A 71,354-nucleotide genomic window follows, 5' to 3' on the forward strand; every position below is an offset into this window, starting at 1 on the left:
CGAGAAGAGCCGCCCCCCAGTCGCCGCCGCCGCCGGGATCGACCACCGCCAAGCGCACCACCCTCGTCGCCGCCCGGGATCACTCGCCACCGGTTAGTCCCTTTTTTGTGATTTTCGCGAGCTGTGTAGTAGATTGACGCGCGTGCGTGTTGAAAGTGCAAGTATCACTTAGATTATATTTTGGTGTGATGACAATGTGGTTAGTGGAACTAATGTTGGTTGCTAAAGTTTATCTCAGGACATTGGTTCCAAGGTGTCCATTGATGGAGGTGTGCGACCCCCCAGTCCAAAAAGATCAAAGGCGTGGTTACCGGCGACTCGAAGGTTTTTCGTTTTGGTTCGATTTGAGTCGTAGGTAAAACCGCACTATCAAGAGGGGTCTTCGTGGAATTTGTGTCGTGTGGGAATGCCTCCAAGACAGATACACCAGCCCTCCTACACCTCCTCAGATATTCCACCCGTTGTGTGCTTTGCCGTGGTGTCCTGTGATGTTTTCATTAGAAATCTTCTGGACACCCCGTGTGCACGGGGTCTCTGACCCCCGTGCGCACGGGGTAGTCAGAATATTTCTGGACACCTCGTGCGCACGGGGCTGACTTGGCCCGTGCGCACGGGGTACCTCGAAACTCACTGGACACCCCGTGCGCACGGGGCTGACTTGGCTCGTGCGCGCGGGGTACCTCGCATCTCACTGGACACCCCGTGCGCACGGGGCTGACTTGGCCCGTGCGCACGGGGTCCAACGGGCATAAATCCCCTCCCGGCCAAGAACACTATAAAAGCCCCCTTCTTCCTCCTCCATCCCTTAACCCTAATGTCTTGTTGAGCTCCTCCATTGCTACACCCCATTTTGCTCACTACTCTCAATCCCTCCACCCAATCTTGTTGAAACTTTGGGGATTGGGAGAGCAAGACCCGATCTACACTTTGACCAAACCAAATCGCATTCCCCGCAACATTCATCCACCATGACTTGTTACTCTTGGAGCTTGGGCTCCTAGGCGGTTAGAGGTTCCTCCGGAAGCTTCCTTGCTTGTGGTGTGCTCCGGAGAAGTTTGTAAAGGTGTGGTGGTCGCCTTCAAGACCAACCCCGAGTGATTCGAGGCTCATCCGTTGGGGGTGACTCGAAGGAGATTACGGTGAGCCTTCGGTGGCGTTCCGCAAGCTTTGGCTCCGGCACCGCTCCGAACGGAGAGTAGCTCTTCCCCAAGGAAGAGTGAACTTCGGGATAAAATCCGCGTCCTCGTCTCACTTGTGGTTAATCCTTTCCCGCACTTTACTTAGCCTTGTATGCTTGTTGGCTTGCTAATTAGTTTGTTGCCTAGCGTACTTAGCTTAGAACTTGCTTGTCATATAGGTTGTGTTCACCTAGTTGCATATCTAGTGAACCCTTTTTATCCGCTAAGCCTTAAAATTGACAAGAAAGAGTAAAATTTGTAGTCTCCTATTCACCCCCCCTCTAGTTGACCGTATCGATCCTTTCAATTGGTATCAGAGCCTCGTGCTCTAATATAAGGTTTTACAACCTTAGAGGATATGGCCGATCTAGGGAATGAGGGAGGTGTCGCACCACTTGCGGAGGATGGTCAAAACCTACCCCCCGCCGCGGCCGACGCACTTGTTGCTCCGGCCGTTGCTCCCGTCGCCCCCATTAACCCGGGTGCCCCGTTGACCGCGGCCGATATTCTTTCAATGTTTGCGGACCTCCAAGTTTCTATGTTGAAAGAAGTTCGCTCCTCGGTCAAGGAAGAAATTGATGCTCGCTTAAAGCCCTCGACATCCGCCTCAAACTCATTTGATCCAAATGTGGTTCATGATGCGGATGATTCGAGAGAACCTCTTGCATCCCCGGCTCGCACTCAAGTTCCCAAGTACAATGCCGTGGAACCATTTTACTCACCACAACCCTTGCAGCACCCTCGCATTAATCCTGTGGGGCCTCAGCCCCTTTGAAAGCTAACGCGTTTGCTAAGTGGAAGCTAGATATGGAGTCTCATATTCGCAGTGCATCTACACAACTATGGTGGATTGTGGTCAATGGTTTCAACCCCAAGGATCCCATGAATCTCACTCCAAGAGAAGCAGTTGATGATCAACTCAATGCTACCGCCCACCACATGTTGCGCACCACGGTGACCGATGACTATAGTGACTCCATTGCTCTCCTCAAGACCGCCAAGGAAATTTGGGATTTCCTTGAGGAGGCCCTCGAAGGTGATGAAGCAATTCGAAGATCTCGGTTGGCTTTGCTCAAGCAAGAAGTCAACCTATTTGTGAGAAATGAGGGTGAGTCCGCGGAAGAGGTATATCGAAGGTTGAAGTCTCTTGTGCTCAATTTGAGAACCTTTGGGTGCACTTGGGCGAATGATGATTTCATTAAGGACAAGTTCATTGATGCTATGGTTCTCACGGAACATACCATGGTGATGATGATACATCAACGCCCGGACTATCAAAAGTTAACCGCGGCACAAGTTGTATCCACCTTCTCAACTCATGTTCTTTTGGAGACCAAGTCCAAGAAGACCTTTGCCATAGCTCAAGCCACCAAGAACTCAAATCTTGCATTGAAGGCCAAGAAAGTAGTTGCCCAACCCTCAAGGGATGAAGAAGTTGTTGAAGAGACGTGTGAGGAAGATGTTGACACCTCATGCCCGGCAAATGACTTTGCGGAAGACTTGGCTCTCTTGGTCAAGAAATATTCCGGGACCATGGCAAACAAAGGGAAGAATCTGCAAGGAAGATCGTTTGGACGAAGAAAATGCTACAATTGTGATAGCCCAAGAAATTTTGTGCACTATTGTCCTTATGAGAGACGTGAAGACAAGTCCGAGAAGCTTGTGCTCAAGAAGAAGAAGTTCACCAAGTTTTCCAAGAGGAAAGATGACAAGGCTCTTGTTCATGAGGAGTACATGTCCGGAGATGAAGATGACGGTGATGATGATTATGTGGGCACGGCCGCCATTGCCATGCATGCCACTACCTCCTCCTCCACCACCGGCCTCTTCAACTCTCCCAACGAGGACAAGCCGTTCACTCATCATTGCCTCATGGCCAAAGAGGTAAAAACAAAGTCCAACTCTCAAAAACCCTTCATTCACACTCCCAATGTTTCATGTGAGATAGTGGAGGATGAGTGTGATGATGGTGTGGATAATGATGAGGAATCCTTGATGGCTTTCATGAACACTCTTCATGGTGAAGCTCGTGCTCGTTTTAGTGATCTCCTTAAATCACTCGCCGAACGCGATGATTTTATTGAGAACGTTGAAAACCTCCTCATAGAGGAAAAAGAGAGAGTCGAACTCCTCGAGCACGAGCTATATGAAGAGAGTGTCATGAGAGCATCACTTGAGGAAGCATTGTCTTCTCATAAAATTGACTTCGTTAAAACCGATGATGCGTTGCAACTTGCTCTTGAGAACAACGATGCCCTTAAAGTAAGGGTTGAAAAGCTTCTAGTTGATCACACGAGACTTGTTGAGGAACATGAGCTCCTTGTGACTAGTTCCAAGGTTGTCAAAGGTGACCTCATTGTCCTCACCGAGTCGTATGCTCAACTTAAAACTACAACCATTAAGGCTCTTACTTCCATCCCTCATATTGATTTAAATGATGAATCTTGTACGGCTAACTTTGCTCATGATTGCACCTCTCTCCAAGAGGAGAATAAGAAGTTAAAAGCCCAAATTGAGAAAGGGCTTGTGTCGTGCATTCAAGGGGAGAAAAACCTCAATGACCTCTTGAGCAACCAAAAGGAGTGTGTTGCCAAGGAGGGAATTGGGTTTGACCCCTCTTCTAAGAAGAAGAAGACCAAGAAGAAGAGCAACAAGAAGAAGATCGGTCCTACTTCTCCTCCCCAACAAAAGATAGCATTTGTTCATGAAGGACACAAGGAGAAGGAGAAGGAAAAAGGGAATGTCGGGGATGGCAAGGTCACTAGGGACAAGGCCATTCCCAAAGAGTTTGCCGGCAAGAACAACCCATCTTATGTCCTCATGAGAGGAAATGATGGTCATACCTTTGCTAAATTTGTTGGCACTAACTATGATGATTATGCTTGGACTATTTGGGTTCCTAAGACCCTTATTGCTAACTCTCTAGGACCCATTGCAAAATGGGGACCTAAAATCAAAGCTTGATTCTTGTAGGACTATACCTCCGGTGGAACACAATGGGTGATCGATAGTGGTTGCACCAATCATATGACCGGAGAGAGGGAGATGCTTGTGGAGTTCATTGATTCGGTCAAGGCCACTTCAAACATCTCTTTTGGTGACAATAGCAAGGGCAAGGTATTGGGTTTGGGCAAGGTGGTAATCTCTAGTGATGCATCACTTAAGAATGTCATGCTTGTTCAATCTCTTCACTACAATTTACTTTCTACGATTCAATTGGCTCGTGCCGGTTATGATTCTCATTTCGGTGAATTTCATGTGACCGTCTTTAAGAGAAGCAATCTCAAAGTGGTCTTTGTTGGGCATGTTGAAGACAACCTTTACGTGGTTGATTTCTCAAATGAGAAAACTTATCTTGCAACATGTCTAATGGCCAAGGCCGACGTGGGGTGGCTTTGGCATCGCCGGCTAGCGCACGTTGGCATGAGAAATTTACAAGCTCTCTTAAAGGGGGAGCACATCCTTGGACTAACCAATGTGTCTTTTGCCAAAGATCGTCCTTGTAGTGCGTGCATTGCCGGAAAACTTCATGAAAAAGCTCATAAGGTGTCAACTATCATTACCACATTGAGGCTTCTCGAGCTCATTCACTTGGATCTCTTTGGGCCTCCATCTTATGATAGTTTGGGAGGGAGGAGGTATTGCCTTGTCATTGTCGATGACTATACAAGATATACATGGGTGTTCTTCCTCAAGACTAAAGATGAAACTCAAGACACCTTCATCAACTTTGCCAAAGAAGCTCAACGTCAACATAATTGTGAGATCAAGGCAATTCGAAGTGACAACGGCACCGAGTTCAAAAATTACACTATGAACGAGTTCTTGAGCGATGAGGGGATCAAGCATCAATATGCCGCGCCATACACTCCCGAACAAAATGGTGTTGCGGAAAGGAAGAACCGGACTCTCATTGAGATGGCAAGGACCATGCTTGACGAGTACAAGTCTCCATACAAGCTTTGGGCCGAAGCCATCAACACCGCGTGCCATGCTACAAACCGGCTTTATCTTCATAAGCTCAAGAACAAGACTCCCTACGAACTCCTAATCGGGAGAAAGCCTAACGTCAAATACTTTCGAGTATTCGGTTGTAAGTGTTTCATTCTAAATAAGAAATCCCGTTTAGCTAAGTTTGCGCCTAAAACTTATGAGGGCATATTTGTTGGATATGCATCAAACTCGCATGCGTACCGTGTTCTCAACAAATCCACCGGATGTATTGAGGAAACGGTAAATGTGGAGTTTGATGAAGATAATGGTTCCCGTGCGGAGCAAATTGTTCCTAGTGTTGTAGGTGATGAGGCTCCTTCACAAGCTATAAGGACTATGGGGATAGGCCACATTCGTCCACAAGAAACACCCCAAGTCCAAGTAGAAGAAGAAGGAGTAAGAGCCCCTCTTGTGGATTCTCCACAAGGGAAGTCATCACCGCCACCACAAGGTCAAGATGCTATGGAAAATCATGAACCTATCCAAGAACAAGATCAAGTCCCTCATGTTCCCGAGCAAGATCGAGGGCAAGCCCAACCAAATGGCGAAGAACCAATCCGTGAGGCCCAAGGTCAAGCTCTTGATCAAGATCAAGATCAAGATCAATCCCAACCTCAAGTGTCTTCCACATCATCACATCCAAGTGATCAAGAACTAGAGGTTGTGAAGAGAAGGGTGTCTCCAAGGCTAAAGCATTCTCAAGGCCAAGCTTCTTCCTCAAGTTCAAAACCAAGTGAAGAAGAGCTTACCCTCAAAGTGCAAAAAGCGGCCGCCAAGTTAAAGCATCTTCAACATCTCACCGACAACATTTATGGAAGCATCAACAAAGGGGTAACTACTCGTAGACGTTTGGCAAACTTTTGTGAACATCACTCGTTTGTCTCTTGTGTTGAGCCCCTTAAGGTTGAAGATGCACTTGACGACCCGGATTGGGTAAATGCCATGCATGAAGAACTCAACAACTTCACCCGCAACAAAGTATGGACTCTTGTGAAGAGACCCAAAGAACATCATAATGTCATTGGAACAAAGTGGATCTTTAAGAACAAACAAGATGAGCATGGACAAGTCACTAGAAACAAGGCAAGGTTAGTGGCACAAGGGTTCACCCAAGTTGAAGGTTTGGACTTCGGTGAAACCTTTGCCCCCGTTGCCCGTCTTGAGTCCATTCGTATCTTGCTTGCATATGCTTCACATCATGATTTCAAATTGTATCAAATGGATGTGAAGAGTGCATTTCTTAATGGTCCTCTTAAGGAGTTGGTGTATGTCAAACAACTGTTGGGAATCGTAGCATAATTTAAAATTTTCCTACGCTCACCAAGATGCATCTATGGAGTCTACTAGCAACGAGGGGAAAGGAGTGCATCTACATACCCTTGTAGATCGCGAGCGGAAGCATTCCAATGAACGTGGATGACGGAGTCGTACTCGCCGTGATCCAAATCACCGATGACCGAGTGCCGAACGGACGGCACCTCCGCGTTCAACACACGTACGGTGCAGCGACGTCTCCTCCTTCTTGATCCATCAAGGGGGGAGGAGAGGTTGATGGAGATCCAGCAGCACGACGGCGTGGTGGTGGATGTAGCGGGTCTCCGGCAGGGCTTCGCCGAGCTTCTGCGAGAGAGAGAGAGGTGTTGCAGGGGAGGAGGGAGGCGCCCAAGGCTGTTCTCTGCTGCCCTCCCTCCCCCCCTTTATATAGGCCCCTGGGGGGGTGCGCCAGCCCCAAGAGATGGGATCTCAAGGGGGGGGCGGCGGCCAAGTGGGGGGGAAGGGGTGCCTTGCCCCCCAAGGCAAGGGGGAAGCTCCCCCCCTAGGGTTTCCAACCCTAGGCGCATGGGGGGAGGCCCAAGGGGGGCGCCCCAGCCCACTAGGAGCTGGTTCCCTTCCACTTTCAGCCCACGGGGCCCTCCGGGACAGGTGGCCCCACCCGGTGGACCCCCGGGACCCTTCCGGTGGTCCCGGTACAATACCGGTAACCCCCGAAACTTTCCCGGTGGCCGAAACTTGACTTCCTATATATAATTCTTCACCTCCGGACCATTCCGGAACCTCTCGTGACGTCCGGGATCTCATCCGAGACTCCGAACAACTTTCGGGTTTCCGCATACATATATCTCTACAACCCTAGCGTCACCGGACCTTAAGTGTGTAGACCCTACGGGTTCGGGAGACATGCAGACATGACCGAGATGCCTCTCCGGTCAATAACCAACAGCGGGATCTGGATACCCATGTTAGCTCCCACATGTTCCACGATGATCTCATCGGATGAACCACGGTGTCGAGGATTCAATCAATCCGTATGCAACTCCCTTTGTCAATCGGTATGTTACTTGCCCGAGATTCGATCGTCGGTATCCCAATACCTTGTTCAATCTCGTTACCGGCAAGTCTCTTTACTCTTACCGTAATGCATGATCCCGTGACTAACGCCTTAGTCACATTGAGCTCATTATGATGATGCATTACCGAGTGGGCCCAGAGATACCTCTCCGTCACACAGAGTGACAAATCCTAGTCTCGATCCGTGCCAACCCAACAGACACTTTCGGAGATACCCGTAATGCACCTTTATAGTCACCCAGTTACGTTGTGACGTTTGGCACACCCAAAGCACTCCTACGGTATCCGGGAGTTGCACGATCTCATGGTCTAAGGAAAAGATACTTGACATTGGAAAAGCTCTAGCAAACGAAACTACACGATCTTTTATGCTATGCTTAGGATTGGGTCTTGTCCATCACATCATTCTCCTAATGATGTGATCCCGTTATCAATGACATCCAATGTCCATAGTCAGGAAACCATGACTATCTGTTGATCAACAAGCTAGTCAACTAGAGGCTTACTAGGGACACTTTGTGGTCTATGTATTCACACATGTATTACGATTTCCGGACAATACAATTATAGCATGAACAATAGACAATTACCAAGAACAAAGAAATATAATAATAACCATTTATTATTCCCTCTAGGGCATATTTCCAACAGTCTCCCACTTGCACTAGAGTCAATAATCTAGTTACATTGTGATGAATCGAACACCCATTGCGTCCTGGTGTTGATCATGTTTTGCCCTAGGGAGAGGTTTAGTCAACGGATCTGCTACATTCAGGTCCGTGTGTACTTTACAAATATCTATGTCTCCATTTTGAACACTTTCACGAATGGAGTTGAAGCGACGCTTGATATGCCTGGTCTTCCTGTGAAACTTGGGCTCCTTCGCAAGGGCAATAGCTCCAGTGTTGTCACAGAAGAGAGTCATCGGGCCCGACGCATTGGGAATCACCCCTAGGTCGGTAATGAACTCCTTCATCCAGACTGCTTCCTGTGCTGCCTCCGAGGCTGCCATGTACTCCGCTTCACATGTAGATCCCGCCACGACGCTTTGCTTGCAACTGCACCAGCTTACTGCTCCTCCATTCAAAATATACACGTATCCGGTCTGTGACTTCGAGTCATCCAGATCTGTGTCGAAGCTAGTGTCGACGTAACCCTTTACGACGAGCTCTTCGTCACCTCCATAAACGAGAAACATATCCTTAGTCCTCTTCAGGTACTTCAGGATATTCTTGACCGCTGTCCAGTGTTCCTTGCCGGGATTACTTTGGTACCTTCCTACCAAACTTACGGCAAGGTTTACATCAGGTCTGTTACACAGCATGGCATACATAATAGACCCTATGGCCGAGGCATAGGGGATGACACTCATCTCTTCTATATCTTCTGCCGTGGTCGGGCATTGACCCGTGCTCAATTGCACACCTTGCAATACAGGCAAGAACCCCTTCTTGGACTGATCCATGCTGAACTTCTTCAATATCTTGTCAAGGTACGTACTCTCTGAAAGACCAATGAGGCGTCTTGATCTATCTCTATAGATCGTGATGCCTAATATATAAGCAGCTTCTCCAAGGTCCTTCATTGAAAAACACTTATTCAAATAGGCCTTTATACTTTCCAAGAATTCTATATCATTTCCCATCAATAGTATGTCATCCACATATAATATGAGAAATGCTACAGAGCTCCCACTTACTTTCTTGTAAACACAGGCTTCTCCATAAGTCTGTGTAAACCCAAACGCTTTGATCATCTCATCAAAGCGAATGTTCCAACTCCGAGATGCTTGCACCAGCCCATAGATAGAGCGCTGGAGCTTGCATACTTTGTTAGCATTCTTAGGATCGACAAAACCTTCCGGCTGCATCATATACAACTCTTCCTTAAGGAAGCCGTTAAGGAATGCCGTTTTGACGTCCATCTGCCATATCCCATAATCATAGTATGCGGCAATTGCTAACATGATTCGGACGGACTTCAGCTTCACTACAGGTGAGAAAGTCTCATCGTAGTCAACTCCTTGAACTTGTCGATAACCCTTAGCGACAAGTTGAGCTTTGTAGATGGTCACATTACCATCTGCGTCCATCTTCTTCTTAAAGATCCATTTGTTTTCTATGGCTCGCCGCTCATCGGGCAAGTCAGTCAAAGTCCATACTTTGTTTTCATACATGGATTCTATCTCGGATTTCATGGCTTCTAGCCATTTGTCGGAATCCGGGCCCGCCATCGCTTCTTCATAGTTCGAAGGTTCACCGTTGTCTAACAACATGATTTCTAGGACAGGGTTGCCGTACCACTCTGGTGCGGAACGTGTCCTTGTGGACCTACGAAGTTCAGTAACTTGATCCGAAGCTTCATGATCATCATCATTAACTTCCTCCCCAGTCGGTGTAGGCACCACAGGAACATTTTCCCGCGCTGCGCTACTTTCCGGTTCGGAAGGGGTGACTATCACCTCATCAAGTTCCACTTTCCTCCCACTCAATTCTTTCGAGAGAAACTCCTTCTCTAGAAAGGACCCGTTCTTGGCAACAAAGATCTTGCCTTCGGATCTGAGGTAGAAGGTATACCCAATAGTTTCCTTAGGGTATCCTATGAAGACGCATTTTTCCGACTTGGGTTCGAGCTTTTCAGGTTGAAGTTTCTTGACATAAGCATCGCATCCCCAAACTTTTAGAAACGACAGCTTAGGTTTCTTCCCAAACCATAATTCATACGGTGTCGTCTCAACGGATTTCGACGGAGCCCTATTTAAAGTGAATGCGGCAGTCTCTAAAGCATAGCCCCAAAATGGGAGCGGTAAATCGGTAAGAGACATCATAGATCGCACCATATCCAATAGAGTGCGATTACGACGTTCGGACACACCATTTCTCTGAGGTGTTCCAGGCGGCGTGAGTTGTGAAACTATTCCACATTTCCTTAAGTGTGCACCAAACTCGTGACTTAAATATTCTCCACCACGATCTGATCGTAGGAATTTTATTCTCCTGTCACGTTGATTCTCGAATTCACTCTGAAATTCCTTGAACTTTTCAAAGGTTTCAGACTTGTGTTTCATCAGGTAGACATATCCATATCTACTTAAATCATCAGTGAGAGTGAGAACATAACGATATCCTCCGCAAGCCTCAACACTCATTGGACCACACACATCGGTATGTATGATTTCCAATAAGTTGGTTGCTCGCTCCATTGTTCCGGAGAACGGAGTCTTGGTCATCTTACCCATGAGGCATGGTTCGCACGTGTCAAATGATTCGTAATCAAGAGACTCCAATAGTCCATCTGCATGGAGCTTCTTCATGCGCTTGACACCAATGTGACCAAGGCGGCAGTGCCACAAGTATGTGGGACTATCGTTATCAACTTTACATCTTTTGGTATTCACACTATGAACATGTGTAACATCACGTTCGAGATTCATCAAAAATAAACCATTGACCAGCGGGGCATGACCATAAAACATCTCTCTCAAATAAATAGAACAACCATTATTCTCGGATTTAAATGAGTAGCCATCTCGAATTAAACGAGATCCAGACACAATGTTCATGCTCAAAGCTGGTACTAAATAACAATTATTGAGGTTTAAAACTAATCCCGTGGGTAGATGCAGAGGTAGCGTGCCGACGGCGATCACATCGACCTTGGAACCATTCCCGACGCGCATCGTCACCTCGTCCTTTGCTAGTCTCCGTTTATTCCGTAGTTCCTGTTTTGAGTTACGATTATGAGCAACCGCACCGGTATCAAATACCCAGGAGCTACTACGAGTACTGGTAAGGTACACATCAATTACTTGTATATCACATATACCTTGGGTGTTGCCGGCCTTCTTCTTGTCCGCTAAATATTTGGGGCAGTTCCGCTTCCAGTGACCACTTCCCTTGCAATAAAAGCACTTAGTCTCAAGCTTGGGTCCATTCTTTGGCTTCTTCCCGGCAACTGGCTTACCGGGCGCGGCAACTCCCTTGCCGTCCTTCTTGAAGTTCTTCTTACCCTTGCCCTTCTTGAACTTGGTGGTTTTATTCACCATCAACACTTGATGTTCTTTTCTGATCTCCCCTTCCGCTGATTTCAGCATTGAATATACCTCGGGAATGGTCTTTTCCATCCCCTGCATATTGTAGTTCATCACAAAGCTCTTGTAGCTTGGTGGAAGCGACTGGAGGATTCTGTCAATGACCGCGTCATCCGGGAGATTAACTCCCAGCTGAGACAAGCGGTTGTGCAACCCAGACATTCTGAGTATGTGCTCACTAATAGAACTATTCTCCTCCATTTTACAGCTGAAGAATTTGTCGGAGACATCATATCTCTCGACCCGGGCATGAGCTTGAAAAACCAGTTTCAGCTCCTCGAACATCTCATATGCTCCATGTTTCTCAAAACGCTTTTGGAGACCCGGTTCTAAGCTGTAAAGCATGCCGCACTGAACAAGGGAGTAATCATCAGCACGTGATTGCCAAGCGTTCATAACGTCTTGGTTCTGTGGGATTGGTGGATCACCTAGCGGTGCTTCTAAGACATAATCTTTCTTGGCTACTATGAGGATGAGCCTCAGGTTCCGGACCCAGTCCGTATAGTTGCTGCCATCATCTTTCAGCTTGGTTTTCTCTAGGAACGCGTTGAAATTGAGGACAACGTTGGCCATTTGATCTACAAGACATAGTGTAAAGATTTTAGACTAAGTTCATGATAATTGAGTTCATCTAATCAAATTATTTAATGAACTCCCACTCAGATAGACATCCCTCTAGTCATCTAAGTGAAACATGATCCGAGTTCAACTAGGCCGTGTCCGATCATCACGTGAGACGGACTAGTCAAGATCGGTGAACATCTCCATGTTGATCGTATCTTCTATACGACTCATGCTCGACCTTTCGGTCCTCCGTGTTCCGAGGCCATGTCTGTACATGCTAGGCTCGTCAAGTTAACCTAAGTGTATTGCGTGTGTTCCGAGGCCATGTCTGTACATGCTAGGCTCGTCAACACCCGTTGTATTCGAACGTAAGAATCTATCACACCCGATCATCACGTGGTGCTTCGAAACGACGAACCTTCGCAACGGTGCACAGTTAGGGTGAACACTTTCTTGAAATTATTATAAGGGATCATCCTACTTGCTACCGTCGTTCTAAGCAAATAAGATGCAAAAACATGATAAACATCACATGCAATCAAATAGTGACATGATATGGCCAATATCATTATGCTCCTTTGATCTCCATCTTCGGGGCACCATGATCATCTTCATCACCGGCATGACACCATGATCTCCATCATCATGATCTCCATCATTGTGTCTTCATGAAGTCGTCACGCCAACGATTACTTCTACTTCTATGGCTAACTCGTTTAGCAACAAAGTAAAGTAATTTACATGGCGTTATTCAATGACACGCAGGTCATACAAAATAATAAAGACAACTCCTATGGCTCCTGCCTGTTGTCATACTCATCGACATGTAAGTCGTGATTCCTATTACAAGAATATGATCAATCTCATACATCACATATATCATTCATCACATCTTCTGGCCATATCACATCACATAGCACTTGCTGCAAAAACAAGTTAGACGTCCTCTAATTGTTGTTGCAAGTTTTTACGTGGTTTGTAGGTTTCTAGCAAGAACGTTTCTTACCTACGTATGACCACAACGTGATTTCCCAATTTCTATTTACCCTTCATAAGGACCCTTTTCATCGAATCCGTTCCGACTAAAGTAGGAGAGACAGACACCCGCTAGCCACCTTATGCAACTAGTGCATGTTAGTCGGTGGAACCTGTCTCACGTAAGAGTACGTGTAAGGTCGGTCCGGGCCGGTTCATCCTACAATGCCGCCGAAACAAGAAAAGACTAGTAGCGGCAAGAAGAATTGGCAAACTCAACGCCCACAACTACTTTGTGTTCTACTCATGCATAGTAACTATGCATAAACCTGGCTCACTGTTGGGAATCGTAGCATAATTTAAAATTTTCCTACGCTCACCAAGATGCATCTATGGAGTCTACTAGCAACGAGGGCAAAGTAGTGCATCTACATACCCTTGTAGATCACGAGCGGAAGCGTTCCAATGAACGTGGATGACGGAGTCGTACTCGCCGTGATCCAAATCACCGATGACCGAGTGCCGAACGGACGGCACCTCCGCGTTCAACACACGTACGGTGCAGCGACGTCTCCTCCTTCTTGATCCAGCAAGGGGGGAGGAGAGGTTGATGGAGATCCAACAGCACGACGGCGTGGTGGTGGATGTAGCGGGTCTCCGGCAGGGCTTCGCCGAGCTTCTGCGAGAGAGAGAGAGAGGTGTTGCAGGGGAGGAGGGAGGTGCCCAAGGCTGTTCTCTGCTGCCCTCCCTCCCCCCTTTATATAGGCCCCTGGGGGGGTGCGCCAGCCCCAAGAGATGGGATCTCAAGGGGGGGGCGGCGGCCAAGTGGGGGGGAAGGGGTGCCTTGCCCCCCAAGGCAAGGGGGAAGCTCCCCCCTAGGGTTTCCAACCCTAGGCGCATGGGGGGAGGCCCAAGGGGGCGCCCCCAGCCCACTAGGGGCTGGTTCCCTTCCACTTTCAGCCCACGGGGCCCTCCGGGACAGGTGGCCCCACCCGGTGGACCCCCGGGACCCTTCCGGTGGTCCCGGTACAATACCAGTAACCCCCGAAACTTTCCCGGTGGCCGAAACTTGACTTCCTATATATAATTCTTCACCTCCGGACCATTCATATGCTCCTTTGATCTCCATCTTCGGGGCACCATGATCATCTTCGTCACCGGCATGACACCATGATCTCCATCATCATGATCTCCATCATTGTGTCTTCATGAAGTCGTCACGCCAACGATTACTTCTACTTCTATGGCTAACTCGTTTAGCAACAAAGTAAAGTAATTTACATGGCGTTATTCAATGACACGCAGGTCATACAAAATAATAAAGACAACTCCTATAGCTCCTGCCGGTTGTCATACTCATCGACATGTAAGTCGTGATTCCTATTACAAGAATATGATCAATCTCATACATCACATATATCATTCATCACATCTTCTGGCCATATCACATCACATAGCACTTGCTGCAAAAACAAGTTAGACGTCCTCTAATTGTTGTTGCAAGTTTTTACGTGGTTTGTAGGTTTCTAGCAAGAACGTTTCTTACCTACGTATGACCACAACGTGATTTCCCAATTTTTATTTACCCTTCATAAGGACCCTTTTCATCGAATCCGTTCCGACTAAAGTAGGAGAGACAGACACCCGCTAGCCACCTTATGCAACTAGTGCATGTTAGTCGGTGGAACCTGTCTCACGTAAGAGTACGTGTAAGGTCGGTCCGGGCCGGTTCATCCTACAATGCCGCCGAAACAAGAAAAGACTAGTAGCGGCAAGAAGAATTGGCAAACTCAACGCCCACAACTACTTTGTGTTCTACTCATGCATAGTAACTATGCATAAACCTGGCTCACTGTTGGGAATCGTAGCATAATTTAAAATTTTCCTACGCTCACCAAGATGCATATATGGAGTCTACTAGCAACGAGGGCAAAGTAGTGCATCTACATACCCTTGTAGATCACGAGCGGAAGCGTTCCAATGAACGTGGATGACGGAGTCGTACTCGCCGTGATCCAAATCACCGATGACCGAGTGCCGAACGGACGGCACCTCCGCGTTCAACACACGTACGGTGCAGCGACGTCTCCTCCTTCTTGATCCAGCAAGGGGGGAGGAGAGGTTGATGGAGATCCAACAGCACGACGGCGTGGTGGTGGATGTAGCGGGTCTCCGGCAGGGCTTCGCCGAGCTTCTGCGAGAGAGAGAGAGAGGTGTTGCAGGGGAGGAGGGAGGTGCCCAAGGCTGTTCTCTGCTGCCCTCCCTCCCCCCTTTATATAGGCCCCTGGGGGGGTGCGCCAGCCCCAAGAGATGGGATCTCAAGGGGGGGCGGCGGCCAAGTGGGGGGGAAGGGGTGCCTTGCCCCCCAAGGCAAGGGGGAAGCTCCCCCCTAGGGTTTCCAACCCTAGGCGCATGGGGGGAGGCCCAAGGGGGGCGCCCCCAGCCCACTAGGGGCTGGTTCCCTTCCACTTTCAGCCCACGGGGCCCTCCGGGACAGGTGGCCCCACCCGGTGGACCCCCGGGACCCTTCCGTTGGTCCCGGTACAATACCTGTAACCCCCGAAACTTTCCCGGTGGCCGAAATTTGACTTCCTATATATAATTCTTCACCTCCGGACCATTCCGGAACCTCTCGTGACGTCCGGGATCTCATCCGGGACTCCGAACAACTTTCGGGTTTCCGCATACATATATCTCTACAACCCTAGCGTCACCGGACCTTAAGTGTGTAGACCCTACGGGTTCGGGAGACATGCAGACATGACCGAGACGCCTCTCCGGTCAATAACCAACAGCGGGATCTGGATACCCATGTTGGCTCCCACATGTTCCACGATGATCTCATCGGATGAACCACGGTGTAGAGGATTCAATCAATCAGTATGCAATTCCCTTTGTCAATCGGTATGTTACTTGCCCGAGATTCGATCGTCGGTATCCCAATACCTTGTTCAATCTCGTTACCGGCAAGTCTCTTTACTCTTACCGCAATGCATGATCCCGTGACTAACGCCTTAGTCACATTGAGCTCATTATGATGATGCATTACCGAGTGGGCCCAGAGATACCTCTCCGTCACACGGAGTGACAAATCCTAGTCTCGATCCGTGCCAACCCAACAGACACTTTCGGAGATACCCGTAATGCACCTTTATAGTCACCCAGTTACGTTGTGACGTTTGGCACACCCAAAGCACTCCTACGGTATCCGGGAGTTGCACGATCTCATGGTCTAAGGAAAAGATACTTGACATTGGAAAAGCTCTAGCAAACGAAACTACACGATCTTTTATGCTATGCTTAGGATTGGGTCTTGTCCATCACATCATTCTCCTAATGATGTGATCCCGTTATCAATGACATCCAATGTCCATAGTCAGGAAACCATGACTATCTGTTGATCAACAAGCTAGTCAACTAGAGGCTTACTAGGGACACTTTGTGGTCTATGTATTCACACATGTATTACGATTTCCGGACAATACAATTATAGCATGAACAATAGACAATTACCATGAACAAAGCAATATAATAATAACCATTTATTATTGCCTCTAGGGCATATTTCCAACAACAACCTCCCGGTTTCGAAGACCCCGATCACCCCTCTCACGTTTATGAACTCCATAAGGCGCTCTATGGACTTAAACAAGCACCTCGTGCTTGGTATGATCACCTTACGGCGTTCTTAAGCGAGAAGGGGTTCCAAATCGGGTTAATAGATTCCACCCTCTTCACGAAGAGGGTAAAAGGAGAATTGTTTGTGTGCCAAATATATGTTGATGATATTATTTTTGGTTCCACTAACCATGCTATTAACGTTCAGTTTGAGAATCTTATGACCAAGGAATTTGCCATGAGCATGATGGGAGAGTTGAAGTTTTTCCTCGGATTTCAAGTGAAGCAATTGAGAGAAGGAACCTTCATCAACCAAGCACTTTATATTCAAGACATGCTCAAGAGGTTCAAAATGCAAGATGTCAAGCCCATGAAGACGCCCATGCCCACAAATGGCCAACTTAATCTTGATCCCAATGGTAAAGATGTGGATCAAAAGGTATATCGCTCTATGATCGGTTCTTTGCTTTACCTTTGTGCATCTAGGCCGGATATTATGTTGAGTGTGTGTATGTGTGCAAGATTTCAATCCGCTCCCAAGGAGAGCCATTTTTCGGCAGTGAAAAGAATCCTTCGATATTTGGTTCATACCCCAAACTTGGGCCTTTGGTACCCCAAAGGAGCAACTTTCAAACTATTAGGATATTCGGATTCGGATTGGGCCGGAGACAAGGTAGACCGCAAGTCCACTTCCGGGTCTTGTCAATTCCTAGGGAGGTCATTGGTAAGTTGGTCTTCAAAGAAGCAGAATTGTGTGTCCCTTTCAACCGCCGAGGCCGAGTACATTGCTGCAGGAAGTTGTTGTGCACAATTATTATGGATGAGGCAAACTTTGATGGATTATGGTGTCAAATGTGACAAAGTGCCTCTATTTTGTGACAATGAAAGTGCAATCAATATCGCCGACAATCCAGTGCAACATAGCCGAACCAAACATATCGAGATTCGTCATCACTTCATTCGAGATCATGTGGCCAAGGGAGACATTGATCTATTCCATGTCAACACCGAGAAGCAACTTGCCGACATTTTTACCAAGCCACTTGATGAAGCAAGATTCCGCGAGTTGAGGCATGAGCTGAATATCGTGGATATAAGTAACTTGGATTGAGGTTCTTGCATACACACACATACTCTACTAGTATCTTGTTTTAGATGTAGGCACCTAAGTAGGGGGAGCTAGCTCAACTAATGAGCTATCTTATCCTACTAGTGCATAAATTGATCAAAATCTTTCACATTAGCCATTTGAAGATGGCATTTGTGCTTCAAAGATGAGTATTGGTCTTGGACCCAAGGTTCATATCTTCGCGGTGCCATACCAAACAAACTCAAACATGGTGGCTTCGGCCACCGCCCTCCATTGGAGGTTGGATCGTTTTTGTCTTTTGTTTGTGTGGTTCTTCTTGTCCTTGTGTTCGTGTTTCCGTGAGTGTGTGTTTTCTCGAGTCTCTTCCAGTGCAAGTGCTACACATACTCCTTTCTAGTAGTGTTGGATTTCTTCTGCGACGTGTTCAGAAGTGAGGCGGGAATGCTCTTTGGGGTCTTGGTAAGAATTTGCATTCAGCCATAACCCAACAAGCTTCTTCCTGTCAAAATCCTCTGGATACCCCGTGCCCACGGCCCTTGTACCGTGCACACGGGGACCCGTGCCCATGGCCCTTGTACCGTGCGCATGGGCCCCCGTGTGCACGGGGCCTTTAGCCCGTGCACACGGGGTCTGCGGTTTCTGGCCCTGAAGAGGTGGGACGTGGGGGGTTTGGGTTCTTTCCCACCCAGTCGCCCCCTCCACGCCCCAGATCGCCTCCAGGCCGCCGCCGTCGCCTCCTTGTCGCCGGTGCTCCTCCGTGCGCCGTGGGACTTCGCTGCTCCGTGGAGATCTTCCGGGATGGGGTCCTCCTCTGGTATCTCCCTCCCCTTGTTCTTCTTTTTCCTCCTTTGGATCCGTTTTAGTCTAGGGTTTCCTCCTCTACTAGTCTAGGCCAGTCATTCCCTTGTGATAGACTAGGGGCGGATGGGCATTACTGTGGTAGTTCTCCCTGCCGCACTCACTCCCGGATCTCGATCTGGAAGTGGTTGCCGCTGGGCGAACCCCGTGTCCACGGGCCTTGTACCGTGCGCACGGGGCCCCCGTGTCCACGGGCCTTGTACCGTGCGCACGGGACCCCGTGTCCACGGTGGTCACATCCCCGTGTGCACGGGGTACACAGTGGTGCCAGTCCTCCTTCTTCTCTGTCTTCCATTCCTCGCCAGCTTCTCGATCACTTGTACTTATTTGTGTCTCTCGTGTTTGTTGTGCTTTGTTGCTGTTGTGTTTCAGACTCTGCTGACAAGAGGTCCGAGCTCCGTCGCAAGCGCACCAAGGCAGGTTCCAGGGAATTCTCTTTGGCTCCTCGTCAGCCGTCCGAAGGAAGTGGTCAGGGCTCTGAGATGGGCCGTGTTCGCCGTACCGCCTCCAAGCAGCCAGTGATTGAAGCCTCCGAGGATTCAGAAGCGGAGTATGATTCGCAGGAAGATGCTCACTATGAGAACCCCGCAGATGCATAGATAGAAGATGAGGATGATTCTGCTGATGATGTTGATGAGGAGGAAGGAGAGGAACATGTGCTCCCAGGAGGTCGGAATGTCAAGAATCTACCTCTCTCTAAGTGGACCAAGCCAGAGCTTTGGGCTTGCAGGCAGGATTTCCCCTATGTGCCAAACACTGATGCAGGGGTTGACCCAAGATTCAAGAATGATTTTCAACACCGGGTGTTCTCTGAGCTGATCATGACCAAGAAAAACAAGTTTGCCCCCCACAAGCAAATCAATGTGGAGGCTCTTCGGGACAATGATCATACCTATCCCGGTGTGTATAGTGCTCTTGGGAGGCTTGGCTTGATCCCGTTCGTCGCCTTCCACCATCCGTTCAGTGAAGATCTTGTGATGCAGTTCTTTGCCACCGTATACTTCCACAGTGATGAGGCTCGCACTATGACTTGGATGTCTGGCACATATGAGTGTGAGGCCTCCATGGCCAAGTTCTCTGACATCATTCCGTATCGGTTCTTTGCTGAGGAGCATCCTGAGTATGGCTGTGTTCGTGAGACAGGTAGAGACAGGGATGAGATTGCTTTTGCTTACAAGCCAGACAAGGCCTTCACCACCGGTTCTATCAAACATTTGAAGCCAACCTATGATACTATGCGTCACATTCTTAGGTACACGCTTAATCCTAAGACCGGGGACTCTCACAATCTGAGGAGCTCCATGTTGGATATCTTTGTCTACCTTCATAACAAGAAGAAAGTGGATGTTCTGGACTTCATGTTCTTTGAGATCAGGCAGTGTGTTCAGGAGAACAAGTCATGCATCTATGCTCCGTTCATCCAAGCTTTGATTGAGTCCGTCTGTCCCGCCAGGTACATTGCCAAGTACCGCACCTCCTTTCCGAAGCGTGATTCCAACTGGCTTTCGGCTGTCCACCATATGTGCCTCCCAAGAAGGGGCGCAACCCCAGGCCTGAGGATCGTGCTACCTACACTGAGGGATGTTCATCCTATGTGCGGATTCCGCGTAGCAAAGGGAAGCAAGTTGCTACTGATGCCAGTTTCACCAGAGAGGAGAAGAAGTCTCTTCTGAAGACCGTGAGCAACATGTTCAAAATGTGTCAGTCCATTCAGCGCCGTCAGGTCAAGGAGATCAACAAGGGCAAGCTGGTGAGGCATCAGGAGAAGGCTGAGCGTGCTGCAGCTGGTGAGGAGGTTGGTCCAGGGTCCGAGGACATCGACAGTGTGGCCACAGCTCATTCTTTTCCCTTGGGGGGATGGCACTTTGATGATGATGATGATGCTTCGAGCGCACCTCCTCTTGTCTAGAGTCTCGTTAGCATCGCCTTTTCCCTTTTTTGTTGTCTTGATGACGAAGGGGGAGAAGTGTTCTATTAGGGGCGTTTGCAGTTGGGTGAGATCTCAAGGCCTCGTTTCTCGTTTGTTTTGGTTGTGTTTATTTGGCTTGAGATACTCTTATTTACTTGCTTTCGCGGTGTGGTCGTGAGCTACCTAGTCTATGTGAGAGACTATCTACTTTATGGAATTTATCTATGCTTATGTTGATATATCTTGTGGAGTATGATCAAGCTTCTATATGTTAGTCTCACGTTTTCTGCTCACCACACTTGCATGTGATCTAGGCACCGTGTTGGGTTTTATTATGTTGATCACATGCCTTGACAATGTGGATCTAGGGGGAGCCTCATATGTGTGTGCTTGATGCATAATCAAGCATTTTTTCCTTGCACATATATAGGGGGAGCTCCTTTGATCAACTATTGTCGCATGGCTGTTTACTTAAGTTGTATCCTATATGCCATGTCCTAACCATGTTGTCATCAATGCACCAAAAAGGGGGAGATTGAAAGTGCAAGTATCACTTAGATTATATTTTGGTGTGATGACAATGTGGTTAGTGGAACTAATGTTGGTTGCTAAAGTTTATCTCAGGACATTGGTTCCAAGGTGTCCATTGATGGAGGTGTGCGACCCCCCAGTCCAAAAAGATCAAAGGCGTGGTTACCGGCGACTCGAAGGTTTTTCGTTTTGGTTCGATTTGAGTCGTAGGTAAAACCGCACTATCAAGAGGGGTCTTCGTGGAATTTGTGTCGTGTGGGAATGCCTCCAAGACAGATACACCAGCCCTCCTACACCTCCTCAGATATTCCACCCGTTGTGTGCTTTGCCGTGGTGTCCTGTGATGTTTTCATCAGAAATCTTCTGGACACCCCGTGTGCACGGGGTCTCTGACCCCCGTGCGCACGGGGTAGTCAGAATATTTCTGGACACCCCGTGCGCACGGGGCTGACTTGGCCCGTGCGCACGGGGTACCTCGCATCTCACTGGACACCCCGTGCGCACGGGGCTGACTTGGCCCGTGCGCACGGGGTCCAACGGGCAGAAATCCCCTCCCGGCCAAGAACACTATAAAAGCCCCCTTCTTCCTCCTCCATCCCTTAACCCTAATGTCTTGTTGAGCTCCTCCATTGCTACACCCCATTTTGCTCACTACTCTCAATCCCTCCACCCAATCTTGTTGAAACTTTGGGGATTGGGAGAGCAAGACCCGATCTACACTTTGACCAAACCAAATCGCATTCCCCGCAACATTCATCCACCATGACTTGTTACTCTTGGAGCTTGGGCTCCTAGGCAGTTAGAGGTTCCTCCGGAAGCTTCCTTGCTTGTGGTGTGCTCCGGAGAAGTTTGTAAAGGTGTGGTGGTCGCCTTCAAGACCAACCCCGAGTGATTCGAGGCTCATCCGTTGGGGGTGACTCGAAGGAGATTACGGTGAGCCTTCGGTGGCGTTCCGCAAGCTTTGGCTCCGGCACCGCTCCAAACGGAGAGTAGCTCTTCCCCAAGGAAGAGTGAACTTCGGGATAAAATCCGCGTCCTCGTCTCACTTGTGGTTAATCCTTTCCCGCACTTTACTTAGCCTTGTATGCTTGTTGGCTTGCTAATTAGTTTGTTGCCTAGCATACTTAGCTTAGAACTTGCTTGTCATATAGGTTGTGTTCACCTAGTTGCATATCTAGTGAACCCTTTTTATCCGCTAAGCCTTAAAATTGACAAGAAAGAGTAAAATTTGTAGTCTCCTATTCACTCCCCCCCCTCTAGTCGACCGTATCGATCCTTTCAATTGATATCAGAGCCTCGTGCTCTAATATAAGGTTTTACAACCTTAGAGGATATGGCCGATCTAGGGAATGAGGGAGGTGTCGCACCACTTGCGGAGGATGGTCAAAACCTACCCCCCGCCGCGGCCGACGCACTTGTTGCTCCGGCCGTTGCTCCCGTCGCCCCCATTAACCCGGGTGCCCCGTTGACCGCGGCCGATATTCTTTCAATGTTTGCGGACCTCAAAGCTTCTATGTTGAAAGAAGTTCGCTCCTCGGTCAAGGAGGAAATTGATGCTCGCTTAAAGCCCTCGACATCCGCCTCAAACTCATTTGATCCAAATGCGGTTCATGATGCGGATGATTCGAGAGAACCTCTTGCATCCCCGGCTCGCACTCAAGTTCCCAAGTACAATGCCATGGAACCATTTTACTCACCACAACCCTTGCAGCACCCTCGCATTAATCCTGTGGGGCCTCCGCCCCCTTTGAAAGCTAACGCGTTTGCTAAGTGGAAGCTAGATATGGAGTCTCATATTCGCAGTGCATCTACACAACTATGGTGGATTGTGGTCAATGGTTTCAACCCCAAGGATCCCATGAATCTCACTCCAAGAGAAGCAGTTGATGATCAACTCAATGCTACCGCCCACCACATGTTGCGCACCGCGGTGACCGATGACTATAGTGACTCCATTGCTCTCCTCAAGACCGCCAAGGAAATTTGGTATTGCCTTGAGGAGGCCCTCGAAGGTGATGAAGCAATTCGAAGATCTCGGTTGGCTTTGCTCAAGCAAGAAGTCAACCTATTTGTGAGAAATGAGGGTGAGTCCGCGGAAGAGGTATATCGAATGTTGAAGTCTCTTGTGCTCAATTTGAGAACCTTTGGGTGCACTTGGGCGAATGATGATTTCATTAAGGACAAGTTCATTGATGCTATGGTTCTCACGGAACATACCATGGTGATGATGATACATCAACGCCCGGACTATCAAAAGTTGACCGCGGCACAAGTTGTATCCACCTTCTCAACTCATGTGCTTTTGGAGACCAAGTCCAAGAAGACCTTTGCCATAGCTCAAGCCACCAAGAACTCAAATCTTGCATTGAAGGCCAAGAAAGTAGTTGCCCAACCCTCAAGGGATGAAGAAGTTGTTGAAGAGACGTGTGAGGAAGATGTTGACACCTCATGCCCGGCAAATGACTTTGCGGAAGACTTGGCTCTCTTGGTCAAGAAATATTCCGGGACCATGGCAAACAAAGGGAAGAATCTGCAAGGAAGATCGTTTGGACGAAGAAAATGCTACAATTGTGATAGCCCAAGACATTTTGTGCACGATTGTCCTTATGAGAGACGTGAAGACAAGTCCGAGAAGCTTGTGCTCAAGAAGAATAAGTTCACCAAGTTTTCCAAGAGGAAAGATGACAAGGCTCTTGTTCATGAGGAGTACATGTCCGGAGATGAAGATGACGGTGATGATGATTATGTGGGCACGGCCGCCATTGCCATGCATGCCACTACCTCCTCCTCCACCACCGGCCTCTTCGACTCTCCCAACGAGGACAAGCCGTTCACTCATCATTGCCTCTTGGCCAAAGAGGTAAAAACAAAGTCCAACTCTCAAAAACCCTTCATTCACACTCCCAATGTTTCATGTGAGATAGTGGAGGATGAGTGTGATGATGGTGTGGAAAATGATGAGGAATCCTTGATGGCTTTCATGAACACTCTTCATGGTGAAGCTCGTGCTCGTTTTAGTGATCTCCTTAAATCACTCGCCGAACGCGATGATTTTATTGAGAACGTTGAAAACCTCCTCATAGAGGAAAAAGAGAGAGTCGAACTCCTCGAGCACGAGCTATATGAAGAGAGTGTCATGAGAGCATCACTTGAGGAAGCCTTGTCTTCTCATAAAATTGACTTCGTTAAAACCGATGATGTGTTGCAACTTGCTCTTGAGAACAACGATGCCCTTAAAGTAAGGGTTGAAAAGCTTCTAGTTGATCACACGAGACTTGTTGAGGAACATGAGCTCCTTGTGACTAGTTCCAAGGTTGTCAAAGGTGACCTCATTGTCCTCACCGAGTCGTATGCTCAACTTAAAGCTACAACCATTAAGGCTTTTACTTCCGTCCCTCATATTGATTTAAATGATGAATCTTGTACGGCTAACTTTGCTCATGATTGCACCTCTCTCCAAGAGGAGAATAAGAAGTTAAAATCCCAAATTGAGAAAGGGCTTGTGTCGTGCATTCAAGGGGAGAAAAACCTCAATGACCTCTTGAGCAACCAAAAGGAGTGTGTTGCCAAGGAGGGAATTGGGTTTGACCCCTCTTCTAAGAAGAAGAAGACCAAGAAGAAGAGCAACAAGAAGAAGATCGGTCCTACTTCTCCTCCCCAACAAAAGATAGCATTTGTTCATGAAGGACACAAGGAGAAGGAGAAGGAAAAAGGGAATGTCGGGGATGGCAAGGTCACTAGGGACAAGGCCATTCCCAAAGAGTTTGCCGGCAAGAACAACCCATCTTATGTCCTCATGAGAGGAAATGATGGTCATACCTTTGCTAAATTTGTTGGCACTAACTATGATGATTATGCTTGGACTATTTGGGTTCCTAAGACCCTTATTGCTAACTCTCTAGGACCCATTGCAAAATGGGGACCTAAAATCAAAGCTTGATTCTTGTAGGACTATACCTCCGGTGAAACACAATGGGTGATCGATAGTGGTTGCACCAATCATATGACCGGAGAGAGGGAGATGCTTGTGGAGTTCATTGATTCGGTCAAGGCCACTTCAAACATCTCTTTTGGTGACAATAGCAAGGGCAAGGTATTGGGTTTGGGCAAGGTGGTAATCTCTAGTGATGCATCACTTAAGAATGTCATGCTTGTTCAATCTCTTCACTACAATTTACTTTCTACGATTCAATTGGCTCGTGCCGGTTATGATTCTCATTTCAGTGAATTTCATGTGACCGTCTTTAAGAGAAGCAATCTCAAAGTGGTCTTTGTTGGGCATGTTGAAGACAACCTTTACGTGGTTGATTTCTCAAATGAGAAAACTTATCTTGCAACATGTCTAATGGCCAAGGCCGACGTGGGGTGGCTTTGGCATCGCCGGCTAGCGCACGTTGGCATGAGAAATTTACAAGCTCTCTTAAAGGGGGAGCACATCCTTGGACTAACCAATGTGTCTTTTGCCAAAGATCGTCCTTGTAGTGCGTGCATTGCCGGAAAACTTCATGAAAAAGCTCATAAGGTGTCAACTATCATTACCACATTGAGGCCTCTCGAGCTCATTCACTTGGATCTCTTTGGGCCTCCATCTTATGATAGTTTGGGAGGGAGGAGGTATTGCCTTGTCATTGTCGATGACTATACAAGATATACATGGGTGTTCTTCCTCAAGACTAAAGATGAAACTCAAGACACCTTCATCAACTTTTCCAAAGAAGCTCAACGTCAACATAATTGTGAGATCAAGGCAATTCGAAGTGACAACGGCACCGAGTTCAAAAATTACACTATGAACGAGTTCTTGAGCGATGAGGGGATCAAGCATCAATATGCCGCGCCATACACTCCCGAACAAAATGGTGTTGCGGAAAGGAAGAACCGGACTCTCATTGAGATGGCAAGGACCATGCTTGACGAGTACAAGTCTCCATACAAGCTTTGGGCCGAAGCCATCAACACCGCGTGCCATGCTACAAACCGGCTTTATCTTCGTAAGCTCAAGAACAAGACTCCCTACGAACTCCTAATCGGGAGAAAGCCTAACGTCAAATACTTTCGAGTATTCGGTTGTAAGTGTTTCATTCTAAATAAGAAATCCCGTTTAGCTAAGTTTGCGCCTAAAACTTATGAGGGCATATTTGTTGGATATGCATCAAACTCGCATGCGTACCGTGTTCTCAACAAATCCACCGGATGTATTGAGGAAACGGTAAATGTGGAGTTTGATGAAGATAATGGTTCCCGTGCGGAGCAAATTGTTCCTAGTGTTGTAGGTGATGAGGCTCCTTCACAAGCTATAAGGACTATGGGGATAGGCCACATTCGTCCACAAGAAACACCCCAAGTCCAAGTAGAAGAAGAAGGAGTAAGAGCCCCTCTTGTGGATTCTCCACAAGGGAAGTCATCACCGCCACCACAAGGTCAAGATGCTATGGAAAATCATGAACCTATCCAAGAACAAGATCAAGTCCCTCATGTTCCCGAGCAAGATCAAGGGCAAGCCCAACCAAATGGCGAAGAACCAATCCGTGAGGCCCAAGGTCAAGCTCTTGATCAAGATCAAGATCAAGATCAATCCCAACCTCAAGTGTCTTCCACATCATCACATCCAAGTGATCAAGAACTAGAGGTTGTGAAGAGAAGGGTGTCTCCAAGGCTAAAGCATTCTCAAGGCCAAGCTTCTTCCTCAAGTTCAAAACCAAGTGAAGAAGAGCTTACCCTCAAAGTGCAAAAAGCGGCCGCCAAGTTAAAGCATCTTCAACATCTCACCGACAACATTTATGGAAGCACAACAAAGGGGTAACTACTCGTAGACGTTTGGCAAACTTTTGTGAACATCACTCGTTTGTCTCTTGTGTTGAGCCCCTTAAGGTTGAAGATGCACTTGACGACCCGGATTGGGTAAATGCCATGCATGAAGAACTCAACAACTTCACCCGCAACAAAGTATGGACTCTTGTGAAGAGACCCAAAGAACATCATAATGTCATTGGAACAAAGTGGATCTTTAAGAACAGACAAGATGAGCATGGACAAGTCACTAGAAACAAGGCAAGGTTAGTGGCACAAGGGTTCACCCAAGTTGAAGGTTAGTACGGCAATCGATCCTATAACCCGGTCTCCCAACTACCATCATGAGACCGGTAAAATAGAAAACCTATCAAGAGTAAACCTTTGCCTTGCACATGGTCCTCTTGAGCTAGATGATGACGATCTTGACTCCCTCAAGATGGACCACCTTTCTTGGTTGTGTTGGCTCGATGAAGTCTAGTTGATTGCTCCCCCATACTCCACTATGGGTGAGCCACTCTTCCGCACATCTTCACCAGTCCATTGTCACCACAATGGACGGCAAGCTTCAAGCATTTGATCTCGTCATGATGCTTCACTTGAACTTGCACACCGCAACATCTTCACAAGTCCATTGTCGCCACAATGGACGGCAAGCTTCAAGCATTTGATCTCTTCATGATGCTTCACTTGAACTTGCACACCGCAACCTAACCCCACAAAGAACTCTCACGAAGATCATGGGTTAGTACACAAAGCGTAATTGACAATGCTTACCACACCATGGGATCGCTTGATCCCTCTCGGTACATCTTGTGCGCTTTGTGTGTTGATCAACTTGATTCACTCTTGATTTAGTCTTGATCAACCTTGACTCTTTCCAACTCTCTTCATTTGGATGATGTCTTGAAGGTAAACATGAATGATCACACAATCTTCTTCTTCAAGACATGCTTGCAATAAGCTCTACTCTCACATGACCAATCTTTGGATAATTCCTTAATAACACCTTGGTCACCACATAAACTCCTTGAAACCAACACATGGACTTCAAGAAAAGCCTATGGACAAATCCTTCAAATATAACTCAAGGCAACCATTAGTCCATAGAGATTGTCATCAATTACCAAAACCAAACATGGGGGCACCGCATGTTCTTTCAATGACGAGTATCGAAAGAGGAGGCGAGGATCTACTGTCGGGCGTCTGTGCATTCCGCGGAATCGCCATCTTGGAAACGAGATGTTGATGCAAGATTATTTTTTGGAGAATCCTACATATCCTGCACACCTCTTCCGCAGAAGGTACCGAATGCGCCGATCCCTTTTTGTGAAAATTGTTGAAGCTTGCGAGGCAAATTGCCGGTATTTCACTCAGAGAAGGAATGCCGCGGGCTTAAAGGGATTTAGTGCATATCAAATAATCTCCGCAGCTATGCGGGTGATTGCATATGCCGTTCCGGCTGACTATGCCGATGAGTATCTTCGCATTGGTGAAGATAGCACAATTGAGTCTGTGCGTAGATTTGCGAAAGTGATCGTCCGTGTCTTTGGTCCCGAGTATCTTCGGGCACCAAATGAAGATGACACAAAGAAATTAATGGCAGAGAGGAGAGGTTGGCCTGGGATGCTAGGTAGCATTGATTGTATGCATTGGAATTGGAAAAATTGCCCCAAGGCTTAGCAAGGAATGTATTGTCGCAAGTCTCGTGATGCAACAATCGTGCTAGAGGCCGTAGCATCCGAGGATTTATGGATTTGGCATTGCTTTTTTGGTATGCCCGGCACACTCAATGATATCAATGTGTTGCAACGCTCTCATTTGTTTGCTAGGCTTGCTAGTGGTGATGCTCCTGCTTGCAACTACACTATCAATGGGCATGAATACACAAAGGGGTACTATCTTGCAGATGGTATATATCCTCCTTGGTGCACATTTGTCAAGAGCATCAAAGAACCCAAAACAAAAAAACAATGTGAATTTGCAAGGGTGCAAGAGGCAGCCCGAAAAGACATTGAAAGAGCATTCGGTGTTTTGCAATCTAGGTTTGCCATTGTCCGAGGTCCTGCTCATTTTTGAGATAAGAAAACCCTGAAGACACTGAAAGACTTAGAATTCTTTTACGATAATGTGGGCAGCCGTGTCAAACCAGCTAGAGACCCAAACCGCATTAGAGTTTTTCTTCAGACATACAAGGAGATTGAAAATGCAAACACACACTTTCAACTTCAGGAAGATCTCATTGAGCACCATTGGCAAAGGGCTGGACAGTGACTAATTTTTGTATTCATTTGTATTTGTATTCATGACAAGTTTTGTATTGCATTATTTTAAGTTTGCTACGGTGATTTAAATAGTTATTTGTAATGCGGATGATTATTGTTTTATGTTTGATTTGAATAATTTAGTTTGTTTTCGATTGTTGAATTATGTTGGATTTGAGATTTGCGGGCTGATGATTTGCGGGGATGCAGTGGCGCAAAGAGCAGAACCCGCATAGCCGACCCGTAAAACAACATATTCCGCGAATATACTTTTTTACAGATCCGTTTGGGGGTCTGCATCTGTGCTAGCCTGCGCCGGCCCGCAAAAGCTATTTTACGCGAACTGCATACGCGTTTTGCAGGCTGACGTTTCGCAGGGTCTGCTAGAGTTGCTCTTAATCGCTTTCTCCCTCGTCTTCGTTACACAAAACAAAGTACTTGAGCAATTTCAGGAGAGATGTCGCGGAATAGCCCTCAGGAGATGTCGCTTTCCCACCTCCGGTGAGGCCTCGCAGGAGCTGTCGCGGAATCGACTGAATCATTTTTTTTCAGTAACTAGGACAATGCCCGTGCGTTGCAACGGGATATAAATATTATAGTACGTTAATTAGCTCGTGATTTACCTATCCATACAAATGCGAGTGTATAAATAATTTTTTATCAATTCCTTCTCGTATTTCCCTTTTAATTAGTTTGATAAGAAGTTTGGAGTAAAATTTTGATAAGTAAATAAGGGGGAATTGTTTTAGAAGGTAAGTTAAGGTTATTGATTATCATGGGGGGAAGCTACAGACAAAAGGCGTGGTGGGACAAAAAAAACACAAGGACAAAAAAATTGGTGAAGGGACGTGCTGGGACGGGGGAGAACGGGCTGCCAAAGCATTCTTCTGGCAAGAAATGAACACTACTCTCTTTTTAAGTAGTAGAGATATATAGGTAACTGCCCTCACATTGCAACGCGTGAACCTTATGTATGGGTGGATGCTATATTCACGCTATGCTATCAAGAATGAACACAACCAAATATTCAGTGGGATTAACTTTACTTTTGTTAAGTATCAGGCAATGCATGTATTTTTTTCAAATATAAAGATATATAGTCGGTATATGGTTGAATGCCTCATGCTATATGTCAGGAGAGCCTATCTCAAATTCCTTTCCGCCAATAAAAACAATATAATATGTTGAATATGTATCACAAAATCACTACAAGTCCACGCATTAGGAGCAACCTCTTGCAATATTTACCTGGCTATTTTCAAGGCCAGCCTATAATCTGGCATGTCACCTTGTTTTTTAATGGAATTCCAGAAAGTCTTCTCCACTACCTAATAAAACATGACAGAAAATAATAAAACTATGCCACAAAGAATGGTCTCAAATTTAGGAATTCCTTCCTCGAAATTCAATCATTTACCCTGCAAGATGTGAGGAAGGAGGATAGGCGGAACTACGATGGAGAGGTGTAGAAGGAGGCCGAGAGGACGCGCCGACGGAGGCCGGCTATGAGGTGAAATAAACTACAATCCATGGGAGCCTGTGTTAGAATTAAACTTGCTTGATGGTCACAAAATACATGTTATATAGGTAATGCCAAGGGGGCTTCTCTTGGATCCCAGAATCTTCACGTAGTGTATTGTGTCACTGTGTGCATATATCTCTCGAAGCACCACAAAATGGGAAAAATAGCATCTCCGTCAGCTTAACTTTGTCGCGCACGGCCCGGGCATCCACCACCTCTTCTCGCCGCAGTGGCTCGCCGGACGTCAGGGCGCCAAGTCGTCGGAACTATTCTCATGCCTCTTGTCTTGAAGTACCAGAAGACGGTGTTCTAAAAGCCGTCTAGCATCTCCTGCACGCACAACATCAAATTAAGCCACGTGAAGGCCGATCCTTTCATAGACTCCATCTCTTAGAAGGCACGCCTATAGCTAATCTCATGCATGCAACGTTTGTTGTTTTTCTGTTTAGAATAATGTGTGCATGGTCGTGATGTGACCCATGCATGCACGTACGTAATCGCATGATGGAGCTGCTCCCAGCACGCATCTCTCCTTTCCTTTCTTTTCTCCAGGTTGTTGGTATGAGCTGTGAGAAGCAGTCGCCGGGAGGGGTCGTCGAGCTTCTCAATCGAGGTCGGGGAGGTTGACGTAGATGTCGGATCTCGGCCTGGTCGGCTGGTCGCCGTCACCTGACAGAATCAGAATGCACATAATACGTTGTGGTTGCTTTGCCGGTGACATGTACACTGCAAGTTTTCAGGCCATGGTACTAATGTTTCGATTTCTCACCTCTCGTGTTGAGAGCCGCCGGGCATGCAGGATGTCCTTGTATTGGAAGAACTCGACAATGTAGTCATAGACCCAGTCACCCAGAGCAGGCAGTCCATCTCGGCTCTCGCCTCCTTCTCCACCGACAGATGCTCCAGCCTGTGGCAGCTCAAGAAAACGATGTGGTTGCCTGCAAGCAGAGGAAGCAGTGGATATTATCAGCGTCCTCTGTTGTCTGTTCTATTGGTAATTAACCTCTTCCACACAAGGACAGACCGGCATGTTTAATTACTTACCTATGGCAGCGGCGCTGGAGACACCCTTGCCGCCACCAGACCAGACATGTCCTTCCCGAGCACAAGCTTCCAGAACCTCGGTGGCGTCCCCCCTGCGTCATGCTGGAACTGCTCGCTCGGCGAGCCGGCCACCATACCACGCGGCTACAGGGTCCCTTCGCCTGTCGCCTCGCACACCGACGACAACTGCTCTCCTCTCTGCTCTCGCTCGTCTCTCTCTTAGCATCTTCCACGACGGCACAAGAAAAGACGGGGAACGAGCGGGCCGGTATATCGGATAGGGCAGGTTTGGAAGGAAGAAAAACAGGAAACCACGTGAGTCACGGGAGCAATTAATTACGAGATTTTTTAGAAAGAAAATTAATTACGGGATTAATTTAGGGAATCAGATGGAACCAACCCGATAGGAAAGAAAATCGGTGAAGGGAGGAAAGAAAATCGGCGGAGGGGTGTGAGGTCGTACGAGAGGATGGACGAAGGGTGGGGGACGTAAGAGGGGAGACGGAACTTATACTACCTAAAAGATAAGTATATAGAGAAGTAGAGATAGGAGGAATAGCAAATTCAGGAATACATATTTTTCTTTTTCAAATTTCACTTTTTTGAAAAGGGATAACCCTAGCCTCTGCATCATGTGATGCACATAGCAATTTTATTAAACGTAAAGTACATCCACGTCATCTAGTACCAAAAAATTTACAGCAAAACACGACCATTAAGATTTGTTTTCACTTGTTAATCGCCTTCTGCCGCCTCTTTTCATCACACAAATAAAATACTCAAGCAATTTAAATGTCGTACGTATCGACCAGTCGCACAATGTCATTACAAGTCAATGCACTCTATCAACCTTGTAAAATATTAGCACCCCAGCGATCACAATGTAAGGCCAAAACTCCGTCAGAAAGGTCAGCAAAATCGCCCTTGGCAGCCTCCACCATGCCCGAACTCCAAGCCTCTTCAGCAACATCAGCTCCCCGTTGGTCACCATCGAGAAGACCCAAACGGCATCGACCAAGGCGAGAGCCGTGATAGCACAAGATGCAATGGCCGTCGTGCGCGCGACCGCAGCCAGCACCACGTACAACCCGAACACAAAGGCGGCGGCGAGGCTCCTCGCCGAGCCGGCCATGAACGTGACCGAAATAACAAAGGAGATCATGCGGGTACGGATGTCCACGGTGGTGACCCCCGCGTACATGAGGCTGGTGATGGATAGGCACGCGCTGATGAAGGCCAGCGTGTTGGCGATGATGAACACGTCAAACGCGTAGTGTCTGGCCAGCGTCGGCGTGCCACCATTCGGATGGTCATCGGCTCTGTAGCCACCGGGCAGGGCGAAGGCTGCGGTGAAGGCGACCGTCGCGATCAGGACGGAGGCGATGCCGATGGTCTGTGTGGAGTCGGTTATCTTCTGCGCTTCTTCCTTGGGGTCTAGCATAACAATATGTTCTTTGTGGAAATGATCGCATCTAAAAGTGCCATTCTTTGCGCCGGCATCTTGAAGCAACTTATGTATCATAATTCTTGGGTTCTGCAAGGATACATTTGAGGAACACAAAATAGATCATTCTCTTAGTGCAAGTCTGTGGAGCTATATGCATGAACTGACCAACAAACAATTGCTTACCAATCCGTAATGAACCCCTGCAGGTGTCGTGATCCACGAGAGATCCAGCGGCGTTTGGCCCTTGTTGTTTCTCAGATTCAGCTTAACTTTGCGGTTCTTCATCAAAGGACTGAAGATCCACACGTTCCCCATCTGGATCGCAAGATGCAGCGCGGTGTTGCCGTCCTTGTCCTGCATGTTCATCACCGACGATGAGAATTTCTTGCTCTGCAGCTTGCAGGCGTACGTCACCACCGACTGGCTCTCCTCGAGGACGGCCACGTGGAGGAAGGTCCTGCCATTGGCGTCGTGTAGCTCGGCGCAGTCCTGGCGGCCGTCGAGCAAGACGTTGACTGCCTTGACTTTGTTCGCGTACGCTGCCACGTGTATGGGAAATGATCCGTCGCTGTCTGCCTGATACGCCGCGGATTGGTCGGCATCCAGCAGTAAGCTGATCCCCTCGTGCTCCCCCCATGATGCCGCAAAGTGGAGAGGCGTGCTTCTAGTGGATCGGTCTGCTTGTCTGATGAGATCATTGTTCCATTCCAGTAGCATTTTTATTGTCCCTGCAATTGCTAGTTGTTAGAGGGTGCTTGCATACATTTTAGTCTCATGACTAAAAATAGTGGGATTAAAATTTGCTAGCCTTGCCCATGCTTGGATCCAAATACTAAAGAGACTAAAATCAAGTTAATGAGCATTTATTATCCTCCAAACCCTCCAATCTAGAACTCGCATGTGTTAAAGGAGAGGAGTTAAATGAGGAGAGAGAGGACTAATCCACATTTCAGTAGGGGTACCCGTGACTAAATTTTTTTAGTCTCAAGACTAGTTTTAGCCCCTCTTTAGTCAGGGGTGCTTGGAACTTTAGCCTCTTAAAAAGACTATTTTTAATCAGACTAAAATAAGTCCCTTGGATCCAAGTACCATTTTAGTGGAACTATAATAATTCCAGTAAGTTAGGGATAAGTATATTTTTCGTCCCTTAATTTTTTTCTAAAGTATAGAAATGGTCCCTCAACTTCAAAACCAGCAAACTGTAGTCCCTCCCTTTTTAAAACCGGATAAGTTTAGTCCCTCATACCATTTTAGCTGATTTTTTTGCTGACGTGAACTGGTTCTTGTTTGGAACAGTGGAACCAGCCTGTTAGTGGTCGAAATTTGAACAGTATGTGGTGTAAAAAAATAAAAGACGCGCAAAAAATATATCGTCGGTCGTCTGACTCGAAAGGGGCACCTCACGCTAATAAGTGCAAGCACGGGCTAGCCACCCAGCGAGTAAGCTTTTTTGTGATGCGGACAAATACATTTTATTTATTATTTATCGAAACACACCTGACATGAAATGGATAGAAGTAGAATTCAGCTTCATTAAAAGTATCATATATCCTTATACTGAGAGATACTTTCTTATCTTTTTTCTTGTATTTGAACGCGGAATGCTGGTGCAGACGAGTTATCTATTAAATTAAGAAAAGTGAGTAAGAACCACTTCATTATTTAACCAATTTTGACATTAGTATCTTTGTTGTATAGATTCTTACACATCAATATAGCTACTTCATTGTGCACATGAGCACAGAAAACAAAAAAAAAACATATGTGCAGAGGACTGAAACTGGAAAAAAAAATCGCTTTTAAATGAGTTAATATCATTGTACCCCAAACATGATTAATATCTGCAAAACTACAAAAGATTTTATACTTGTCAATTTTGTACTACATAATATCCGTGGTGTGGTGGTTACCTACTGATCTGGCGTGTTTCTGGTCTTAAGTTCGAAACCTCAGGGACGCATTTGATTTTTAGGCCTAAATATAGGGACTAAACTTATCCACGTCAGAAAAAATTGTACACGTTGATGTGACGGTCCAGCCTCTACGTATCTAGTTTTAGTCAAAACCACTCCACGTCAGAAAAAAAACTGCCAAAGTGGTATAGGGACTAAACTTATCTGGTTTGAATAGTTAAGGAACCAAATTTTGCTGGTTTTACAGTTGAAGGATCATTTCTATACTCTCAAAAGAGTTGAGGGATGAAAAATATACTTCTCCCTAAGAGTTATAATACTCCTACTCTGTTATATATTAGTTGCTCTCGAAGTATCAGCGGCAACTACTAATATCCTCCGCCTCAAATCAACTTTGATTGATATTATATACACCCTTGGTTTATAAACATAAGACATTTTGTTAGTTTAAATTGAACTATCAAAACGTATTATATTTATGAACAGAGGTAGTATTATTTTAGTTAAATACAGAAAACCACCATATTTAAGGACACCTTTGCAGAAAAACGGTTCTACAAATTTTGGGCATATAACACTGCATATATGATAAACTTTTTGCATAAACCACTTATCGGTGGATTAGAGCGTTTTGATGACGTTTCCCATAGGCGGGTCTTGCTTTTTGACGATGTGGCGTAAGGGTTCCCATTATAGAGGAGTGTGATCAAAATTTACAAACTGGTCCCTGTAATTTTACATAGACAAACCTCAGGGTCGGTGAGTGTGAGCTGTTGAGCTTTGTAAGTTGCTCCATGACTCCGACTCGTGTTCTATGGTGTCAACTTTGGTCGCTTGGGTGACAGGGTTGTCGGCTCACTTGGAACAAATCCTCGGGGCTGGAGTGTATGTGCCTTAGTTGTATTGATTTTGGGCCAGTTTTCCTTGTTAACCGCTCAATTCTCCTCTTCTAGTAAAACGGTAGAGATTTTCTTGTTTGCTGGTAAAACTATGAAGAGTTGAAATGAGGCTTTTGCCCAATCTGTAGTGCTTTTGCAATAGTCTGTGTGACGGTTGGAAGTTTTATGAATTTTATGTAGTTTGTGGCTTTCCACTCTCACTTTCATCCATCAATTGTGTAGTAGCAAAACTGTTTGATGTGTGTGGTGCACTCTTCAATTATTTAAAGAATTTGGATATTCAAGTTCAGAATTAAAAAACTAAAATTTGGACTTATAGAGTGACGACTCTTGAAATCAAGCTCCAATATGAACTCAGTTTAATAATAAGATTTAAAGATTTGGAATATGAATTTAGAAATTTAAATTCTTAGTTGCCACTTGGTGGAGACAACGCAATGATGATAAAAAAAAGTACTCTCCATGTTCGGGTTTATAAGACATGCGTGTATTTTGAGGTCAACTTTGACCTCTATTTTGACAAAAAAGAAATGTTCTTTATATGTCACGAAAATGCAACATTGAACTAGTAATCCAAAGAAGTTTCCCGTCATATATTTTTCGAAACTGCTCCACGCACGATTTTTGTGCCCGATCTATGCATGACGTTCAGTCCAGCGGCTAGTGGCCTTCTCAGTCATATGCATGTCCGGCTGGATGCAACTTCGTCTGTGAATCGTGCAAAAGTATGTCGTGTGCACTTCTCTATATTTTTATATCACATATCTCATGTATTATCAATCTAATTGATATTCAAATAAATTTCGAAATATGTGCGGACTTTATAAACCCAAACCAGAGTACTTGGCATGCAAATAATCATTTCAGCAGGTTTTTTTTGGATAAATTGACTTACATTCATGAATTATTCATTGGAAATTTGAAAGTGTTTTTTATTAATTGAGTGTAATTACAACAAGTTGGTACTGAGCTCTAATTCTGCCGCATGAATGAGACTGTAAAATATGGGGCGAATGTCTCACCTTTGCCCTTGAGAGCGGCCACATGCAAGGCATTTCGCCCGTCTGGTCCAGAGTAGGAGAGCCCTTCGTCGTTCTGATAGAGCTGCCGTGCAATGTCGTCGTGATCCAGCGAGACAGCCAAGTACAGCGGCGAGGCGCCATCGGCCGGCGGAACTCGAGCTAGCTCGGGGTCCTCCTTCATCAGCCGGGCGACCATGTCCCTGCTGCCCAAACGGACCGCCTCGTGGAGCACCGTCTCTCCCTGCTCGTTCTGCATCCTCAGCATCGCCTTCAACCTCTCGCCGCCGCCGCCACCATTCTCCGCTTTCGCGAGATCCACGAGATGAGCGACCATTCTGCCCCACCCGGCGCGGACGGCGCAGTGCAGTGGCGTGTCGCCGGTGCCGTTCCGGGCGTCGAGCAGGTGACGGGCCCTGTCGTAGATCACCGTCGCGCTCTTCAGGAACTGATCGGCGTCGCCCCGCGACGCGACCACGTGGAGAACGGAGTCCCGCGCCATGGTGAGCGCGTCGGCCGAGGTTACCGTGGATGCCGATTCGACATTGACGGCTTCCTCGATGTGGACGATGACATCACGACGTGCCGGTCGCACTGGCGCCGGCTGGGGCGCCGCTGCTGCGTCGTCTTTTTGGCCAAGGAGACGCTCGAGCTGCCCCCGGTCGCCGCGCCGCGCGGCCATGAGCAGCTCCGGATGCGGCTCGAAGTCGAACCCCTCATTTGGCTTGCTCCGTGGGCTGGGAGCTTGCTCTGTGTTCTCTGGAGCCATTCTGGTAGGCAGCAGGTGCACTATTGGTAGATCCTAGCGCTCGAGCCTACTATATCTATGTATGACCGTATCAGAGATAGATGGCTACTCGGCGGACTCAAAGTATAAAGGGCAAATGCGTTTGCTAATCGTTCGGGCCTAGACAGTAAACAGTAGAGATGCGATTCTTCCTCAGACATCACGTAAGGGCAGTAGGAGCAGTCCGCCTGTTGCCACCCATTTGGTTGGATTCAGCCAGCGAAAGTGTCATGTCCCTCCCTCCCTCGGTACCTTTCTTCAGCGGCGTTCCAGTTCTTTGTGCCAGCAATGATTGCACACATGTGCATCTTAACGGCACACAGATCACGCATTTTTTTTTAGAAATTCCGCATCGCATTAAACTGATATCGAATTATAAGGCGGAAATACACAAAACCGTGGAAACCACGAGGGAAAAGGAGAGAGAGGATACATTTCCAGAAACATTTGCAAGAAAACTGCATAGAAGCAGATTTCTGCAACCACCATTCTTACCACTTGCCGTCTTCAAGACGAAAAAACACCATCGCCCATGAAAGCTTTGTGAGCCAAAAAATAGGCCCGCCGTCCGCAAGGCGCGTCGACCGAGAATCCCTTGAAATAGATCTTGGGGTGTGAAAAATATACTTTCCTCATGTAGAAATACTCCAATTTAAATCGGAAATGCTAGGCAGATCCTATTTTGCGTGTAAAAAGTGGAATAAGGATCAACTTTTTTGGGGTAATAAGGATCAAATGCGCATCCCGTGGCTACCTATAGCTTCTTTAGAGCATCTCCAATAGACGGTTCAAATGTAAAAATACCTAACTTTTAGACCGTCTGGGGCAAAAAACGCTGCTCCAACAGACGGTCCATATGTAAAAAAAATGGACCGCGGCCTCCTCGTGATGTAAAATACAACACCTCGCGGTGCAAATTTACATCACGAGGTGCATCTGGTCCAAATTCGGCGACCGCCCGCCAACGCCCAACCGCCACTTCATTTCATTTCACAGCCGCGCATGTCCGCTCGCCCGAACACCAGCCGGACGGAATCCGCCGCCGCCACCGCCCAAATCCCCGCCACCACCGCCCCAAATCGCCGTGCCGCCCTTCGCCGCCCTCGCCCCCGTCGCGTCCCTCACCAGAAGCCGTCTCGCAGCCGCCCGGGCGGCCGCCGAATCGGGAGGCAGCCGCGGTGGGATTCGGCGCCTACGGCGGTCTGGCTGCCCATGTAGGCCTCCACCAGGTCCTTAGGCCGCCGCCCGCCTCCGCTGCCCGCCGCTGCTCGCTGGCCCGCCCCGTTGCCACCGCCTCCCGGCCCCGCCGCCGCCCCGCACTAACCCTGTCCAGCCGAGCTGCCGTCGGTGCTGGCCCGTGCAGCGTTCCTGTGCCGCTCATGGTGTTCGCGTCGGTTGCTGCCCGCCTCCGTCGCTGCTGGCCGGCAAAGGAACACGTACATGGGAGCTCGGGCTCTAGCCATGGCGACCACGGACGAGCACGGGAGCGGTGGAAAACGACACCGATCGAAGGGGAAAAAATAGGGGGATTGGGAGAGGAGCTCATCACGCGGAGGATGGCGCGCTCGGGGAGGTCGGGGAGAGCTTGATGGCGACGGATTTGACGAAGGCGGCCGACGTCCCGAGGTTGAAGAAGACGATGAAGGCGATTTTACATCTACATTTTGGACCATTTGTTGGAGTTGCTCTTTTGGACCATCAATTTGGACCATCTGTTGGAGTTGAGCTTTTTTTGGAGCTCCAAAACACACTTTTTGGCGGTCCAAATTTTACATCTCCGGTTTGGACCGCCAAATTTTGGACCATCTATTGAAGATGCTCTTAGGCCGGCCCTTTCAGCTTCCCTAGACTGGATTTTTAACTTTTTTTTCTTTCAGGTTTTCATTTTCTGTTTATAATCTTTTTTATATTATGTCTTAACCTTTACTCTTACCTTTCTATTATTAATTTTTTATTCTTTACATTTTATAAAGTCGTGAACATGTTTTTGAGTTTGGAAATATTTTATGTATTTTGAATCTTTTTTTAACTCCAGGAACATTCATCAAATAGGAACATTTTTTTTCAATGCGGAAATGTTCCTAAAAATCCAGGGAGATTGTTTCAAATGTGGGAACATTTTTTAAATTCATAAAATGTTCTGAATCCAAGAAGATTTTTTAAAATTCATTAATATTTTTGAAAAATCCATAAAAATTTCAAATTCATTATATTTTTAATTCAAAACATTTTTCTTAAAACCAGGGAACATTTTTAAAAATTTCCAAAAATAAAATAAAATTCATGAATGTGTCTAAAATCCAATTTCTTTTTTTGGAATTGTTGAATCTTTAAAAATTCACAAATATTTTATAATATCTGTTATTTAAATTCATGAATGTTTAGTAAATTTCATAACATTGTTTAAAGTTGTTGAACCATTTCAAAATTCATGAAAGTTTAATAAACTCCAAAATATCTTTAAAATTCCATGACATTTTATAAAATTCCTATACTTTTTAAAGTCAAGTTTTTTTTCGAAAACTTAGTTATAGAAATAGAAAAGTAAACAAATATAAAAAATAGGAAAATGGGGAAATGAAAGAAAAAATAAAAAGGAAACGAGAAAAAAAGGGCGCCCACCCGCACTGGGCCGGCCCAAAGCACGCATGTGAGGTGCGTGATTTGCTTGCAATGCGGTGCGCGTTGTATATGAGCACTCCCAGTGCTGCTGTTTTCTTTTGAACACAATACAGACGCAAAGCGCTCATATACATGCGCATACCTATGAAGCACACGCGCACACCCTACCCCTATGAGCACCTCCGAAAGACTGAGCCGCATATTCATCTTGAAATTTGCGAAGTCATCGTAGGCACCTCGTCGTTGACGGGAACGTCTGCTCCCACTGAATGCACATCGCCGAAAATTCTGAAATAAATCCAGGAATAAATGCAAGCACCAGGATTTGAATCCTGGTGGGCTGAGGATACCACAGTCCCTCTAACCATCCAACCACAGATGGTTCGCCACTCCCAGTGCTGCTATACATCGCTCACTGCGTAGTCTTTAGTGCTCGCTTTAGTTGGAGTGAATTGCAGAAAACCACCACATTGAAGCCTAGGGTTGCAGAAAAGACTCTTCTACGTTTTTGTTGCAGAAAACACTGATTTCGCGCCTAATCATTTGCAGAAAACACCTAACGTCTGTTGGGGCATTTTAAGCACTATTATGACAGGTGGGGCCCTATTTCGTCTACGTGGCGTCACGGCCGCAAGCTCACGCCGTCTAACGGTGCTACAGTGGCAACGGCGTGGCGGCCGCTACTGCTCCGCCGTGTGGGTAAAAACTGGATCGATCCAGCTCTCTGCTCACACTCTCGCCTCTGCCTCGCCCTCTCCTTACTCTATTCTTCCTCCTCGGCGCCGCCACACCACCGACCGCCGTTCTGCTGCTCCCCGGTGCCATGGTGTTGTGGAGCGACGAGACCAGTGAGGATTCAGTCCTGAACATCTCCTCCTCCTGCGATGGCATCATCAAGGTTAGTTGGTTAGATAGCTAGAGCTAGGGTTAGGGTTAGTGAATTGGGGATTTTGTCACTGAGCTCGATCTGAACCTAGCCTTCTCTTTGCTTGCTCCCGCAGCTTCCAGCTACGATGCACGATCCGAATTTCAATGGCACTGATGCAGATGTGAATGTCTTGTGTGAACACGGTGAGCCGGCCGAGCACTTTGTAGCATTTGAAGGGATGCACACGGGCAGGAGGTTTCTTGGATGTGCTAAGAAGGTATGATTCACATCCTGTGTAAAGGAAGTTGTTTGCTTAATGCTTTTGTTTATCAAGGTGTTAAGATTTTTTTAGCTTGGTCTTTGTTTAGCTTGTTCTGACATGCCTTGTCATTAGTGGATTGTACACATTGTTTATTGTGGTCAGTGCTTACTCCTTTGTTTATCAAGTTGTTAATTTGCCTTCAAGTTGTTTATTCTGGTCAGTGCTCTGCCTTCAAGTTGTTAAGCTTGGTTAAGTGCTTTGTCTTTGTTTAATTTGCTTTAGGCACTGTATTGGAGTGTGTTCTCATTAGTGGATGGTAGTCATTGTTTATTATGGTCAGTGCTTAATGACTTATTTACGAGTGGGCATTGTTAATTTGTCTGTTGTATGGTAAGGAACCTGTCAGTGCTTAGTGACTAGTTTATTTGTCTGTTTAACAATGCACATATTAGATACCTGAACCTGTTGGTTTGATGGTCTTAGACAATTATTTATTCTTTTATTGTTTATAATACAGGAAGGCATAAACTGTGGAGTAGTTCAATGGATTGATTTTGAATGGCCAGACTCAATGGAGAAGGCATTGGCCAAGCTATGGGATATGTATGAGGAGATTAAGTGAGCTAGGACCAATGGCAATCTAGAGAGTTCCTTTGCAATTCACAACCTGACAGAAGAGAAGAAGAAACTACAGGAGAACTATGACAGTTTGTATGCTGATGTGAATGCTCTTTTGGATGCCCAACAGCAGAGGGGTGTGGAGTTAACCAATCAAAAGGAGTAGAAGCAATATCTTGAAGTGAAGATTGCTGAGCTAGAAACTGTAGTTTGCAACTTGAAGGCAGAGCTTTCAAAGAAAGAGGAGGAGAAGAAGAAACTACAGGAGAACTATGACAGTTTGTATGCTGATGTGAATTCTCTCTTGGATGCCCAGCAACAGAGGGGTGTGAAGTTAAACAATCAGAAGGAGCAGAAGGAATATGTTGATGTGAAGATTGTTGAGCTTGAGACTGTAGTGGGGAACTTGAAGGCAGAGCTGTCAAAGACAGAGGAGGAGAAGAAGAAGATGCTGCAAAACTATGAAACTCTGAAGAACCTGACATGTGCTCAAGCCAATGTGATTAGGATCTTGAAGTTCAATCATTTGAAGGAGAAGGAGAGGCTGACAGAAGAGAGGCTTAAACTGAAGTATCACATTTCTGAGCTTCAAAAGTCTGAGGAAAAGATAAAGTTGAAGCTTCAGGGTGTGAAGGCCATCTTAGATGAGTAGGGTGCCTTCTAGTATGATAATCATCTATCAGTTTCTAGATGATAATCTTGTATCCAGTACTTTAGTATGAATTTGTGACCCAAGTACTTCAGTGATGAATTTGTGATCTATGGTGTTGGATCCAGCAGTGTTTTAATCTAGATGATAATCATCTATTAAGTACTTTAGTATCTATTTCTGAACCTTTATGTATGTATTTTGTGAGATCAGGTGTTGGATCCAACCTTGATGAACCTTTATGAATGTGAGTGCACTTTGATTGTTATGTGGTGTTTGTGCTTAGTAGAATCACATGTGCTCAAGCCAAGGTGGTGCATGTGCTAAGTTAGTAAATTCTGTCATCTAGATTCATGGATTAACCTTGAGGGTCATTTCATCGATATATGGACAAGGTAACCATAGTGCCACCTTGAGCCTCATCTTGTCGACATATCGATGAAATGACCCTAGGGTTTACCTTGAGCCTCATCTTGTCGATATATTCGATGATTTGACCCTAGGGTTTACCTTGAGCCTCATCTTGTGGACATATCGATGATTTGACCCTAGGGTTTACTTGAGCCTCATCTTGTCGACATATCGATGATTTGACCCTAGGGTTTACCTTGAGCCTCATCTTGTCGACATATCGATGATGTGACCCTAGGGTTTACCTTGAGCCTCATCTTGTCGACATATCGATGATTTGACCCTAGGGTTTACTTGAGCCTCATCTTGTTGACATATCGATGAAATGGCCCTAGGGTTTACCTTGAGCCTCATCTTGTCGATATATTGATGATTTGACCCTAGGGTTTAGCTTGAGCCTCATCTTGTGGACATATCGATGATTTGACCCTAGGGTTTACTTGAGCCTCATCTTGTCGACATATCGATGATTTGACCCTAGGGTTTACCTTGAGCCTCATCTTGTCGACATATCGATGATTTGACCCTAGGGTTTACCTTGAGCCTCATCTTGTCGACATATCGATGATTTGACCCAAGGGTTTACTTGAGCCTCATCTTGTCGATATATCGATGATTTGACCCTAGGGTTTACCTTGAGCCTCATCTTGTCGACATATCGATGATTTGACCCTAGGGTTTACCTGAGCCTCATCTTGTCGATATCGATGAATTGACCCTAGGGTTTACCTTGAGCCTCATCTTGTCGACATATCGATGATTTGACCCTAGGGTTTACCTGAGCCGCATCTTGTCGATATATCGATGATTTGACCCTAGGGTTTACCTTGAGCCTCATCTTGTCGACATATCGATGATTTGACCCTAGGGCCATATTAACAATCCAACAACAGTGCATCATATAACAATTACTAGTTTAGCCTAAACTAGTGAACATTGTAATGGCCATAATAACAAGCCAACTTGACACAAATAGAGAGGCTTAAGTACAGTGCATCATATAGATTCATAGATTACAGTACCATATCACATCATCATGAAACTAGATCCAACAACATAGCAATTATTAGTTCAGCCAGATTACAGTACCATAAGTTGTTGCCAAAATAGATATTAGCAATTACTAGTTTAGCTAGATCACATCATCATCAAGGTTCAACATCAGTTCCCAGAAGCATAGAAATAGTCTTTCAGCCTGCTGGGTTGCTTTCTCTGTCTTGGTGGGTTCCAAGAAGCTCTCCTGGCAGCAGTTGTGCTGGCTGCCCTTGTTGCTGCACCTACAGTTGAAGAAGCTGCCCTTGGTGCTGGAGAAGTTGAAGAAGCTGCCCTTGGTGCTGGACTGTTGAAGAAGCTGCCCTTGGTGCTGGAGTTGTTGAAGAAGTTGCCCTTGGTGCTCCACTTGTTGATCCCCTTGGTGCTGGAGTTGTTGAAGAAGCTGCCCTGCTTCCTTGTGTCCTACCCTCCTCTGTGTTGCTAGACTGCATATAAGAATTGTAGCAAGTTAATACATTCAAGTGTTAGAAAACAAAATGATGTGTATCTGTGATGCTTGTACAAACCCGATGCTTGTTCTTTCTCATTGCTAAGCCTGGTTTTAGAGTCTGTTCGCACGATGTTATCTGTGACCTACAAGCTGGCAGTTGCTGCATGTAATTGAAGCCATCCTAGATGTATCTTTGGGTGCTGGTGGCTCAAACTGGCTCCTTCTCCTCTTGGTTTGCTTCTTCCTTGGCTTATCCTTGAACACTGGAGGTTCTATGTCTCTGGTATTGGTCTTGGGCCACAGATCTTGTCCTGGTACATGGTATATGATGGGGTTGTATGCTGCCAGATACATTGGCTTTTTGAAAAAGTCATGTACAAAGTCTTCAGGCCTCAGTTTGGCTTTGGTCATAGCTGATACTGCATGATTGCATGGGACTGCAGTCATATCCCATTTCCTGCACCCACATGTCCTATGCTGCAGGTTAACTGAATAAGTTCTCTCATTGCTTGTCACTTGGTAGATATTTGGCCCAGCCATCAATGCTTGACAGTTCCTAGAATTTTTCTTTGCTTCTTCAAGCAACTCAGCATATGTTGGGCATATATCCCCCTTGGCTACCTCTGTCTTAGTCCTATTGCCATTGAACCTAACCATCAACTTTGTCCTGATTCCATCTATCATGCTCTTTATTGGTTTGCCCCTCACATCTAATATCATCTTGTTAAAGACCTCACTAATATTGTTGACAACTAGGTCAGTTTTGCAATTGAAGTCCATTGCAAATCTAGCCCAAGCAGCTCTAGGAACTTTGTTAAGCCAAGCCCAAGCAGCCTTGCACTCATTTTTAAGAGCATCCATTGCAGCAAGATGGTCATGTTCAGTATAAGAGTAACTAGCTTTATCCATGTAGTTCTTTAATTCTGACCCCCTAAAACCAGCAGTCTGAAAGTTTTGATAGATGTGTCTAAGGCAGAATCTATGTGGGCAGTTGGGGAATACATTGTTTGCAGCTTTAAGAAGGCCCTGTTTGGAGAAATCACCATAATCACAACTAAGCAATGTATATGACCAACAACTAATTAAGCAATTGTGTACTATGCAATTGTGAACTATGGAATTATGAACTAAGCAATGTATACTATAAAATACAACTAAATAATGGGAATTACCTTCTCTCTATCAGAGATTATGGTGTAATAACCAAATCTCCCTGATTCTCCACCAATTGCTATCTTCAGTTCAGACAGAAACCAAGTCCAACTTTTTGTGTCTTCTTTGTCCACAACTGCAAAAGCAATGGGATATACTCCCTCTGTAAACTAATCTAAGAGTGTTTAGATCACTATTTTAGTGTCCTAAACGCTCTTATATTTGTTTACGGAGGGAGTATGTTATTATTCCCATCCCTTCCTGTGGCAGGCAGGATTTGTTAGCCAGTAGACAGCTTGACGAAGCATTCATCCACACCTGCAATGGCACACAACACAAGTCAGAAACAAGGCATTCAAACAAGGCAAACTAAACAAAGTAAAGTAATCACCTATGAATGGTCTACATCCATTCAGAAATCCTTCCTTGCAAGCATTCAAACAGATGAACAGGCCATGGAACCTTGGATTTTTGCTTGGATGCTCCTTCAAGAACTTAGTAGTGACAATGCACCTACTACCTGGATTTGTGTCCAAGACAGCCTACAAATAATCCCTGATCCTGGTATACTGACCCCTCTGATCTCCTTGACCATCTCAACTGCTTTGTTCTTAGCCCTATAGGCCATATGAGTGCTGATCTCAACTCCATACTTGCTCTTCAGATTTTGCATTATTGTAGTTATTGATGTGTTCAAGTCTGTTCTTATTGCTTCTAACACCTGATGTGTGACCCACTTGGTAGTCACCTTGGTGCTCTCTACTACAGCTGGACATGTGTGCAAAAAATTTGCCTTTCTAATGCAAAATGTTCTCTCATTTGCCAACACAGAAGCTGCAATGAAAAAAGGGCAATCTTCATATCTGCAAATAGCTATGATTCTGTCATTGCAGTTCCTATGAAACTGATAGTTTCTGTTTTGAGCTATGTGGAATGTGAGAAGTGCCCTTCTAAATTGGTAAACACTTTCAAAACAAATCTTCTTTACAAACTGCATCTCTGGGCTCTCTCTATCCTCAGCATACCAGATTCTTGGTTTGGGTTTTTTGGCCCTACTCTTATTGCCAAGCACAAAAGCTAGGGGTACTGCCCCATCATCCTCCTCCTCCTTCAAATCACCAGGATTTGGATCCTCATCAGATAATGGCACCCAAACATCCTCAAATTTTTGCTCCAAACTTGCATGTGATCTAATAGTTGGCCCCTTTCTTACTTTCAACTTCTTCCTCTTTTCCCCTTGTGGTACCACCTCCTCTTCAATTTCCTCATCCTCTCCATGCTCCTCATCCTCTCCATGTTCCTCATGCACTACCTCTTCTTCTAGCTCATAAGGTTCTTCAACATCAGTGTCACCTTCAAAGTGTAAAAATGGGTCTTGTCTCTGCCTCCTCATCTCAGCCATCCTAGCCATGAAATCCTCATCTTGCTCCAAGTCAGAGTCATCTTCAGTTAGTAAAACAGGAAGTTTTCTTTTAACTGCCTCCACCCTCTCAACACTCTTCTTATGCTTCTTATACCTCTGTATTTTATTCCTCCTCTTAAGCTCCATAGTTCTTTCCAACTCCTCTTGCTCCAAATCAACATCTCCTGCATTTCCTTGATCCATATCTTGTGCCTCCTGCTCATCAACTTGTGCAACTCTCCTTGTTTTTTTGGATGGTGACCTGTACACCACACCTTCCTCACTGACCTCATACACAGTCCTCTCTCCAACACTGCCTATAGGGACCTGCTGCTCACAAACATGACCTATGTTTAAATCTCCAGGTCTGGGCTCACTACCCCTAACTACTGTCAAATTAAGTATGGTATGATCTTTGTTGGCAATGTGGTCTAGCATCTCATCAACCTTGTCATCATCACAGATCTCTTCCAAACCAGCTACTCCCAAGCCAGCATCCCTAACAAAGTACATGTAGTCATCCTCTCCATAGCCTGCTGTCTCTATTAGTGCTATTAGATTCAGAAATGTTATGTCTGAAACACACATGGTCCTTTCCAAATTGTCCCTGTCATGAAAGTGGAGCCTAACTTCCCACACATCATCACACAAACTACAAAGCAAAGAAGCTACACATTAATTTCTATGCATACATTTCTAATAATTAAAATCAGTAACAAACTGAAGTATATACAGTGCACAAATAAATATTACAAATTACTAGGTGAAACTGATACATATTCAGTTAACTGAAATCTTTTGAACACTAAAAAAATTCAGTTAAGTTCATACATACAATTTCAATGGACTGACTACACTATATACAGTGCATATTCAGTTAGCTGAAATATTACAAATGAGAAAATTCAGTTAACTATTCAGTGCATATTCAGTTAAATATTACAAATGAGAAAATTCAGTTAACTGACTACACTATACACTATATACAGTGCATATTCAGTTAACTATTGACACTAAACAATATTCAGTCAACTGAAAACCTTTTGTACACTGAGAAAATTCAGTTAACTTCATACACTGAAGCAAATTCATCTAACTGATAGGATACATATCAGAGGTTAGACTACAAACAATAATGACCTACAGTTCATTCAAATCGAAGCCTAACTATTAAACTATGAGAAATTGAACCCTAACCCTAGAATCCACAGTAAAAGAGGGGGAGAACTTACTCAACGCCACCAAATGCAGAAGCCCATTGATGGCTACCCGTCGGAGTAGCTTGCACAGCACGGGCAAGAGCGCCGGCAGTGCGGTACTCAAGCGACGGCAATGGCGCTCTCCTCTTCGGGGCCCAACTAGGGTTTGAGCTGCCGCACACCTCCTCCACTTCGATCGATTCGCCGCCGGGAAGCAACCCTCCGCTGCAGCCTCCATCCACTCCTCCGTCGGGGGCATCCACTCCCCCGCCGTCGTCAGGGCTCGCCGTCGCCATGGAGCACGAGGAGAAAGAGAGACATAGGAGAGTAGAGTGGTGAAAGGGGGGAATGAAGTGGATAAGGGACCCGTGCTGTTTTGACCGAGACGGCGCGTCCGTTGCCACTGTAGCACCGTCAGACGGCGTGAGCTCGTGGGCGTTACGCCACGTCCTCAAAATCGGGCCCCACCTGTCATAATAGTGCTTAAAATGCCCCAACAGACGGTTAGGTGTTTTCTGCAAATGATTAGGCGCGAAATCAGTGTTTTCTGCAACAAAAATGTAGAAGAGTCTTTTCTGCAACCCTAGGCTTCAATGTGGTGGTTTTTTTGCAATTCACTCCTTTAGTTGTTGATTTGGGCATTCAAACTTGATGATTGTTTTGAATTGCAAAAGTTTGGTGGATGACATTCATAGCGGTACTGGTGGAAGATCACAAGAGAGGTCATGGTGAGTTAGAATAGTTTAGAAGAACAGTGAGCCACGTGTGGCTGTCTGAGCTCCATGATCATGCAACTTATAAACTTGTATTTTTTACTAATAAAACTGAGCATGTTTCCTAAAAAATATCCAAGGTGTTGCACATTGTCTATGAGCGCTCCAGATGCTGATATACATAGCTCATTTGGGCATATGCAGTGGTGCTATTTTAGGAGTGTCATGTATGATAAATGCTAAGATGGATGAAAGAGAAAACAGAAAAAATAATTGCCATCTCTTAATTTAGAGATGATCTCTTAACAATAAACCTCTCACCATATTTTTAGGAATATCTAGTTACTTGAGACAAGCAATTATACATCATAATTTTTTGTCATCTCTAAATTACATGGCGGTATTAAGATAAGATTGTTTTTATCAACCACTTTGTGTGCCCTTAGCTCTCGCATCTAGTGCTAGCGAAGTGGGCCACGGACCAAGTGTGGGAAAAGGATAGTAACATTGCCCCTTTTTTTGTTGGGCTCTTTTTTTTGTCCGAAGTCTCATCCCGACTTGTGGGGAAATCATGGTCTCCATCATCTTTTCCTCACTAGAACAATGCTTTAATAATAATGATCATCATATTTTTATTTACTTACAACTCGATAAAACTGAAACAAGTAAGCCCATCTATGGAGATTTTTCTTCCGATTTTACTATATGTCTACTTGGTTGTCTCCTGATTTTTTTGTCTCTCTTTTTTCTATTTTTTGTGGATGAGTTTTTTGCCCCTTTTTTTGTATATTTTTTCAATTTACTATTTTCCTTTCCTATTTTTTTCATTTCTTCTTATTTTTGTTTCTTTCCTTTTGATTCTTTCTTTTTTGTTCATCGTGTATTAAAAATATTCTTGTGTATTAAGAAAATATGTATTAAAAATACGTCATCATGTATTCACAAATATTTGGCGTGTAATGAATATTCGATTTCTTTAATCCGGTTCATGACAGCGGATGGCACAGATCAAGGTACCCGCGGCCAATGACAACAATCGGATGAGGTTGACAACATCTATATGAGTATATGTGTGCGATTAATTGAGAAAATTCTAGCCAAGCGCAACATAGACTTGCGGAACAGTGAAATTTGTGCTTCATGATGAGTTCAAGCTCTTCTTCATCTGAAATGACTATTCTTGTCGATGTGATCTAGTCCTAGGTGGCGTGAGCCGTGAGGGTTCAACGAGGGGGAGCTCCGATGTGTGGGAAAGGTTCAACTGCGCTTTTACATGGGGCGAGATACTAGACGCGACCCAGTTAAATCGTGTTGTACTGATTCGAATGCCATACGCTGATAAGCTATTGGATGCGCCACATGGCAGATGTGGGAGTGTTCTGATCAATAAATAAAAAGAACTCATCGGTGCGTCACTTGCAAGTTGCGACGAGAACCCGCCTAGGCGGCAGCGACGGCCGCCGGCCGTGTAGCGTGGCGAGGTTGTCGAGGATGACGATGTCGCCCTTGCGCCAACGGAACTGGATGCTCTCCTCCTCGATGATCTCCTCGCACCGTTGCACGAAGCTCGCCGGGATCTCGGCCCCGTCGGCCACCGTGGCCGAGCTCAGTTCCTTGCCGTGCATCCCGACCAACGTGTTGAACCACATCCTCCGTCCCTTGCGCCCTGGGAAGACGCGGGTCAGCGTGCGTGGACCCAGGATCGTCTTCACGCCACCGTCCTCAAGCCACTCCACGCCCATTCCTAGTGCCTTTGCCCTGCAAACATCCCAAACCACTTATTATTATGCTTTTTTTTGCAGAGGCTTGCTATTGCTCTTTGAGAACATATACAACCGGAAATTGCTTTTGAAGGCCAAGCTTCATGGAGGCCTCTAAATGCAAAAGTAAAATTCATGAAAATTCATATTTTTACATTTCAAAAAATTCTGAAAAACAAATACATGGATAGATGAAAGCATAGCGCACAAGTGTGTAAATTTTCAGGACGAAATACATTGAAAAAATCTGGGGCATTTTAACACATGATACTATTCATCCTCTTAGATCATAAATTTGTCTTTTTTTTTGTACAGGTTGCATTTCAACGTATTTCATCCTGAAAATTTACACACATAGGCCTCACATCCTTGTTTACTTGTACATTTTTTTTTGTAACCAAAATTTTTGAATTTTGATTTTTTTTTTCAAAAAATCAGCCTCCTTGGAGGCCGAGAGCAAAAACGCGGTTCTCATATACAACAACATACTTAGTTTTTTACTCTTTTTGTGCTATGAATTTAGTTTTGTTTACTTGTGTAGAAGTGTGGATATCCATTTCTCAACGAAGCACAAAATTTGATGATATTGCTACTATTATATTAGGTGATTTTCTATATTTAAGCTTGTGCCTTTTTAAAAGTCTTAATCACTCTTTTAAGCTTTCAAACCAATATTTAACTTTTTTTATCACCACTCCTACTTCATATGTAGAATCTGATTTTTGCTGAAGCTGCACACTTTTGGAGTACAAGGTTAGGCTCTATTTATGTGCAGTTTTAGGTGACTAGGGTTTATCAAATACTTGGAAGACTTAGAATTCGGAAAAGCGAAATCTTCATTATACAATTTTTAAACCATATATGTGTGGCAAAAACTCGCAATATTGCACTTATCCTTCAGTTTATTTGTAAGATAATGAATTCCCCATGTACTCTTTGCTCACTTGAGATATCTTCATGTCTAATTGTTTGGGCTTCAGAAATGTTTATTAACTATGCATGGTTTGTTGAATCAAGTGAAGTAAATCTAGAAGATTTGTAGGTCCAAATATAATTTTATTTCTATCTTATGCAAGTGCCACTCAAATGCGCACACTGGCTCTGCCCCTGGTCTTTCCTTTAGCCAGAGCAGCGAGATTGGTGACTTGGTATATGAATAGCTTGGGTGGGTTGCCAAGGAGGTATTTTTCTAGCATGGACGATACGCTAGGTTCCCCATCAGTGCTTCTCCACCTCTCTCTATTGATTCAGACTATCTTTCATTGTGGTGTGGTGTCCTGGATGTATTTGATTGTATGTAGAACCGAGGTTAAACTATCGTGTGTGCGGTTGTATCGGCTTAGTGTGATGAAGAAAAGATGCATTATCAAAAAGAACTCATGGATAGCCTCACAATAAATAAGCATGTGAATCTATAGGATTTCTCACCATGCATGCACCCGCTAATCATTGGAGTGGCAAAACAATTAGGTAAAGAAACAATTGTAGTCCTTATGTCCATGTATACAAGGCACTTAATCTTTTCATAACCAATTTTTAATTTTTTTACAAAAAATAGTAACAAATTACAATACCTAATAGATACATTATGAAAATTTATGTCATGATAGTCTAGTGGTACTGCTTTAGTAGTGTAAATGTTAATATTTTTCTATAAACATAGTCAAACATAAAACAATAGTAGGCGGCTTTGTATAAGGAGAGAGTACTTCAGAAAAATTATAGTATTACCATACTTAAAAACTTATATAACTAAATCGTGCTAGGAAGATCGTGTAGTTAAATATAAACACAAAAATGTACTATGCAATCCGAAATTCAAAAAAAAAAGGTAGAACACACCTCCAAATTATTGAAAACGATGGAGATATATTTATAACATATGAAGCGCATGCAAGATTGCTCTTTTGAAATATGTCTGCCTTTTAAATGTTATATTTCCAATTTCCAATTTTTGGATATTTTTATCAAAAATTAAAATAACTAATTCTAAAAGATGAGCAAAATTACAAGTTTTGTAAATTAAAAGGTATTGCTATTTTTTAGGCGACTGAAAAATAACTATTTCTACTAGTATTTGATCTCTCGCTGAGATTCAAGATTCTGAGAAGATCTTTATCGAGCGGCTATGACCTTCTGAAACTCGTAAACAGAGGAAAAACAAAGGCAAATCGTTGTAGCTAGCAAGCCAGCAAGCTGACGTGTATTACCTCGTCTCTGCTTCAGACTTGTCTGACGTGCCGAAAGCGTCCTCCCATCCCCTCCCTCTCATGGACCCGGTGTTGTTGTTGCTCGGCGCCGTGAACGTGTACCGGAGCCCCTTGGCGTCCAGCTCCTCCACCATCTCCGGGAACTCCTCCAGCGCCCGCTCCGTCACCCGGAAGCTCGGCACGAACGGCGTCTCTCCGCCCTCCGGCGGCGGCACCTCACAGAACAGTATCACCTTCGCCGGGAACTCCTTGATCTGCACATCAATTGATCCAAACAAAACCCAGGCATGGATAGTCACTTCACAAGGCCGGCATGCTGTACTGTCGCAGATCATGGCATGGCACGGGATGTATGTGTGGGCTCACCAGCACCATCTCATGGTGGAAGTAGACGCTCTGCTCGAGGGGCCCCTCGTTGGCGGTCCAGATTCGGCCGTGAACGTGGGTGCGCGGCGCGGGGCCGACGTACCGGATGTCCGGCCACCCAAGCGCCTCCACGACGGCGTCGAACTCCGCCGCGTCGCGGACATCGAAGCCCCGCAGCAGAACGGCGCTGTTGGTCACCACCTTGTCCTCCAGCCATTCTCTCTTGGCCCTCACAGCGGCCACGAGCGCCTCGTACCCAGTGCCGCCGTCTTCGCCAGCGCCTTCCCTTGCCGGGCCCAGGACCAGTGGCATCTGCTCGCCGTCGATGGTCTTCTGCCCTTCGCACCCGCCGACGACGAAGGAATCGCCGAGCTGCGACGTAGCCAGATCGCTGGCGGCGAACATTGCGTTGTTGATGCCGACCTTGGCTTCCAGCAGTTGCCTGTTGGCCATCAGGGCTGCCACGAGAGCTTCGTAGTCGCCGGCGCCGCTGCCACCTCCGTCTTGTTCTGAGGTGGCTTCCATGTGGTTCCTTACAAAATTACAGTTCTGCAACTCTGCCTCTCTGTTGGAAAATACTACTAGTAACTTGGGATGACCAGAAGATTGCCTCTCGTAGTTTTAAACTGGGAACTTCAACGGGAAATGCTGGTTTATAAAGCCGTCATGGTCGACAAGGCTGTACGGTAGTTCCTCGAGTTTCAAAGGTGACGTACGTACGTACTTCAACTTATTAGTAATCCCTTCAAACGAAAAATACTAAGTGCATCGAGGATTAAACAAAGGTAGTTGTCCTTGTCGTTGTACTAAAAGCGACTGGTTTGTTGGCTTCATGTGTGCTGCAGAAGAGGCTCTGCGGTGGACATTTGTCACCTCTAGTTCGAGTAAATGGACATTACACGCGGTTTGATTCTGGAACCACCTAAAAACCATAACTTAATTTTTCAGTGAAGGAGCCTAGGCCCTGTTTTTGACATGACACGGTCAATTTTGCAGGCACCAAAGGATATTAAAATCGCTATCATTGGCTTGAAAGAAGGACAATTGGATACAGTCCAAAGCAAAGGTTCCGGTAAAACCTAGAGAATGCTGCCCCAAGATTCCCTTTAGGTCCTACTCAGGTAGAGATTGGTATTAGCTATTTGGTTCTACCTTGGCAAATACAAAATCAGATTTGGCGTGCTACCGTGTCATCATAGCTTAATTGGGGGATATAACTCGGGTGCCGTCCGGATGCCACGTGCACCTTCCAGTGCAAATGCAACTGTATTTGGAGCAAGATGGCTCGTTTGGATCTACTCTGGATTTTGCACGTGATGACATGTGGTGGCTCCGGGGATGGATATGAGCGGACGCGGCTTGCATGATCCCTCCGCGTACTCCCATCTGTGCTTCCCCAACGGGCATTGGGGATGAAAACGCGAGGCAAACCGTTGGATGTAAAACTAGCACGCACGGCGTGGGAGCAAGCGAGCCGCATTCGGATATGGGCATATGGCCACACTTCTGAATCACTCGTTTCAATCTACTCGGGATTTAGGAGGCGATGACATTTGATGGATGCTGGGATGAATATGGCTCAAACCTCCGGGCCAAAATGGCCTCCCAACACACTTTATCTATTTTAGGGATGTCTAGGGCGCATCTAGATCATTAGATGTGCACTAGCTAGGGGTTTTTTGTCTTGTCGCTTATGTACTCGCACGTCCGATTAAGCCTTTGTCTCAATAATTGGGCTAGGCATTTTTAACTTGTGTGAAAACCCCTACGAAAATTAACATCTCCTCCCGAGAAATGGACCATCGTAACATGATGTTTTAGTTTTTTGGTGGCACAAAAAGAAAAAAAAAGGACTACAAAGTCGATGCGGCCCAAGCAAACCTCATAAAACCGCCTACAACGCGATAACAACAAGCGCCGAGCAACACAATACGATGAAAAATGGCCCACATAGCACATCGGCGACAATGCGCACACGAGGCCACCCCGAGCATGCCCCACTGCTCAAAACCCTAATCTTGGAGGAAAAGACCAAACGGTTCAGGGATTAGTGTGATCTAAGTAATTCTCATCTTGATGTCGGACCTCGTGGCGAGATCCGTAAATATCCTAGAACATAAACATCCTCAACATTGACTAATGGAGTTACAGTACCTTGATTCTGAAATGCGGTTGGTATGTTGTTATTGTCATCGATGCCATGAGGAATAGATTTGGTCATGTCACATCGATCTAGATGTGGTTTACCGAACTTGTCTGTTTTTCAGCTTGTTTAGTTACATTCATTTTAGGTGTAGATGTATGTGTCTTCAGAACAGGACATAATTGAGAAGTTACACCATCCATTCTAGTATACAAGGCTATATAGATTTTTTCTAAAGTCAATCTATGTTATGCTTATATATACTTTATAAATAACAGAAAACCAAAGTAAACTGATGAAGAAACGTAAGAAACAGAAAAATCAAAGAAACCCACCAAAACGAACAGAAGAAACAAACTTAAAACAGGAAAACCCCGAAGGAAAAGTGGAGTAAAAATTTTAAGCAGAAAAACCAAAAGAAAACTGTTGAAAACTGATAAACAAACACACAAGGGAAAAAATCGACACGTAAGGTTCTAAAATCGGTTTATGCCGGTCCACAGAACCTTCACAAAACCATACAACTGTGTCGCCAACTAAGGGAATTCCTTGAGGAGACGGCATCTTCCAGGTCGCAGTAATCGACATATAGCTCCAGCGAGCGATCAGTGTGTGGATTTATCTAAGCTTTTCTTTTTCTTATGGCTACTGACTAGGCTATCTTGGATACATGCGTGCTTTTTAGATCTACGTGAGGCTTTGCCTAGAATGGGCTTTATGATGTGTCTATAGGTTGCCCACCCCCTGTTTGCCCCTAGGGTAGTTGCACTTTTTAGATTTTGTCACATCGGCACGTTCTAGTTTTTCTTGAAAACAAATTTGCTCAATATCATGCAAAAAAAATCTGTTCAGAAGTCCTTGCGGTTTTTTTAAAGGTTCTTATTTGCATGTTCGTTTCGCACATATGCCACCAGAGGTTCAAATCCTAGGCACAAAACGTTTCACGTGTTATTTTTCATATAACTCTTTTGTGTGATTGATCAACATATCTAAAATGTGTGATTTGTCGTTTCATATGGTAATTCAGCCATTTCAAATATTCCTAACCAATAGTACATGTTTTTCTTTGCTCTTGTTTATAGGGTTGAACTTTTGATATACCAAATTTGCACATAATTTCGTTTTATGCATCCAGCCATATCTAAAACTAGATGATACCCCCACGCGTTGTTGTGGGAACTGCTAACAAATAATTTGATTTACAAAAACATGAGAAAGTTTAAGAAACATAGTATATGTTGGTGATAAAGAATTTTGTTTAAAAAAATATTGTTTAGAGTAAGCATCTAAAGAAATTTGATGAAAAAGCCAAAAATGAGCGTGGTCTTTGTTCTGTTAATTTATTACCATGAAAATATCAATGAGGCGATATGAGACAAAAACAACGTTGAGTAGAGGCAGTGGAGACGTATATACCCTTGGTTAAACCTAAGATAGCAATAGCAACTACATATGTGCATTCATAAAAAAAAACAGCTCGCGTAGAAAAATAAAACACAAGTTCACTCATGATTTGATTTTCTATATATAAACAAAAGGTCGCTTATAACTCATCAGGCCCTGGGAAAGTGTTTTTACATGGTAGACCTACTTGATTACGTGGATAGGCTACATGCAAGATAAATAAGATAGCGAGATGAATCTCTACTTCTAATGGAGTTGGTAGTTTGGTATGGTTTATTTTCGTCTGGTTTTTATTCGTCATCTCCCGCCACCCCCACCAACTGGTTTTTCTCCTTTCCATTAAAAAACCAAATTTTATTGAAGGAGATATCTTGTTTCGTGCTTACTTTGGCAGGTTCTGATTCATTCCAATCACGTAAATAAATAGGTAATTAAGAATTCGGAACTCGCACCATATATTTGAGATTACCTTCCTAAAATATAGACGATAATATTTTCCTCGATAACCTTCCAAAACAAAATGAGATATTCCTCAATAACAAATCATTAATCCTGCGCACCATGTCATTATTATTATCTCCACTATTTATTGACTATCATAAGTTTTCTAAACAACAAAAGAACATATCTTTTACTTGATTACGGAGGACGCCATGCGCGACACCATAGAGGATGTCGCAGCCGGGCCTAACACTTGCGCGATACTCGAGAATGCCAAGGCGTGCATCACGACGTCAAGGACGGCCATGACGGAAGGCGTGTTGTCATACCACCGCGTACATGTGTTTGTGGACACGGTCATATTATATTTCTTGTCATTAATACACAGAGACACACAGACTACATTCTCAAATCAAATGTGTCCATTCAAATGTCAAGAAATTCGTTAAGGAAATGTGACCTACAATACTTGGTAGTCGTCGTCATTCTTAGCAGCCATTCATGCGAAAATATTTTGGAAATCGAGTGCTGAATCAATTTGGAAATAAAACCATTAATGTAATTAATTAACTAGACAGTTAATTATGTATGCAATTAATTAGGTCCATTTAAATAGAAATTATTTTTTTGCATCCAATCAATTTTGAAACCAAGTCATTAATGTAATTAATGGTTTAGATAGACATTTAATTATGCCTACAGATAATTAGAAGTACATATTTTTTCCAATTAGGCGGATAATTAGTCGATTTGGTTGACAGTTAATCATACATGCGAAGAATTAGGTAGGTTGTTAATTATTTGTGTAATTAATTAATTAATCAAGCAGTTCATCGCGTTGAATCATTTTAAAAGCGCTCGTCGGCAAGGACAATCAATAGGCTCTCAGCGACATGGTCGAGCACCACTTGCCAACATGTACAACAGACACCATGTGCCCGCGACATGGACGACCTAGAGTTCTCCAAGATGGATGACGACCACGCTCTGCAGGATGTCCACATGTTGACAGTTTCCGAAACGTTCGCGGATGAGTACAACACGACACTAGATTGGCGAGGTGGTTCATGCTATAGTTGAAAGGGAGAGTGCTCCATGAATAAGAAGGAAAAAGGAAGCGACCAAGTGGTCCATGGTGTTGGAGATGGAAAGAGTGTTCCAAACATAAAGCGAAACAAGAAAGAAAGAGTATTATAAAAAATAAGTAGGAATGACAATTAAAACTGGCGAGGAAGGAGGAAGAAGATGATGATGAGGCATCGCAGACAAACGCGCTGATGTTGGCGTCAACGAAACTGGTTGGCGAAGAGACTAGGAGTAAAAGATGTGGGAAAGGACGAGGAAGAGAAGAACATCAATTATCCCTTCTAGCAAAATGAATGGTATCTGGGCTGGAGGTGGAGCTTATGGGTGACTAGAAATACATTCAGGTTGCCACTTACCTCCCATGTCAGTGTGCATTTGCGAAGTTGAATGGACCTTTGAGACTGATCTCTATAGTTATTTATTATTTTGTGTCAATAGTATGTGTTAGTTTAATCCACTTTATTATATAGTAAATATGAAAATTTTCATCTTCGTTGCAACGCATGACGAAGGTGAGGTGGGAGTCATTTGATTTTAAAGAAGGAGGCTCCATCGAGAAATGTCCCACTACGGCGGGAAACCGAGTGAGAAATGGAGGGTCCGAGAGAAAAAGGGGGTGATATGTTGTGGGGTGGGGTTTTTGTGTTGGGCCCATGTGTTGGAGATAACATGGGGATAGTCCAAACAACCGCATTTCTCCCCCATATATGGTCTAAATTTGGGGGAGCCCGGACTGTCCATACGGTTGAATTTTGAAGAGCCTACTAAGCGTTCGTTTGATGTCCGAACATGTCCGGACCTTTGAGAACAAATGAGCTTTGACCTTACAGATGACCTTAATCATTTTTTAATTAATATTTATATGCATAGCCCGTAGCAATGCACGGGCGTTCTGCTAGTCTCTTATGTATGTAAGATGTGGAGCTTGTCTCCTTATATATTTCTATTTACTTTGTGTATTTATCTCAAATGTATTGAAGCATATACTAGTATAATGTATTTGATCATTACTAGTAAATTACACAAATTTAAAGAACACAACTTAGACAACTGATCATGGCGGCACAACGACGCTGGTACTCGATCTCATAGTGGACCGTTTTCATCTGACCCGAGTCCTTATGGATGAAGGAAGCAACGTCAACTTGATATATGCCGATACATAGTGGACGGTTTTCATCCGACCAGAGTCTTGAAAGTGGTACTAAGAGAATGGGCTTGCTTGATCACCCAATAGGTCCGGTTAGAGTGAGTGGCCGGCTTGTCAGGGGTGCCATGGATGGCGCATGGCTTGTCCAGGATCCGGTCAAACATTGAGGGAACCTCTCTGTCCCTTTGATGACTCTCTACAGGGGCATCCGGGACGCCGTCTCGGATGGCCATGTTCTTTGCTCTAGTCTTCTTCCCCTCCTTCTTCTTTGTCTTGGCTGGGCCCACGTAGGGATCCTCGCTTAGTAGCTTCTTGAGCTCGGGGCTCCTTCGGTTGCGTTGGCGAGGACTTGATCGCCTTGGCACGCGCGCGCCAACCCTGTGCAAAATGCGTAAAACTGACCACTCGGTTAATGAGAAATGGCCGAAGGTTTGGTAGGTAAATTATGAATGTAACGTTACCTCGGCAACAGGGCGTGCTCAGCATAAACAGGTGTCCTCTCCCCCGGATGAGAACCTGTTGCTCTTGCGTTTAAAGAGGATATTCCACATCCCGCCAAGATCTTTTCCTCGGAAGAACCTCCAGATCACCACCTCCTCATTTTCTGGTGTGTACCTTCGGAATAGCTCGGGCTTGGGGTGGCAGGATCCATCGATGGATCATCACGTGGACTACATAAACCAAGGTGACACCCATGTTGACCATGGCCTTGACCTTGTGCTGGACCTCCTCCACCTCTTTCTAGTTCCCTCAGCTAAGGCTCTTCTTGGTCCAGGAGTGCATCCTCTGTAAAGGTGTTGCTGAGAAGATAGGGACCCTTCCTGGTTCCTTGATGGCATGTCGGCCATGTAGAACCACTCCTCCTACCAAATCTTCACGGGTTCAATGAGCATGCCCTTTGGCTAGGGTACACTGGGGATCTTGCTGATCATGGACCTGCCACACTCCACAAGATTAGGGCCACTTTTGCTCGGCTTGACGTGGAATTGCTTTAGCATAGGTTGAAGTGGAGCTCTATACGAAGGAAGGCCTCGGAAAAAGTGATGTAGGTGGCAATATGGAGGATAGAATTTGGGGCCAGGTGGTGAAACTGGAGCCGATAGAAGAACAAGAGACCCCGAGAAAGGGGTGGAGTGGGAAGCCTAGACGTCGGATGAGATGAGAAATAAAAACGACCCACTCCCCCTTTCGAGGTTCAGGGATAGCGTATGCCGATCAAACCTCATCCTTGCCCAAACGAGATCAGCATCTAGCCGTCTAATGGGGTGGAAGGTAACCATCGTCTTGGAGCTGAGCGATGGTGTTGTCAGTAACAGTGGAGGACATCCACTACCCTCTCTTGTTGGTGGTCTTCTCCTGGGCGTTGGAGCAGCAACACCCTTCCTTGCCAGCCATCTTTTCACGATGGAGGGAGAAAGAATGAGCAAAGTGGAGCGTAAGCGAATCTCTAGACGTTGGCGCTTGAGGGAGTTCTTGGTGTTGGACCAGGAATGAGAGCATGGAGTGAATTAGGTTCATCGTTTCACTTTTATAGATCAGTAAAAGACTATGGGGCACCACGTCACATAGTAAATCCACCAGTTCCCAATGCGGCGTGCAATATATGCGTGCGAGGATTAAGGGATCTTGTTAATTATATCGCCTAAACTCTAGAGCACGATCCCTTTATCGATGGGACGTGCCAATAGAAATGGCCTTGGGCCACGGTATGCCCAGTATTGACTATTGATGAGAGTGCTCGGTTCCACAGTAAGCGGCGACGATTCGTTTTTTGGCTGAAAAGTTGTCAGGGCTAGACAAAATCAGCCTACTACGCCCATGTGGCATGACTTTGCAGTTAAGATAAGGGAGGCTTCGGACCTAGTAAAAAATAATCTATACCAAAGTGGGCCTTGTTAAAAGATGCCCTTGTTGCTTGGAATAAATCATTGCGCAGACTTGTGAATGGTCATAATCGAAGGGGAAGCCGATGGTCAAACATAAAAAGACCTCAGATCCAAATAAATCCTCAGATATAGAAACTGACGTGGAAGATGGAACTCGCCTACGAAGCCGAAGACCGGAAGACGAAGCTACTCCGAGGAAGGTATCAATGTCTTCATCTTGGAAACCAGTTCAGGGGCTACTGAGTGTCCCGGATTAGGGGGTGCTCACTACGTCAGCCTACAATTCATGGGTTGGGCCAAGGACCCACCAACAACTGAAGAATGGGCCATGGAAGACGTGGCCCCCGGTGCACTCAAGATGGAATCCTACGAAGACTTGGCGTATACTTCAAGGCATATTCAAATAATCGACACGTTTATCCCTAGATGCAACCGACCATGTGTAAACCCTAGATACCCCCGATGCCTATATAAGCCAAGGGGTTTAGTCTATAGAAGCAAGATTTTAAGCTAGAACTCATTCATACAATCTTGAGGGAGATCATCTTGTACTTTGTACCCCATCACAATCAATATAACAAGAGTAGGACATAGGGTTTTACCTCTTAGAGAGGGCTCGAACTTGGGTAAACATCGTGTCTTTATCTACTTCCTATTACCATCTAGCCAAGACCACAAGCTCGGGACCCCCTACACAGGATCCGCCGGTTTTAGCACCGGCAGGTGGCCCACGTAGGTCCTAATGCGTAGTCGCCACGGTATGATGGGAATTCAGATTGGTGACCACTAGTAACTTACCACACCATTGGGTCAAATTGTGCTGCTTTGCTAAACCTAGAATACTTTTTGGAATCCTCTAGCCTCTCTGCATAGGTAGGGGTTATCTCCCACCTAGCCTCCTCTATCATGTTCCTTGTCCCTTGATATTTTACCATCAACTTAGATCTGATTACATCTGTCATGATTTTAATTAGCTTTGACCTAAGCTCTAGTATGTACCTATTGAAGACTGCACTAGTGTTGTTAACAACTAGATCAGTCTTGCAATTGAAGTCCATTGTATGCCTAGCCCAAGTTTCTTTTGGGATTCTATCTAACCATTTCCATGATTCTTCATCCTCATGTTTAAGTTTGACCATTGCAACATCAAATCCATGCTGAGTGTAGGAATAGATGGCCTGGTCCATATACTGCTTTAGCTCCTCGGCCGTAAAACTAGCTGCTTAAAAATTTGCATAGATATGCCTAAGGCAGTACCTATGGGAGAATTTGGGAATTTTACCCAATAGCATTTAGCAAGTCCTGGGGAAATAAATATGTAATTCTCCTAAGTAATGTGATAATTTAGCTAAATAAATATGTAAACATTTCTAAATGAGTACAAAGAGTAACTTTTGGACCAACCTTCTGCCTATCAGAAATGAAAGTGTAAGTGCCAAATTTATTACCCTCTCTAATGCATTGCTTCAACTGATACAAGAACCGGCTCCAAGATGAGGTATATTCCTTTTTGACCACACCTAATGCAATTGGAAAGAGATTGTTATTTCGATCTCTACCTGTTACTACCAGGATTTGCTGGCCACGACTTAGCTTTATGAAACATCCGTCCACACCTGCATCAAATAACCAATCATTTGCGACAAGTGAAATGCAGAACAAAAGGATAGACAAAGGTGCGCTGGAAAATACCTATGAATGGCATACACCCATTGAGAAAGCCTTCCCTAGATGCATTGAGGCACATAAACATCATATGGAACCTAGGGTTGGTGCTTGGATGTTCTGGTATGTTTCTTATTGTCATAGTACACCTGCTGCCAGGATTTATGTCTAAAATTGCCTGCAAATAGTTTTTGGGTCTGGTGTACTATGCTTTAACATCTCTTTCAACAACTTTTAAAGCCTTTCTCCTAGCCCTATAGGCCTTGGTCTTGGGTATTTCCACCTCATACTTCTCCTTTGCACTTTTAAAAATTGTGTCAACCTTTGTCCTGGGATCTGTTCTAATTGCATGCTCACATTCCTTGGCAACCTAATCTGTTGTAACTTTTGTGTTCTCACTATCCGCAAGACATGTATGTGGCATTCTCAATTTTCTGATAACAAATGTCTTCTCATTCTTGACTTGTGAAGTTGTCATCATAAAGGGGCATTCAACCACTTTGTAATAAATAATTACCTTGTATTTGCAATTCCTCCAATAAGTGTAGTTCCTCAACTGAACTACTTGGCATTGTCTTAGAGCTCTTTTGAACTGGTACGCATTTTCAAATCATAAGTGCTCACATAAACTGCTCCTAAGGTTTTTCTGCTTTCTCCTCATATCAAATCTCGTCTTCTTTCTTGTTAGGCCTTATTTTCCACTTGCCACATAAAACTATATTCCTTTTGACAGCACCATCATAATCATTCTGATGCGGAGCATCCTTCCATCATCCCCATGGACTCTACACCAATGCATCAAGCACCAAGTGGACCCATGACAAGAGCTAGAGCACGCGCAATGGAAACCGAGGTGAACTCCTTCCAACTTGACATGAATATGGATACGAGTGGAACTTGGGTGCTACCTCACCAAAACATGCTATGTGTCCTTAGGTATGAATACCAACGCCACCATGCAACTAAGGGACACCCCAAAGGAGAAGGAGAGGCGCCCCAAGACCTTGAGGAATTTCAAAGAGATATGAGACAATTATGATCAAACACTTGTTTAGCAAAATGATTAACTTAACCCCAGGGGTTACTGTAGCATCATTACACAAGGGTGTTACATACCCATCGCCGAGTACGCCTACAATCGAGCTCGACACTCTACTACCGGCAAGTCCTCCTTCGAGGTTGTCTACGACTTCAACCCATTATCCCCATTGGACATTCTACCTCTTCCGGTCCAAGAACGCACAAACATGGATGCGAGTGCAAGGGCAAGTTTCCTCAAGGGGATGCATGAAGATACAAGGTCAACGATCGAGCGCCAAGTACAACGTCTCGCCACCAAGCTCAACATCAACAAAACACCAATGATGTTCCAACTGGGCCTCGTATGGCTTCATCTTTGCAAGGACCGCTTCCCCAACAAACGCAAGTCAAAGCTACTACCACAAGCCGACGGACCCTTCAAAGTGCTAGCACGCTACAATGACAACACCTACAAGATCGACATCCCACGCGCCAAGTACAATGTAAGCGACATTTTTGAACGTCAAGGACTTGCCCAAGTACCATGGCGATGAAAATCACGATCCGCGGATGGATCTCTCCCGGGGGGGAGATGATGCGGAGCATCCTTCCATCACCCCCTGGACTCTACACCAACGCATCAAGCACCACGTGGACCCATGACAAGAGTTAGAGCACGTGCAATGGAAACCGAGGCGAACTCCTTCCTACTTGACATGCATATGGACACGAGCGGAACTTGGGTGCTACCTCACCAAAACATGCTATGTGTCCTTAGGTATGAAGACCAACGCCACCATGCAGCTAAGGGACACCCCAAAGGAGAAGGAGAGGCACCCCAAGACCTCGAGGAAGAAGAAGGAGACCAAAAGGAGCAAGGCTGCAAGTCCCAGGCGACCCCGTGCGCACGGGCCCCGAGACCCCGTGCCCAACTTACCCTGTGCGCACGGGCCCATCAGGATGGCCGGCTGAAGCTGTTGTTTTGGGCCTCCACTTCCCCCCTTCGCCCCCATGCCTATATATTCCGTACCTAGGGTCATGTTTAGGGTTAGCAAAGACATATGTGAGATATTTGAGAGCTTTGCTCCTTCTACCACTCCATTGGAGATCAAGGCCTCTTAGGAGAGGATCCACTTGTGGATTTCAAGACCTCCTCTTGGAGAAGGTTACCATCATCAAGACCTCATCTCTTAGGAGTGGGAAGAACTTTACCTAGTGCTTGTTTCCTTTGATTGTACTTGTAATCTTGTGGATCTATGTGTTTGCTATTCTAGTGAATGTGTGATTGGGTTTTGTTGGAGTGAATTCCTCTTTGTGTTCTTGGTGTTCATCCCTCTTTCCCCTCCAAGTATGAAAAGATCCATCTTAGAGTTTCACCCTAGAACACATTGTCATTAACCTCAGAAAGATTGCTCAATTCATCATTGGAAGGCACCCAGTCATGAAAGGAAAGAATTTCTTCTTCATGTCGAGCTCTACTAGAAGGGCCAACTCTCTTTTGTTTCTACTTCTTTGGAGGAGAAGGCTTGGTCTTAGAATCGTCCACTTCCTCTTCCTCGACTGATAAACCTCTTCCACATCTGTGTCTCCTTCATAGTGGTACTAAGGATCCTCTCTCTGCAACTTCGGCTGCTCCAATCTATGAAGTAATTCAATCTATTCTTCATCAACACCCAATGGTCTAGGATCGCATCCAAACTCAGGTAGCCAAATAAAATCATCACTGAAATCCTTTTCTTCTTCTTCATCTTCTGTTTCATCCTCATCTTATTCAGACTCCAAAACAAACTTGTCCTTACTCTAGATAGTATTGCCTTGCTATGTGTTCAAAACCCCTTGGTTGTCAGCTACATATACAACATGCTCCCCTATGGTACCGATGGGGATATGCTCCTCACATATTTTTGACGCTCTGTTTACATCATGTCGTGTTGGGGCGTCTCCTTTAAGCACATTTACTATGCTCAAACTCTCTGAGCATTTCCTCAACCATTGCATTGTTGTCAAGCAACTCTAAACCTGCTATGTCAGTTCCCTCTTGCTTCACATAATAAATGTAATTTGTACTTCCAAAGCCCCCCAAATCCATAATAGCTTACAGAGCGGTGTATGTAATTTTAGAGTTACACATTGTCCTGTCCAGGTTATCCGTACCATAGAATTGGAACCACACATTACAAATGTTAGCATGATCCATACTACAAATGAAAAGTATAAAAATATCCGGTTACCAATTGGAGATCAATGTTGCATCAACATTTCTAAATGAGTACTCATTCCAAAGCATCATTCAGAAACTAAAAATTTCAGACAGACTAAAACCCTAAATTCAGTCAAACAGGACAACAACGTTCAGTAAATTCAGAACACTAAATTCAGTACTTCAGTACATTTAGTCAAATAGAACAACAACATCCAGTTAATTTAGAAACATCCATAAACTAGTATTAGTCAGCTAACAAGTAGTTTTATGATAACATGACCAATTGTTAATATATTTCGAATCTACGTTTCAAATCCGAAACCCTAATTTACAACAATGAAATGGATATAAAGAGAGGGGAGAGCTATAGAGGGGAATGCAGCTCACGTAGGGGGGGGGGGGCACATTTGCAGTGGGTGGCTCCTCCACCACCCTTCAGGCGACATCCGTTGGCAGTGGCAACGATGAACTGAATAGGCCGCTGCTGCAGCAATCCTCCTCCTCGCCGCGGGTCCCCCCTGCCACACCGCCATCCGCCCCCATCTGCGCTTCATGCTCTGTTCCCACCCTGCCATCGCTGATGGATCCGATGCCACCTTCGGCAGATCCCGCCGCCGCCATGCCTTGCAAGAGAGATGAGGGAGATCGAGGTGGGAGGGGAGAGTGCGAGTGAGCGAGCGCGCTCGAGTTCATTCCGACCCAGCCGCTTCTGACAGCGTAGTCAACGGCCATTAACGCCGCGCCATCACTGTTGTTGGCCTGAGAGGGATCAACCACGTCAAAACGTGCTCAGAAAGTAGCTCGTGTTTTTCGTCACTGTCAAAAATTCGGTGCAGTTCAAAATGCCACGAATCGTAGAGTGATGGGTTTTAGCTAATCATAGCACAAATGTGGTGATTCTATGCTTTTTACTTAATGTTTCTATGTAAACTCTCTTGGCGGTAAAACGAACATCCTCTCTCACGCACGGTGTGGGGTCATACCTATCTCGCACCTCATCAAACTCACTCACCAGCAGGCAGCAGCCCGTTTAGCCAGAGCCATCTGGGTTCAACCACTGCGCCGCATCATTGGTCACATTTTCTTCCTCGCGCTTACGGTAGATCCCCCGTAGCAAGTGAATGATTGCTGTTCGTCGGACACACCAGCAGCTCGTTTAGTAGTAGTATCAGACTATCAGGTGTCCCTGTAAACCAAAACCCCAAAAGGGCCATCTCGGTGTGACCAGAGCGCCGCACCAACTAGTATCAAATATTCAGTGCGCTCTCTCTTCCTCTCTCGGTCCTTCTCTTGCAGACTCGAGAGTCCAGACACACACGTACGCAACCATGCCTAGATCCTTCGTGATCACCATCTTCGTCTTCGTCGCCGTGGTCAGCATGCTCGCCACCATGGCGGTGGCGGACACGCTGGCCGACTGCCCGTACCCGTGCCTCCCACCACCAACCTCAGGAGGCGTCATCAACAGCTACCCGCCACCGCCACCAGCAGGGACTGGAACAGGAACAGGTGGTGGTGGCGGCGACGGCTTCAGCGGCAGCTACCCGCCACCTCCGCCAGGGGGCTTCCAGCTGACCCCGCCAGGGGTCATGCCGGGGTTCCTCGCGCCGCCGTTCAGCGCCGTCCCGGCCGGGCCGGCTCCTCCGCCGCCGAACCCTGTCCTGCCGTGGTTCCCGTGGTACTACCAGCACGACAACCCGATCACGGGGTCGACCACGTCGGCGTCCTCGCCAACGGCGTCGCACCGGAGGACGACGTGCATGGTCACCCTGCTGCTCCAACTGTGTTTAGCGATTCTTCTTCGGGCGCCGTAGAGTACTTTGTCTGCCTGTTAACCAAGGTGTGTTGATTAGTTGCTACGAAGTGTTTGTTCTCGTTAATTGCAATGTTGTTTTGACTTTTGAGTTTTTGTAGCTATAAGCTCGTAGAGAAGGTTACTGTTACTGTTCTTACTCATAGATAATACACTGTTGTCAAGCATATAGACTACCGAGTACGTAATTTTGAAGGTAATTATTGTATACATGGATGTCACATAGTTGCTCCCGCACTTTGATGCTTATATATAGTCGAGATCCTTATATAGTTTGAACTTTGAACACATAGTGTGTTTTCTGTTAAAGTCTGTAATTTTCTCAAGCAACCGTGCGGCGCATTTCCTGCTTTCTTCACTGTACAGTTTCCTCTCTGACGGATACAGAAAGGCGCTTTCTCTTTGCCCTCACCATTCAGCAAGCCATCGTGGGCAGGCTAGCGAGGTTTCGTGCCAGCCTTTATCGATCGATTGGTTTGTTGAGATGTCCAAATCTGTACATTCAACTCAACAGCAACGCATCAGCACCTAAATCGGTTTTGGGGCCACAAAGGCGAGACATGCTGCGCGCGGTGCGCTTGCACGTTCCCTTTTTTGGGCTCAATTTTCTCAAGAGGTTTTCGGGCCCAATCCTGCATGATTTCAGGCCGAGTGAGCTGCTGCTACACGCCGATAAATTGTTGATTGCGATCGGGTGGTAAATCAGTGAGACAAATTATTGGGTTGACGTACGTCATGGCGTAGAAGATTGAGAACAACGTCGGACACGTTGCCCTTCTGGATGCTGCTTGTTACGTCAGTAGTGCAAGCTGCGCTCCACCGTTCCTACCTGAAGGATCATGCAGTACAACCAATCGTGACCACGGTTTCGGAGACACGTATAGTGACGTTCGGCCTGCTTGTCTTTGGCTTCTCTCGGATTTGCTCCTACTTATCCCTCAGAAAATCACTATCCCTCTGTTTCATACTCCCTCCGTTTCAAAATAAATGTTTAAGTTTAATACAACTTTATACTAAAGTTAATACAAAGTTGAGACACTTATTTTGAGACGGAGGGAGTATTAGTTGTCGCTGATTTAAATGGAGGGAGTACAATTTTCTTCGTTGTTAAGCTTTTTGAGTCATGAGTTTTTATCTCCTCTTTCATCTAATGGAAGGCGTGAATCTCCAAGCCTCATTACAAATTTTTTCTTGCCACCTATTGTATGGAATGGAGTTTTTGCACCCGAGCTCACATGCTCTCTCATGAACAGTAAATTTAAAAAAAAAACTCAAAAAAATTGTGCTAAACATCGATGAATGTTTCAACTACGTGCAAAATTTTATGATGAAATGACAGTCGCTGAGATCAGAGAAGAAAAATGATGATCTGGAAAGACTATTATTGAAAGCATTTTGGAGCATCGATTTTGCATGCAGTTGAAATATTCATCAATCTTTATCACAAAAAAGATTTTTTTTATTTTCTTACTATTTTTTGAATTTTATTGTACATTAGGGAGCATGTGAACTCGGGATCAAAAGAGCACTTTCGCTATCGTAGACTCTATCCACATGACTCTACTCCCCCCCCCCTCTTCCTTACCCCGACCATATAATGTTGCCATCACTACCGCAAGAAAGTGTTGGAAATATGCCCTAGAGGCAATAATAAATAGGTTATTATTATATTTCCTTGTTCATGATAAATCGTTTATTATCCATGCTAGAATTGTATTGATAGGAAACTCAGATGCATGTGTGGATACATAGACAACACCATGTCCCTAGTAAGCCTCTAGTTGACTAGCTCGTTGATCAATAGATGGTCACGGTTTCCTGACCATGGACATTGGATGTCGTTGATAACGGGATCACATCATTAGGAGAATGATGTGATGGACAAGACCCAATCCTAAGCCTAGCACAAGATCGTGTAGTTCGTTTGCTCAGAGCTTTTCTAATGTCAAGTATCATTTCCTTAGACCATGAGATTGTGCAACTCCCGGATACCGTAGGAATGCTTTGGGTGTACCAAACGTCACAACGTAACTGGGTGACTATAAAGGTGCACTACAGGTATCTCCGAAAGTGTCTGTTGGGTTGGCACGAATCGAGACTGGGATTTGTCAATCCGTGTAAACGGAGAGGTATCTCTGGGCCCACTCGGTAGGACATCATCATAATGTGCACAATGTGACCAAGGAGTTGATCACGGGATGATGTGTTACGGAACGAGTAAAGAGACTTGCCGGTAACGAGATTGAACAAGGTATCGGGATACCGACGATCGAATCTCGGGCAAGTAACATACCGATAGACAAAGGGAATTGTATACGGGATTGATTGAATCCTCGATATCGTGGTTCATCCGATGAGATCATCGAGGAGCATGTGGGAGCCAACATGGGTATCCAGATCCCGCTGTTGGTTATTGACCGGAGAGTCGTCTCGGTCATGTCTGCGTGTCTCCCGAACCCGTAGGGTCCACACACTTAAGGTTCGGTGACGCTAGGGTTGTAGAGATATTAGTATGCGGTAACCCGAAAGTTGTTCGGAGTCCCGGATGAGATCCCGGACGTCACGAGGAGTTCCGGAATGGTCCGGAGGTAAAGATTTATATATGGGAAGTCTTATTTTGGTCGCCGGAAAAGTTTCGCACTTTATCGGTATTGTACCGGGAGTGCCGAAAGGGGTCCGGGGGTCCACCAAGGGGTCCACCAGCCCCGGGGGGGGCACATGGGCTGTGGGGGGTGCGCCTTGGCCTATATGGGCCAAGGGAACCAGCCCCAAGAGGCCCATGCGCCAACAGATAAAATAAACGGAGAGTCCTAAAGGGGGAAGGCACCTCCGAGGTGCCTTGGGGAGGAAGGACTCCTCCCTGGCCGCACCCTTCCTTGGAGGAAGGGCCAAGGCTGCGCCCCCCCTCTCCCTTGGCCGTATATATAGTGGGGGGGAGGGAGGGCAGCAGCAATCCAAGCCCTGGCGCCTCCCTCTCCCTCCCGTGAC

General features: G+C 45.6%; 5 protein-coding genes across 5 annotated transcripts; 3 read left to right on the forward strand and 2 right to left on the reverse strand.

The window, feature by feature from the left end:
- The first annotated feature begins 17,119 nt into the window (after positions 1-17,119).
- LOC141022792 (secreted RxLR effector protein 161-like) lies at positions 17,120-17,878 on the forward strand. Its single transcript, XM_073499057.1, has one exon. It carries the CDS (start codon positions 17,120-17,122, stop codon positions 17,876-17,878), a length of 759 nt encoding a protein of 252 aa, XP_073355158.1.
- A 14,406-nt stretch (positions 17,879-32,284) lies between these two features.
- Positions 32,285-38,061, reverse strand: LOC109764437 (protein ACCELERATED CELL DEATH 6). The gene is made up of 3 exons (XM_020323252.2): positions 37,057-38,061; positions 33,406-33,950; positions 32,285-33,309 (listed from the first exon to the last, which is right to left on the reverse strand). The coding sequence occupies exons 1-3, from the start codon at positions 37,820-37,822 to the stop codon at positions 32,608-32,610; spliced, it is 2,013 nt and encodes a 670-aa protein (XP_020178841.2). The 5' UTR covers positions 37,823-38,061; the 3' UTR covers positions 32,285-32,607.
- Positions 38,062-41,285: 3,224 nt separating this feature from the next.
- LOC109764435 (uncharacterized) lies at positions 41,286-42,862 on the forward strand. Its single transcript, XM_020323250.1, has 3 exons — positions 41,286-41,360; positions 41,464-41,607; positions 42,434-42,862. The coding sequence occupies exons 1-3, from the start codon at positions 41,286-41,288 to the stop codon at positions 42,860-42,862; spliced, it is 648 nt and encodes a 215-aa protein (XP_020178839.1).
- A 7,487-nt stretch (positions 42,863-50,349) lies between these two features.
- Positions 50,350-54,160, reverse strand: LOC109764438 (clavaminate synthase-like protein At3g21360). Its single transcript, XM_020323253.4, has 3 exons — positions 53,556-54,160; positions 53,190-53,443; positions 50,350-50,977 (listed from the first exon to the last, which is right to left on the reverse strand). The coding sequence occupies exons 1-3, from the start codon at positions 54,078-54,080 to the stop codon at positions 50,632-50,634; spliced, it is 1,125 nt and encodes a 374-aa protein (XP_020178842.1). The 5' UTR covers positions 54,081-54,160; the 3' UTR covers positions 50,350-50,631.
- A 13,489-nt stretch (positions 54,161-67,649) lies between these two features.
- On the forward strand, positions 67,650-68,634 carry LOC109764439 (uncharacterized). The gene has a single exon (XM_020323254.4). It carries the CDS (start codon positions 67,882-67,884, stop codon positions 68,365-68,367), a length of 486 nt encoding a protein of 161 aa, XP_020178843.1. The 5' UTR covers positions 67,650-67,881; the 3' UTR covers positions 68,368-68,634.
- Positions 68,635-71,354: the final 2,720 nt, after the last annotated feature.

This window comes from Aegilops tauschii, chromosome 5 (genome assembly GCF_002575655.3).
Source record: "Aegilops tauschii subsp. strangulata cultivar AL8/78 chromosome 5, Aet v6.0, whole genome shotgun sequence".
NCBI classification, from domain to species: domain Eukaryota; kingdom Viridiplantae; phylum Streptophyta; class Magnoliopsida; order Poales; family Poaceae; genus Aegilops; species Aegilops tauschii.

What these genes read in the sequence shown, in the direction of transcription:
- LOC141022792 (XM_073499057.1), top strand. Translation starts at nt 17,120, where the DNA reads ATGCAAGATGTCAAGCCCATGAAGACGCCCATGCCCACAAATGGCCAA.
- LOC109764437 (XM_020323252.2), bottom strand. Translation starts at nt 37,822, where the DNA reads ATGGCTCCAGAGAACACAGAGCAAGCTCCCAGCCCACGGAGCAAGCCA. An exon ending in GGCCGCTCTCAAGGGCAAAG is followed by an intron (nt 33,951 to 37,056) that starts GTGAGACATTCG and finishes TAGCAATTGCAG; the next exon opens with GGACAATAAAAATGCTACTG. An exon ending in CAGGGGTTCATTACGGATTG is followed by an intron (nt 33,310 to 33,405) that starts GTAAGCAATTGT and finishes GTATCCTTGCAG; the next exon opens with AACCCAAGAATTATGATACA.
- LOC109764435 (XM_020323250.1), top strand. Translation starts at nt 41,286, where the DNA reads ATGGTGTTGTGGAGCGACGAGACCAGTGAGGATTCAGTCCTGAACATC. An exon ending in CCTGCGATGGCATCATCAAG is followed by an intron (nt 41,361 to 41,463) that starts GTTAGTTGGTTA and finishes TTGCTCCCGCAG; the next exon opens with CTTCCAGCTACGATGCACGA. An exon ending in TTCTTGGATGTGCTAAGAAG is followed by an intron (nt 41,608 to 42,433) that starts GTATGATTCACA and finishes TGCAACTTGAAG; the next exon opens with GCAGAGCTTTCAAAGAAAGA.
- LOC109764438 (XM_020323253.4), bottom strand. Translation starts at nt 54,080, where the DNA reads ATGGAAGCCACCTCAGAACAAGACGGAGGTGGCAGCGGCGCCGGCGAC. An exon ending in TCCACCATGAGATGGTGCTG is followed by an intron (nt 53,444 to 53,555) that starts GTGAGCCCACAC and finishes ATTGATGTGCAG; the next exon opens with ATCAAGGAGTTCCCGGCGAA. An exon ending in AAGTCTGAAGCAGAGACGAG is followed by an intron (nt 50,978 to 53,189) that starts GTAATACACGTC and finishes GGATGTTTGCAG; the next exon opens with GGCAAAGGCACTAGGAATGG.
- LOC109764439 (XM_020323254.4), top strand. Translation starts at nt 67,882, where the DNA reads ATGCCTAGATCCTTCGTGATCACCATCTTCGTCTTCGTCGCCGTGGTC.